The 72,089-nt window shown below is 40.5% G+C and overlaps 2 protein-coding genes and 1 long non-coding RNA gene across 3 annotated transcripts; 1 reads left to right on the top strand and 2 right to left on the bottom strand.

Annotated features, from left to right (window-relative positions):
- Positions 1-29,274: 29,274 nt before the first annotated feature.
- On the bottom strand, positions 29,275-31,418 carry LOC147302354 (uncharacterized). The gene is made up of 3 exons (XR_015127279.1): positions 29,815-31,418; positions 29,599-29,729; positions 29,275-29,516 (listed from the first exon to the last, which is right to left on the bottom strand). It is a non-coding gene; the product is annotated as an uncharacterized LOC147302354 (long non-coding RNA).
- Positions 31,419-52,098: 20,680 nt separating this feature from the next.
- On the bottom strand, positions 52,099-57,702 carry slitrk1 (SLIT and NTRK like family member 1). Its single transcript, XM_086281865.1, has 2 exons — positions 56,473-57,702; positions 52,099-56,332 (listed from the first exon to the last, which is right to left on the bottom strand). Exon 2 carries the CDS (start codon positions 56,270-56,272, stop codon positions 54,167-54,169), a length of 2,106 nt encoding a protein of 701 aa, XP_086137991.1. The 5' UTR covers positions 56,273-56,332; positions 56,473-57,702; the 3' UTR covers positions 52,099-54,166.
- LOC147302352 (uncharacterized) lies at positions 56,740-67,770 on the top strand. The gene is made up of 9 exons (XM_086281866.1): positions 56,740-57,415; positions 59,562-59,708; positions 60,047-60,181; positions 63,125-63,244; positions 65,422-65,493; positions 65,660-65,836; positions 66,026-66,133; positions 66,252-66,459; positions 66,649-67,770. The coding sequence occupies exons 6-9, from the start codon at positions 65,661-65,663 to the stop codon at positions 67,111-67,113; spliced, it is 957 nt and encodes a 318-aa protein (XP_086137992.1). The 5' UTR covers positions 56,740-57,415; positions 59,562-59,708; positions 60,047-60,181; positions 63,125-63,244; positions 65,422-65,493; position 65,660; the 3' UTR covers positions 67,114-67,770.
- Positions 67,771-72,089: the final 4,319 nt, after the last annotated feature.

Genomic DNA, 72,089 nt, shown 5'->3' with positions numbered 1-72,089 from the left:
AAAACCACCAAAGTCCTCTTCTCCAGTGTCGGAAACGAACAGGCTCAGGATGGCTTCGTCATCCACTCTCAGCTTCTTTCCTTCGTTGTCACTTTCAAAACCAAAGAAATCCTCGTTGTCAGTGTCAGAGTCGAACACCCTCTTAAGGGCCGTGGCGGTGTCCTCCTCTCCATCATGCAGCAGTCCAGCCCTTCGAAATCCGTTGGTGATCGTGGATGTTTTCACACTTTTCCACGCTGTCAGAATCCACCGGTGGAGTTGAGCATAACTTGCTTGTCGCAAGTTTATTGCCGCTTGTCATCCACGCCTCCGGCTGAACGTGTAGCGCTACTTTGAAGTTTGTTTTTCGCGCTACTTGTACGGCACTATGTTGCCTGGCGGACGGACATGTGACCAACATACCACTCTTGAACCCCAATACTGTGAGTCTGATCACATGCCCTTCCGCCAGGCAACGTAGTGCCGTACAACAGTGGAACAAACAAAACAAATCGTCTTACGATATGACAAAAATCATGGACAATCCATAGAAAAGCTGCACCTGACTAAAAGCCGCAGGGTTCAAAGCTTGTGCAAAAAGTAGCGGCTTATAGCCCGACAATTACGGTATATACTTATAACAAAAAAAAAATTACGAGGAAATGTAAATCCAGCTTCCTTGGGTCTCACATAAGGAAGATGTTTCTTCTGAAGTGACTGGGTGGAATAACCTAAGGCTGAAAAATGAGGCCCACATTGAAATCCTGAAACTGTAGTTCACTGAATGACCACTTGAGACTCCCAAAAGTGAGTAAATTCGCCCATGTCGAAGTGACCAGCTTTCAGCTGATATAAGCCTGAATACAGTCAGGTATTTAAAAAAAAATCACCTTTGATGTTTTTAGCTAATTCATTCCTTTGTAACAACTAAGCAACTGAAGTTTTTTTGTACCATAAAGTTTGAGGGCAGCTCACCTCTGCTAATTCATGTCACTGAATGGAACTTCTCTGCCATTTGTGTTTTGGTCACTCTCCTCTTTGACTTCTGCTCCCACAACCGAGACCCAGACAAATTCTAGAAAATGAAAGAATGGAATGAAAGACATTTGTCATCTGACTATTGCAAGAACCAACACCCAAGGACAACTTGCTTGTAGATTTGACACATAGGTCTTTGATGCCCCAAGAAGGAGAACAGCCTTACATATTTAACATCAGTATTGGGAACATCTGGCCTCTTATTTTGTGACCCATGTTACCAAGATTCTTTCTAGCCATAGGATGCTATCATTTAACCAAGAATCTGTTAAGATGAATGTACTCCACTAATCACTAATCTGGAGTTAGGAGTAGGATTAGGGTTGGGTTTTGCCATTGTCGTCAGCCACACATACCTAGACTGGTTCGTGACCATCAGGCAACATATATAACACTATATAAAGCTTAACTCTAACCCTAACCAAGAGAATATTGGCTAACTGTTACTAGGTATAAGTCAAAATAACCCCAAAAATATTCTGAACAATATAAATGGCTTGTATTTATATAGCGCTTTATTAGTCCCTAAGGACCCCAAAGCGCTTTACATATCCAGTCATCCACACACTGGTGATGGCAAGCTACATTGTAGCCACAGCCACCCTGGGGCGCACTGACAGAGGCGAGGCTGCCGGACACTGGCGCCACTGGGCCCTCTGACTACCACCAGTAGGCAACGGGTGAAGTGTCTTGCCCAAGGACACAACGACCGAGACTGTCCAAGCTGGGGCTCGAACCGGCAACCTTCCGATTACAAGGCGAACTCCGAACTCTTGAGCCACGATCACCCATATGAAAAAGAGTGGCAGTGAATGATGCTAGCGGAGTTTACAGACTTTCAGACTAAGCATGTCCCCCGCCCCATCCTGCCCTCAGTGTCCTTCGAAGTCATTCTCCCTCTATGAGAAAAGCCATCCCCTCTTGGGCACCTGTATATGTATGTCTCCCATCTGTTTTGTAAAGACAGCTCCCTGCTTCCATATTCCATATTTTGTCATAAAATAAATAGTACCTTTGAATCTGCTTTTCTTTTAAACATGTTTTTTTTTTTTTTTTGCGTGACTTTAGCTTACTGCAAAGACATAAAACAGAGTATATTGAGGTTATGGTGACTGACAGCTTGCATTTTATCTGCCATTGAGCTCCCCCAGCAGCACAAGTGGAAGCCCCGATATGCACAGTAGCTCCTCAACAGAGACAGTCTTTATAGATTGCTTGCCTCTCACTAGCTGCTGTCAAAATTCCTATATTTTTTATACCTATGCAAGTACAATTTTAGTTCATATTTATTGTGTGAAGACAGTGCATATGCTCCTTAACACACCCAAACATCAGCACTTACAAATATCTTATTTCAATTCTATCACCAATTGAAAGTTAAAACAGCTGAATGTGGAGCAGCAGTGATAAAAAAAAAAGTGAAACTTGAACAAAATAAAAACAAATGAAGTAAACAAACTGGGAGCAATGACACCCTCAGAGAAGCAGATAAGAGGTATGGAAAAAATCCAAATGAAAGATAGTGAGTGTCCTACATTGGCATCTTTGTGCTTTGGCTAGGAAAACAACATTTCTACTCTGAGCAATGTAACATTTGAAAGCTATTATCTTTGTTGTATAATGATGGTAGATAAAAGAGTGAACCTCTCATAGACTTATCTTTATCTCTTTTCAGTTTGTTTAGACACAGTTTCAGATAAAACTAATTTAGACACAATGTTGTTAGTGATTAGCTGTTTTAGTTGTCTTAATTAGGAACAGCAAAGTTGATGCATTAGTGAAATCCTTGCTGCAGCTTATATGTTTCCTCTTTCAACAATGTGACAGCTTCTGTACCTTTTACACAAGCAATGGCCATGAGAGAAAGTAGGGGGAAAAAGCACTTGATGCCTGTACTGCTATAGATCTGCTAACATTAATGTCTTTTTTAATTACACAAGAGGTAATAAGAAATCTTCCATCTCTATTTCCATGTATGTGGTAATATTCCTTAGAAAAACCAAAAGCACATTACTCCACCTCTATATAAGTAAGTCAAATGTCTTTCTTAAGGGAGGCAGTCTGAACCGATAGGGATATTTATATTCTCTCTGTTGGTGAAATAAAAGGCTAGAAGTAAATACAACTGGAGTTCCAAACACTTCACTCACCCAAATGCCCTCTATTCAAGAGGTTTTGGGGTGGGTTAGAGAGAGGGTGGAGCTCCTGGCTCCCACCTCTGTCCTTGGTGCGTCCATTGATAGCTAGTTATTTTGTTCCCCACTCATCACAAGAGATCCATGATCACTGTGATTTACTCTTGGCAGGAGACGGAAACTGGCAAACAAAGAAAAACAAAGACATATCAAAGATGTGCAATCATGGTACAGATGCAGCTGGGCATTAGTCAAAACAATAAATTAATAATGGGATTCATAATTAGGAAATTAGACACCACCAAAGCTTTGCTAAATTAGCTAGTTCTGCCATATAAGCTAAAGATAAACTAATGCAGCTATTAGTAAATAATATCTAATGTATGCAGAATTGAAGTATTGTGTTGTGTATGTCAGGGATGTAAACAGTAGAAACATAATCTAAAATGTGGCAGAAACTTAATACAAATGCCAAGCCTTTTATTTTCAGACATTACTCAAATACAGGGAAAATATTTACGGTGAAAGAAAGATATTTGATGTCCACATCAGTTTATTAAAACAAGGTTGATCTCTTTAACTTCAGTCCTTCAAGACCCCTTCACTGTCAATAATCCAAGTGTTGCCAGAAAGGTTATTAGGCAAGCCATATAGCACTTTATACTTGTTTTTTTAAGTAAATATTAAAAAAAGCAATATACTTAGAACATTTTGTGAAAGTACAATATAATTGTAATATGATTTGATTTTTTATGGCTTCAGCCTGACAGGGCTACAGACCAGGTGGCAACACCCTGGAAACTTCTGTTCATGAGGCAAAAATAAACATTCAATGTCCAGTTGTCAAGTGGTTGCTGGGTGCTGAAGCTGTCCTCCACTAAAAGCATTGTAATTCCTTTAGTTGCTAGCAGATTAGGGGGAGTTGTCAAGTTGTCTGCAAACACTTGCTAACTGGTTGTGAAACTTGAAAACATATATACAAATGGGAAATTGAGACTATTGAGTCTAAGTAAAAGTTGCATCTTACTTGCTTTCTTCAGTTTCACTATCAATCAGTTAGTGCTTTAAAATAAGTGATCATCTTCCATGTAAACTAATGGCAGCTGCGGCAACCTGTTAGTAACCAAAACAATTCGACTTGGATTATGACACTAAAAAAGTACGTATACAAACTTTCTATAGCAGTGACATTGAGTTTCACATAGAACATAATCACAAGAAGTGTCATAAATCTGCCATGCGTAGGACATAAATCTTTAACCAAAGAACACCTTTGTAAAATGTTTCTCTAAATGCCCTTTAAATGGATCTTACTCTGCAAATAGTCCTCTCGGGGCATTTTAGTGCTGTTGAAAAATTCTAATGAAATCAAGCTCCCTGTTTCGGACAAACATTAGTCCACAGCAACTAATATTGCTTCATTTATCATGCTGTACCTTTGCAAAGTGTATTTCCTCAAAGTGGTTTCTGCTCCAGTGTTTCATTCAGATGGAGAAAGTGACCAGCTGGGTTACTGGCAGTTTAATGTTGCATGAATTCAGGGGTTCAGTAATGAATGCTTGGCTGAAATGGTCCTGGACAGAAAAAAATTATTGTGACAAATAGACCTTTCCCCATCGTCTGCTGTGACACAGTGACCACTGCAGAGAACAGACTTTTGCCTTTTTTTAATATTATGTTTCCTCTTGGGCATTGGGGCGGGTGGTGTCACTGTCTCAGGGGGACACACTTCATAGAATCCCAGTGACACGCAAAAGAACTTTTATCTATTTTTGACATTTCTCTTTGTTTCAGTCCTTCAGCATGCCTTTTCTTCCTTTTTCTCTTTCTGTCACTTGCTGTTTATTTCCCGTGTTTTTTCTTTCCGTCTATCCTAGTGTCATCCTGAAATGACTCAGCCACTCAGAGGACCTATCCTTTGTCATTGTTTTCCAGTGTGCCATTTTACTATAGATGTCTGCTTTGAATACGCACTGGCACTGTCAGTAAAAGCTGACAAGCATTCAGTGGTAGCTACGTTACATCGGGGAGACAGCTGTCTGCTGTACAGAATGTATTTCTGTGGATTATTTGCACTTTAAAGTCTTTGGTAGACACGCTTACATATCCTCAGTGGCCTTCCAAGTCGATGGCCCATCCATCAAATATTCTCTTTCACCTTAACGCTACGGGACACTGATAAATGCTAAAAGAAAGGGAAAATGTTAACGTATGATAGCAATGCTTATTCTTTTTATAGATAACAATTCACTTGATGTGGCCAGACCCAGTTGAAATATAAGATTTACATAACATTTAATCATGTGTAAATACAAATACTAGGAATTTAAAGGCTTTTGGTGGTGTTAATAGGAAGGGAGGTGGGTAAGGTAGGTAGTTCAACTGAAATCCCTTAATTACTGGATGGAATGCCATATTCTTGGTTTCTAGAAGGCAAATTCATGTCACTGAGGGTGTCCTAAAATCACCTAACTATGTAACGTAGATAGGTTAGTATGCACATAAGAGATTTAAAAAAAAAAGAGAATTTTAAAAGCAATCCTAAAATGTACAGGTAGCCAGTGGAGTGAAATTAAAATGGGTGTAATGCGCTCAGACTTTTTTGTTCCAGTTAAAAGGGGTGCTCCAGCATTTTGCACAACCTGCAGATGCCTAATGGATGCATCACTAACCCCACAATAAAATGCGTTGTAATAATCCAGCCTAGATGTAACAAAGGCATGGATTACTGTCTTAAAAAGCTGTTTTGATAAGATGGGCTTTATTTTGGCTAATTGCCTCAAATGAAAAACGCTAGATCTTACAACAGCTCTCACCTGGCTTTCAAGTTTAAGATCTGCCTCCATTTTAACTCCCAGATAAGTGATGATTGGTTCAACATACTGTGCCAGTCAACCAAGATCCATAGTAGTGGTCTCAGAAGTGCCACCAAAAACCATCACTTCCGTTTTCTGCTCATTAAAATGTAAAAAGTTCAAAGCCACCCAGGCCCTTATTTCAACAAGGCATCTGAGCAGAGGATCTACTGAGAAGCCATTTATCTTTTTAAGTGGGAAATAAATCTGGGAGTCATCAGCATAACAGTGGAAAGAAATCCCATGTTTCCTGAAAATAGAGCCAAGGGGTAGGAGATATAGGGAGAGAAGAAGAGGGCCTAAAACTGAACCCTGTGGGACCCCACATTGAAGAGAAGCAGCAGAGGATATGTCTGTGAAGGTTCTCAGTCATCCAGGTCATCGTAGTCAAAGGAGCTTGCAAAGAAAAGCGTCTGGACTTCTTTAAGTTACTTGAAGACGTTTCACCTCTCATCCGAGAAGCTTCTTCAGTTCTAAGGTCAAATGGTGGAGAGTCCCAGATATAAACCTAGTGGGAGTAACTCCCCACAGAGGGACAAAAGGACCCCCTGATGATCCTCTAATCGCCTGAGCCAAGGTGTGAAACTGGGTGTGGGTCCCAATCAGCCAGAGTTTCGGGTGAGTTCATTGTGAAACCTGGCCCCACCTTATCATGCGAATTCCTGAGGTCAGATGGCCCAGGATGTGAGTGGGCGTTAAGGCGTCTGGGAAGGGATCTCAAAACTGGATTATAGATGGCAGAGAGTTGGTGTCGTAAACCCCCGCCTCTGTTCAAAGATGGTCACTCACAGTGGACATAGATGGCTTCTTTCACTCCTCTTTCAAACCATCTGTCCTCTCTGTCCAAAATGTGAACATTGGCATCCTCGAAAGAGTGTCCTTTATCCTTAAGATGCAGATGTACTGCTGAGTCTTGTCCTGTGGAGGTGGCTCTTCTGTGTTGTGCTATGCACTTGTGAAGTGGCTGTTTGGTCTCTCCAATGTAGAGGTCTGGGCATTCCTCGCTGCACTGTACAGCATACACCACATTGTTAAGTCTGTGTTTTGGCGTTTTGTCTTTCGGGTGAACCAGAAGGACAGACGCAACAACATTGTCATCCCCTATGTAACCGGTGTATCAGAAAAACTCAGGAGAGTTTTCTCCAAGCATGACATCCCGGTGCATTTCAGACCCAGCAACATGCTCAGACAAAAACTGGTTCACCCGAAAGACAAAACGCCAAAACACAGACTTAACAATGTGGTGTATGCTGTACAGTGCAGCGAGGAATGCCCAGACCTCTACATTGGAGAGACCAAACAGCCACTTCACAAGCGCATGGCACAACACAGAAGCGCCACCTCCACAGGACAAGACTCAGCAGTCCATCTGCATAAAGGACACTCTTTCGAGGATGCCAATGTTCACATTTTGGACAGAGAGGACAGATGGTTTGAAAGAGGAGTGAAAGAAGCCATCTATGTCCACTGTGAGTGACCATCTTTGAACAGAGGCGGGGGTTTACGACACCAACTCTCTGCCATCTATAATCCAGTTTTGAGATCCCTTCCCAGACGCCTTAACGCCCACTCACATCCTGGGCCATCTGACCTCAGGAATTCGCATGATAAGGTGGGGCCAGGTTTCACAATGAACTCACCCGAAACTCTGGCTGATTGGGACCCACACCCAGTTTCACACCTTGGCTCAGGCGATTAGAGGATCATCAGGGGGTCCTTTTGTCCCTCTGTGGGGGGATACTCCCACTAGGTTTATATCTGGGATTCTCCACCATTTGACCTTAGAACTGAAGAAGCTTCTCGGATGAGAGGTGAAACGTCTTCAAGTAACTTAAAGAAGTACAGACGCTTTTCTTTGCAAGCTCCTTTGACCAGCAGAGGATACAAACTCACCAAATCAAATCACTTTTTTTATTGTCACATCACATGTGCAGGTACATTGGTACAGCACATGTGAGTGAAATTCTTGTGTGCGAGCTTCACAAGCAACAGAGTTGTGCAAAATACAATAATGTAAACAAGCAAAATACAAGAATGGCTACATCTGAAACTAATAAATATATGTACAATATATAATAGTATATGCATTTCTGGATGTGTATACTAAATATTTTTCTACACGTACACATATTTTACAAATTAAATAGAGTAAACAATAAATAAAAAATATAAAAATATACAGAGTTGAGACATGTGCAAAACAGTGGCATTGCTGTACAGTATGGAGTGCATAATGTTAAAGTTCCAGTAGTGAAGGTGAGGTGTCTATGACGTGTTCAGCAGTCTGATGGCCTGGTGGAAGAAGCTGTCTCTCAGTCTGCTGGTACGGGACCGGATGCTGCAGAACCTCCTTCCTGCTGGAAGTAGTCTGAACAGTTTATGGCTGGGGTGACTGGAGTCCTTGATGATCCTCCCCGCTTTCCTCAGGCACCGCATCCTGTAGATGTCTTGGAGGGAGGGAAGCTCACCTCCAATTATCCGTTCAGAGCACCGCACTACTCGCTGGAGAGCTTTGCAGTTGTAGGCGGTGCTGTTGCCATACCAGGTGGTGATGCATCCAGTGAGGATGCTCTCAATGGCACAGTGATAGAAGGTCCTGAGGATGCGGGGGCTCATGCCGAATCTTTTCAGTCTCCTGAGAAAGAAGAGGCGCTGCTGGGCCTTCTTCACTGTTTTGTTTGTGTGTACTGACCACGTAAGATCCTCAGCCAGATGTACACCAAGGAACCGGAAGCTGCTCACTCTCTCCACAGCAGCGCCGCTGATGGTGATGGGGGTGTGTACTTCTCTGCACCTCCGGAAGTCCACTATCAACTCCTTTGTCTTTGCGACGTTGAGGGTGAGATGGTTGTCTTGACACCAGTGGGTCAGGGCGCTGACCTCCTCCCTGTAAGCTGTCTCATCACTGTTGGTGATAAGACCCACCACTGTAGTGTCGTCCGCAAACTTCACAATGATGTTGGAGTTGTTAGTGGCTGTGCAGTCGTAGGTGTAGAGTGAGTACAGGAGAGGGCTCAGTACACACCCCTGTGGAGCACCAGTGTTCAGTGTGATGGGGGATGAGGTGATGCTGCCCAGTCTGACCACTTGGCGTCTGTCAGACAGGAAGCTAAGGATCCAGCTGCAGAGGGAGCTGCTCAGTCCTAGATCCTGCAGTTTCCTATCCAGCTTCGAGGGAACGATGGTATTGAATGCTGAGCTGTAATCTACAAACAGCATTCTCACATACATGTCTCTCTTCTCCAGGTGTGACAGGGCAGTGTGTAGTGTCAGGGCTATGGCATCATCAGTGGACCTGTTGTGGCGGTATGCGAACTGTAGAGGGTCCAGTGAGTCGGGTAGTGCAGAGCAGATGAAGTCCCTGACCAGCTTCTCGAAGCATTTGCTTACGATGGGGGTCAGGGCTACAGGTCGCCAGTCGTTCAATGAGAAGATGGTGGAGGATTTGGGTACAGGGACGATGGTGGCCATTTTGAAGCAGGCTGGGACTACAGACAGAGAGAGGGAAAGGTTGAAGATGTGCGTGAACACTCCAGCCAGCTGAGCTGCGCATGACTTGAGGACGCGGCCGGGAATCCCGTCCGGACCAGTAGCTTTGCGTGCGTTCACCTTCCTGAAGCACCTCCCCACATCCTCCTCAGACACAGTGTGCGCACTGACGTCATCCGCGGTGCGCACACTGTCCGGTCTCATGGTGTTCGCTGTGTCGAATCTAGCGTAGAATACGTTTAGATCCTCACACAGAGAAGCCGTGGTCTGCGGTGTGCTGGTTTTCCCTCTAAAGTTTGCGATCGTGTTTAGTCCCTGCCACATACTCCGAGGGTTGTCAAACTGTTGCTCCACCCTGTCCCTGTACTCACGTTTGGCTGCTTTGATCGTCTTCCGGAGTTGGTAATGTGCGTGTTTGGAGTCCGATGTGTTCGCGGAGGCAAAGGCGGTGTTTCACAGAGAAAGTTCGCTCTGCCAAATAGGATCTAAACCACTGCAGTGTGGTACTCCTAACATCCACCAACTGCTCTAAATGGGAAATTAAAATGTTATGATCCACTGTATCATAACAGTGGATGATAACTGTTATGATATGGCAGCAGTTAAATCTAAAAGCACGATAATAACAGTCACCTGAGTCAGTTGCTAAAAACACATCATTGAAAACTCTTAAAAGGGCAGATTCGGTACTATATAAAGCTTTAAAACCAGATTGGAAAACTTCTAAAATACCATGTTCTTCTAAAAGGACATTAATTGTTTGTAAACTACCTTTTCAAGAATTTTTGAGATCCTGCCATCAGGCATCGATTCTAGGTGGCATCTTTGCTTTGATCTGTTTTTATGCTTTCTTTTTAAGTGCACATCAATAACACACATCCATCTTTGTAACATTAATTGCCTCCATCCATCTCTTTCACCTAACAGTATTGCCATCGTTGTTCACACCTTGGTTACGATACCTTGATTATTTTAACTCTCTTCTTTTTCGTCTTTCTTTCAAGTCCATGCACTTCAACTGGTCCAGAACTCTGGTGCTCGTATCATCACCAGAACGCTTTCCGTTAGTCACAAGTGTCATTCAGCAGCTCCATCGTCTTCTGGTTAAATATCATATTGATTTCAAGATTCTGTTCTTCACCGTTAAGGCAATCCATAACCTTGCTGCAGTACCGCTCTAAAATTTCTGCATGTCAGCACACCCATTGATACTGTCAGGTCTTCTTCTTCCGCCCTCCAGCTTACAGTATGTCCGTTCCCTAATTTCAAGACCACGGGGTCTAGAGCCATCAGTTGCTCTACTCCTCGCCTTTGGAATTCCCATGCACATCCGTAACACTAACTCTTGTCTTGCCAGGTATTTTTATTTATTCTTATTATTTTTAACTGTTCTGTACAAAGTGACCTTGAGTGTTTTGAAAGGTGCCTGAAAATACAGTCTGTTGACAATTAGCATTTGAGTTTCAGTGAACTGCTATCACGACTCCACTTTACTTACAGTGTTGCTTTACAGAAAATGGTTTTCTCAAGCATTAGCAAGACCTTTTGTAAAACCTTTAAAAAAATCATAAAATTAACTGACTTTGTAAGTGTCCGACATGCCTCCAAAATTACCCTAAACGCTGCTGTTAGTTGCTCTTACTGTGGTATTTAATCAGTCCATATAGTTCCCAGACAATTAAACTTACCCGTATAATTGTCTTTATAGCCCCGTTCTCTGAATGTCAGAAAATTGCCCCCCTCAAGCGTGCAGACTTCCATTAAATTAAACTAAACAATGTCCGGAAATGAATCAATCTGCATATAATATGAATCGTTACTGTGTCATCGTTGATGCTTGACTATTGATCTCACTGTAATTACATTCCCCTCCAACTCCCCTCAGGAGTGAAGACGCACAATTAGAGAGGACAGGTGACAGTGTGAAGCCGTGTAGCTCAATAAAAGACTCCTTCCACTGGGTAATTAAAAATCATAGCATGCCCAAAATGGGCAAAATCAAGGTCTTTTCTTCTCTTTTCACTTCTTCATCCATAACCCCTGGAGGAAGCAGATAAATGTTTGACTTTATTTGGAGCTAATTGAACAATTTCAGTCGGATAAAAGTGTTGTTTTCCCACCTGCTGTGAAATTGGAATTGTCCTCACAAGTGGTTCTCGTCAGGGTTGGACATTAGCTGCCAACTCACCAAAAGTAACAGAAAGGACCCTGGAGTTTGAGATAAGAGAGATGGGGGAAACAGGAGAGAAGACAACTTGCCTGTAGCACAATTCCACAATGCAAATCTGCAAAATTCAAACCAGTGCGCTGATTAAAGCTTATAAAAGTAACGAGCAAATGGACAGTGGGATAACCCATTTGTGATATGTGTGATTGTTTAATAGTTTGGAATGTTATTCATTGATTTTAGGGTTAACCATTACAGTTCATCAAGCTGTATGATTGACACCAAGCACCGATTTTGTTTAGATAGACCAAATTATGCTAATAGAATTTGCATCGCATCATCACTCCCAATGCACACACCAATTTGCATGATGATCTTTTCAATATTGACTTTTATAATTACTGTGTTACATCCAAGGCTGTGATTGCATGACAGCACGACAAAGGCTGCAAGGAGAAAATGTCAGCGCATTCTCGGTAAACAGAGCAAAGCTTCTGAATTAATGCAGCAACGGATGGAAGGAGAAATCCTTGTCCAAATCTCCCCACTTTTATTCAGTCGTTGTACAGAGTACATCTTCTCCCCACAGTTGGTCCCTTATCTCCCGCGCTCTCTCTCGTTCTTTTTCTTGTCCATCTCTGACATTCGAAGTGAACCAAATAAGCCCCCCTCCGATGTCATGAAAGCAGGAGCAGTAATTTGTGAGGCACCCTCCTTTCTCTTTGCCTTCCTCCCCCTCTTTCAGTCTCTCACTTTCTCTTCGTGTGGCTGGACGTGTGCACTGCATTGTTATTTCATGATGACACCAAGGGCAGTCAGATAAGGTGTGCAACAGCAGCAATATTCCTTGTTAAGGAGTAGCTAAACAGTAAAACTTTACTGTATTAGCTCTCTCTCTCTCTCTCTCTCTCTCTCTCTCTCTCACACACACACACACACACACGCACACACACACACACACACACACACACACAAAAACAGAAAACAAAAAAGACTCAGAATGCATGAAAAGGATGAATACAAAATTCCAACACCAATCTGATTTCCGGGCAGACAAGTTTGTCCCGCATAAAAGATTTAACCTTGGTGGGTCTAAAGATGTACACAGGAAAAGAAGTGGCATGGTATTCTAGAGAATTCTCTGTTCTGTGTTGTTGATTCAGCTCTTTCTATGGTGTTTGGCAACCACAGACATAAATTTGATTATATAGAAGTCAAAAGAAAAAAACAAGCCTCTGTCTTACTAAATCTATGACATTTACACGTATGGCCTCAGTCAACAGTTTTAAATGTTATTCACTGGAACATGACATGTCCATTTTGTGAATTATGGTCCTAGGGTAAGTGGCAAGGAAGGTCTTACCTTGTGATTGGCATGTTGAAGCAGTGTTCCTTTATTGGTCAGTCAGAGCCACTCTACTTGCATCCCTTTCCTGAAAACCTACATGTGAACAGAAAATCGCTCAGCTTACTGCTTCACAATCGGACTCCTCTGTCTTTGCTTTAGATACGGTGTTGTCAAAAACTGTTTTTGCCCCCGTTCTGTCACACTTAACCACACCTAATGACAATCAAGCATTTGCGATAACTGGCAATGAGTCTTCTACAGCGCTATGGAGGAATTTTGGCCCGCTCTTCTTTGTAGAATTGTTGTAATTTAGCCACATTGGAGGGTTTTCGGCCATGAACTGTGTTTTTAAGGTCATGCCGCAGCATCTCAATCGGATTCTGGTTAGGACTTTGACTAGTCTCAAAGGTAAACTTGCTGGTGTGCTTTGGATCATTGTCCTGCCCAACTTCACTACAGCTTGAGGTCACGAACAGGTAGCTGGACATTCTCCTTCGGGATGTTTTGGTTGACTGATGAATATATGGTTCCATTTACCAAAACAAGTCATCCAGGTCATGACACCGCAAACACCCCCAGACAGTCACACTACGACTACCATATTGTACTGTTGGTATGATGTTTCTTTTCCGAAATGCTGTGTTAGTTTTATGCCAGATTTAATGCGACACAAACCTTTCAAAAAGTTCTGCTTTTGTCTCATCAGTCCACAGACTATTTTTTCCAAAAGTCTTGGGGGATCATCAAGATGTTTTAGGGCAAATGTGAGATGAGCCTTTGTGCTCTTTTTGGTTAGCACTGTTTTTCTACTTGAATGCTCCCATAGATGTTATTTTTGCCCAGTCTCTTCCCAGTCTGAATCATGAACCCTGACCTTAACTGAGACATGTGAAGCCTGGTTTTGTGACCTCCTGGATGAGTCATCCATGTGCTCTTGGAGTAATTTTGGTCAGTTCGCCATGTGTGGGTAATGGCTCTAATGTGTTGCTTTTAGCCTGCTTCACTTTGTCAGACAGGTTCTATTTAAACGATTTCTTGATTCAATAGGTCTGTCAGTATTCAGACTGTTTTTAGTGAAACTGAGCTCAGCGTTCCAAATTTCCTAATGCTCCAGGTGGAAGACACAAATCAAAGAGAAATACAGAAAGTGCAGTTTGATGTAAATCTCCAGAGCAGTGTTTTTAGCTTTAGTTTCCTGGGTACAGGCATGTTGGAAAAGCTTTAACAGTGGGTACTGGCTGTGCATGCGCTGTATGAGCTGTCTATAAAACCCTTTATATTGACAGCTGAATACAGTGAAAGGACATCAGTTGCTACTCCAATGTTACATCAGGCAGCATGGAGGATCGTATGTGCCAGCCTGACAAACCCTTATTGACTGCACTTTCCACTTCAATGCTTTCAGATGTGCTCTAGTTGAAAGTCTGAAGCTATTGCCAGGAAATAAATTGTGTGAGTGCGTCACAGTGTTGACGACCTGAGGGTTTGTCTTTGCCATTGTCTATATGTGCATTGTGGTTCCTTTTTACTGTTCTCAATATTTACACTGCAGCGTATGCAAGTAAGGGTCATTTCACTTATCCCCCTTTTCTAAGTTTTTAGCTATAGTATTAACAGGGTTTTAGAAGGTAATCAGTTGGGCTACCACACTGAAATATTTGTAACTGATTGCTGAAGTGTTTTGTAGAGACTCTTGTTTTCCTGCAGAGTTTCTATGCTGAAAAGGAAACATTTAAAAGCTCTAGAATGTGTACTGCTAATTACTCACAGTCAGCATGCTAGCATGGCAAATGATGGTTGAAATGCTAATCATTATCAGAATCAGAATCGCATTTATTGGCCATGTATATGCACAGACACATACAAGGAATTTGGTTCCGGTAGATGGTGACTCTCAAGCACAGCAATGTATATCTCAACAATGTAAGCAACACAATCCCCCCCCCCCCCCCACACACACACACACAAACATATTATGTCTGCAATATATCAGGATAATGTCAATCATGTTTTTTAGACAGTGCTATTGTCATTGTATAAAAGGTAGGCTAATGTTAGCAGAAAGCAGTATCTAAACAAACTGCAGTCACACAGAGTAACCAGCATGGTTGTCATCTTGTTTGTTTTTAAAATGTCAACTTAAAAAGCTGTAGTGCTCTGTGATATTTGCTTTCCGAGCTAATATGTTTTGTTTACTAGTTGTCAGTTTTAACCTGTGAAAGAGTCTCAGTCAAGTGAATCACTGAGTGTTTCTTTTCTCCAAACCGATGGCATATCACGGACATGCAAATGACATTAACCATCTCTGATGTGACCAGCAATCAATCATCTTCTCTCTTATTTATGTATTTATTTGGCAATTTTTCACGGAGACGGGCCTAATTAACATCCACCACCACCACAGGAAGGGAAAACAGCTTGTGGCTCTCCTTAGAATTTACATGCAGGGATGCAAAATCTCTCTGCTAGCAAAAACTGAAGCATGCCTCAAGGGTGTCAAGGCCCTTAAGGCAGTGTGGCATAATATCAAGACAAGACAAAGAACCCAGAACCAAACATTCAAAAGACCCGAGCCTTTTAGGAGAAAAAAGTGGATCTCGCCAGCACTGAGGCATCGCGAAGAATGGGAAAACTGTGGAATCATAACACTTAGTTAGCCTACACATGCAGCAAGACTTGGTTCACTCATTTGGTTCAAATCAAATTAGCTTTAATGTCTCAAATTTCTGCAAAGTACCTAAATCATTTGGTAATATTACAAATTGTAATGTACTAGAATAATAAATAACAGTGTGTTTGTAATTGCCTTAGCAAACTAAACTATCTTCCTAATCTATTGCTAAGATTATCTTTTTAACAGTTAGCTACACAAAGTGTGCTTTATCAGAGGATTAGTATATATTTTTGCGTCAGGAACCAAACATATGGTGTAGAGACTGCTTGCAAATGCCAGTTGCTAGGGAAAATGTGTATTCTATTGCAGCCAGTTAGAGAATAGTCACTAGCTGAAATCAGTCACCAAGAGGTTGGTGCACCAAAACCGTCATTGTGAGTTCTTCGGTTTTGCTAGTATTGCGATCCAAGAGTGGTTAGAAAACGGACATTTCATGAATCTGTGGAAAATCTGTAAGGAGTATACTGATTTAATTGTGTTTTATTTTTGGATACATTTTCAGTGAATTGTTTTAGTTTTACTATTTCTGGAAGGTTAGAGCTCAGACTGGCTCATGATGTCATCAGTAAGCACAAAAAAGAAAAAACAAAAAACAACAACAAAACAGTGCGAGACAAGAGAGCATCGGTTGTTGATTATATGCGATGCTGCATGTAAACTTTGCCTTCAAAGTAAAGGTTGTGTCTGACTGATGAAACCGACACAATTCAAAAATTCCAAATTCTAATTTGAAGGCAAACCTTTTCCTTTTCTGATTTGCACTTCTCAAAGTGCTTTACAAGTAGTTAGCATATTTAGCAAAAGTTTGCAACTGTGGCAATCTGCTACCAATGCAGTCACAAGGTTTTTTGGTGCAGGACCGTATACCACTTTACAGCCACCTAGCGACTGCCAGCAATCTGCACCAGCCAGCTGTTAATACAGGTTTTTCCCTAGTGACTGATGGTTGTAAGGCAATCGCTTAATGGCCTCTAGGTCTCTTTGTTTGAACTGTTTAAAAGCTAACCAACTCTTACTAACTCCATCAATATGAGGATCTAAAATAGCTAGTCATTTTGTCAGTGTTTCAGCCCTCAGTTGTATATTGTGGGTATACTGCTTTTTAGAGTACAGGGAGTGCAGAATTATTAGGCAAATGAGTATTTTGTCCACATCATCCTCTTCATGCATGTTGTCTTACTCCAAGCTATATAGGCTCGAAAGCCTACTACCAATTAAGCATATTAAGTGATGTGCATCTCTGTAATGAGAAGGGGTGTGGTCTAATGACATCAACACCCTATATCAGGTGTGCATAATTATTAGGCAACGTCCTCTCCTTTGGCAAAATGGGTAAAAAGAAGGACTTGACAGGCTCAGAAAAGTCAAAAATAGTGAGATATCTTGCAGAGGGATGCAGCAGTCTGAAAATTGCAAAGCTTCTGAAGCGTGATCATCGAACAATCAAGCGTTTCATTCAAAATAGTCAACAGGGTCGCAAGAAGCGTGTGGAAAAACCAAGGCGCAAAATAACTGCCCATGAACTGAGAAAAGTCAAGTGTGCAGCTGCCAAGATGCCACTTGCCACCAGTTTGGCCATATTTCAGAGCTGCAACATCACTGGAGTGCCCAAAAGCACAAGGTGTGCAATACTCAGAGACATGGCCAAGGTAAGAAAGGCTGAAAGACGACCACCACTGAATAAGACACACAAGCTGAAACGTCAAGACTGGGTCAAGAAATATCTCAAGACTGATTTTTCTAAGGTTTTATGGAGTCTTGATTAGTGAGTCTTGATGGGCCAGATGGATGGGCCCGTGGCTGGATTGGTAAAGGGCAGAGAGCTCCAGTCCGATTCAGACGCCAGCAAGGTGGAGGTGGAGTACTGGTTTGGGCTGGTATCATCAAAGATGAGCTTGTGGGGCCTTTTCGGGTTGAGGATGGAGTCAAGCTCAACTCCCAGTCCTACTGCCAGTTTCTGGAAGACACCTTCTTCAAGCAGTGGTACAGGAAGAAGTCTGCATCCTTCAAGAAAAACATGATTTTCATGCAGGACAATGCTCCATCACACGCGTCCAAGTACTCCACAGCGTGGCTGGCAAGAAAGGGTATAAAAGAAGAAAAACTAATGACATGGCCACCTTGTTCACCTGATCTGAACCCCATTGAGAACCTGTGGTCCATCATCAAATGTGAGATTTACAAGGAGGGAAAACAGTACACCTCTCTGAACAGTGTCTGGGAGGCTGTGGTTGCTGCTGCACGCAATGTTGATGGTGAACAGAACCAAACGCTGACAGAATCCATGGATGGCAGGCTTTTGAGTGTCCTTGCAAAGAAAGGTGGCTATATTGGTCGCTGATTTGTTTTTGTTTTGTTTTTGAATGTCAGAAATGTATATTTGTGAATGTGGAGATGTTATATTGGTTTCACTGGTAAAAATAAATAATTGAAATGGGTATATATTTGTTTTTTGTTAAGTTGCCTAATAATTATGCACAGTAATAGTCACCTGCACACACAGATATCCCCCTAAAATAGCTAAAACTAAAAACAAACTAAAAACTACTTCCAAAAACATTCAGCTTTGATGTTAATGAGTTTTTTGGGTTCATTGAGAACATGGTTGTTGTTCAATAATAAAATTATTCCTCAAAAATACAACTTGCCTAATAATTCTGCACTCCCTGTATGTTACAATAAACATTTTCTAGTTTCTCGCAAATCATCACATATCTATCATATGAGCACCGATATAGAACCCAAGATAAAACATAATTCATAAGTCAACTTAATGAATCCATGCAATAAACGACTATGAGCTCCAATCTAGAGATTAAAAATATAATAGCTGGATTATTCAGTAATTGTTTCCATGGGGACTCTATCAGTCCCTGTGACAGCCTAATGGATTCACAAATATTACACTGTGGATGACCTCTGAAAGTTTCCATTTGTGTAGGTGATCCTGCATTTAAATACAAAGCTCAGATACGTGCACAAATATAGACGCATGCATCAGACTGTTATAAAACTGAATAAATGCGTCTCTCAGGTCATTAAAGATGCATTTGAGTGATCGTTAAGTGAATACAGAAAGGCACTAGTGGGCAGACAGTGTCCTGTTCTTGAAATTATCCTGTCAAAATACACATGCAATTAAAATACTAAGAAGCCTGCGCCCCAGGACTTGCCATTGTACGACTGCATATCTGTCTGTATGTGGAGTGCAAGTGTGTCTGTTTTTATCTCTATTACTGCACATGTGGTTAGGTCCATGGTGCTGAATCACTGTAAGTGATAACACTACCAACCATGTAATTTCATTTTCCTTTTCCATGTCTCTGCATGCGTCTTGGTGCATTTCTTTATCTGAGAGCCCATTATGTGCATGAATGCAGCTGTTCTTGTTTCTGCACTGATGTGTGTGTGTGTGTGTGTGAATGTGTGCTAAATGAGAGCATTTTAATGTGTATATATACACATGTGTGCTTGTGTGTGTGTGTGTTAAATGCATAAATAGGGCATAATGCCAGCAGTGCACCACAGTGGAAGTGGCCATGGCTGTAGCCGTTTCCCCTAGCTGCCTTCCTGTCGCTAGTAATTAGGCTGATGGTCTGTGTGTCTGAGTGTGTGTGTGTGTGTGTGTGTTTCTCCGTGTGCATGAGTGCATGTGCACAAATGTGCCCATATCATGTGCCTCTCTGTATAACCGCCTTACTCCTTATCTTATCATCCCTTTCGCCGGTCTTCTGTATTTTTTTTTTCTTTTCAACCAACATGGAGGGAAAAAAAGACCACCGTAAATAAACAAACAATAGCTCTGAGAGCTCCGTCTGCTCTGAAAGACACGGAGTGAAAATCGATGATGTGACATCACAGCAGCGCCTGCCTAGAATTATAAGTCTCATGCTAAATACAGATTTAGCTTATTCGTGACTCAAGGCTTTTGAAAGAGATTAGCTTTGGTGTTTTCTTCACAGTTTGACTTACTAAATTACTAGCTTGAAACCTTGTGGGTTATATTTTGCTGAAACCCAGTAGTGGTTTTGTTTTTGTTGTAGATATGTCTCAGCATATTACAAAAACAAGAAAATGATGATGTTGCATGTCCCCATGCCTATGAGGAGCTTCGTCTTGGATGTTTGAAGAAAGACAAAAGTGCATGTCTGTTGAAGTTCCAGTTGGACAAATATCATCAATAATCCTTTGTTGTTTTACACATGCAGGTTCAAATTTCTTGATGCTTCTGCAATAAATCCTGACAAGAGTCAGTCAGAAACAATTAGGATTTCTTTTAGGTGGTGTTATTTGTCTCTACTCTAGGAGACTGTGTTGGAAATGAAACTGACTAGAGGGTTAGAGTTGAGATCCTCTGAGGATAAGGCTGGCTGTTTTCTATGTTCTCCGTACTTATTCGCAGAGACCAAAACAACGAAGTGATGCTACTAACAAGTATTGTGTAAGAATCTAAACCCTGATATAGATTGGCTGTGGCTTAAAAGGTAGAAGTGGTTAGTTATTTGATCCTTGCTCCTCCAGTTTTCGTGTCAAAGGGTGCTTGGCAAAGAGATTGAGTCACAAAATTCTCCCAGTGCATCAATTATTTGATGCGTGATAAATGCACTGGGGGAAAAAGAATAAAGAAAATGTATGTCTTCAGTGTATTTGTAGTAGCATTAGCATTGATTTGAATGCTAATGCTAAAAAGGATACCTAGGAAAACAGAAATTGCAAGCTCAGATCAGCAACACTGCTGGCCCGTTGAAGAGGAGAATGATGCCAGGGCTAAATCTCCAAAACAGCAAACCTTTAGTTTAACTAAAGCTGGACTCCAAAAGAAGTTCATGAGCTTGCTTGCTATATGCCGAAGTCACTATGACATCAATACAGGTTGACCCAAATATCAATAGTATACCACCGCTGGTATTTGTATCATATGGATGCTAGTGCAATAGGAACAATACTTTGATTTTGTCCCCTAAGTTTAGTATGTAGCTGAATTGTGTTAAAGTTTTACTTTATTATTGTTTTTTCTAAAGAGAAACATACCTAAGACAAGTGTAACCCACTCCTGGGTAAGTACACCTCACTCTAGGTTCGGGGAGGAGCTGGACATGAGTGCGAATAATCATAACACACAGAAATTTCAGTTAACTGTGACTTTAGTTTCAACAGTAACAGTTTCACAACATTTTCATAGAAAAACAACTAGAAAATAAAATTAAAATAGAAATAGAAATAAAATGCATTGTCCTTAATTATTGAAATTGACCCTTTGAAAGTATTTGTTAGGTTGCAACCTTATAGTTCGGTTTGTTCCTCAGAGTTTGTAGAGTAGAGGGTCAGTCAAGTCAAAACACACATCGAATGAGGGAATGATCTGCAATGATCTGTCAGTCAGAAAAAAAAAGGGGTCCAGTGAAGTTTCACACTTAGTGTTTTTATAGTCTAGAGTGCACTCTTTCTATCTGTTCACTGTTGCCAGTTGGAGTGACTGGTGGAATCCTACCAGAAACCAGATAAACCATTGGCCGTCTGATTGGTTGTGCAGATCTGGGTCCTGGAAATCACACTGGGAGGCTCGCCATCAATTGGAATCACTGGTCTTTTCTCGTCGAGCTCAAAGCTCACTAAAAGACCTAACCTGTATTTTAAAAACAGGTTTATAGTCTCTGATCTATCACTTATTTCAACATTCAACTTAATCATAAACTCAACAACAATAACTGAAATTTGCAATTACTTACATCCTGAAAAATTGTGGTACTCTTCAGTTAACAGATTAAATTGTAACTCATGTTAGAACTTCTGTCTAACCAACATAGTTGCAATAGACACACACTTAACACAATTATTAGACAAATGAAATACAAATGTTAACGCTTAAATTTCTTCAGAACATATGTTACACTAAATTTGGCACAAAAGCTATCAAATTGTATTTGTTCCCTCATAACACAAACACTCATCATTGACATGACACAGTAGAGAAATATGCATTAACTACTATGATTAGCATCATTGTCATGATCATTGAACATAGAAGGTAAATCAGTTAGCTTACTGAGACACGTGGAACGCTATTAACGTAGCCACCACCTCTGCTGATTTCGACAGCTCTGTCTAACATTCAACTCACTATTGAAATGTTAGCCGAAAACCTCTGAACACTTTTTAACAACTTTTACGAAACTTTGCTTCCGTAACCAAGACAGTTTCTGCTGCTAATCAAGATAGCGTCTGATTTTTTCTTTTTCCTGGAGTGGCCGGTAACAATACGCCATGTAAAAACACAAAACTTCCTGTTAACCTTCAAAATAAAAGTTCCTGCTCGGCACAGCAGGAAGTGTGGAAATAAACACATTTTTTCACATTATCACCTCTTGCGACAATAAAATAAAAAACAAATAAAAGAACGATTCTGCAACTAAACAAATACATTATAAAGCTTATCTTATTTTTACCCGTTTCTCCAGCTGGGTTACACAAGCACTATGAAATATATCTGAACTTTTTTGTGTTTACTCATGTCTATCTTATTTCTAGCCTGTAGAACTCTCTAAGTTCAGAATTTGTCATTAATCACGATGCACTGCTGTGTAAATGAACTCTGACAATACACTTTTCCTAGTAGGTAAAACTCTAATATAAGAAATTACTTATAGTTCAAAAGGCCTATCTTTTTATGCATGAGGTTTCCTGTTGGTGGCAGTGCCTTGACGTACCACTTGTGTCAATATCGGCTGCCAAGAGAGAACTGTCCCATTTTCAGAGGCCTTCACAGTCTTCATTAGGATGTTGGAGTGGAATCATAGTGGAATAACTTTGCCAGCCAAGGGTCCTATTGGGACCTTTATATTTATGTTATGTTTCTTGCTGGTTTGTTTCATTTTCACTTGCTGTTCTGAGTTTAGGCACTACAAATTGCTTGGTTAGGTTTAGGGATAAGGAATCTGTTTTGGGATCAAATACGCCTCTTCACAATAGTAACCCTTATATTAAACATGAGTTGAGAGAAACAGACCTGTCTCGCTAATGTCATAACCCAGGATGTCAATCTCCACCACCTTCTGTGTAAAGAAAACCGTTTGAATGCCTTTGCAAAACTGCAATGAGTGACACCCCCAAATAAAATGGGCTTTACAGTGTTTCATTCCCTAGTTTCACAGAGCTGTCAGCATGAACATCAATGACAATAATACAATACTGACAATAATAAAGGAAAATGCGTTCATTTATTTCTTTTATTATTATTAATCATTATTATTATTAATGATGATCCTATGATTTCTTTTAGGACAGTAAATCTGGGCAATTATCAGGATAAAATAGTGGCCTAGAGGCATCAGAGGGCTGCCAAAGAGAGACAGACAACCATTTACACTCACTTGCACACCTATGTCCAACCTTGATAAACCAATTAACCTAACTGATTCATGCATTTAGACTGTGGGAGGAAGTCAGAGAACAGGGGAGAACAGACATATAGAAAGGCCCCAGGTGGCCAGTGACTATGAATCCATGACATTCTGGATGCTAACTACCAATCGGTTTTATTATAGTTGACTTGTGAACTACTTTCTCGTTAGTTTTGCTTGTGCTTAAAAATGCTAAAACCAAGCAGGTTTGGCAGACTCAGGCATATTCAGGGAAAACAAATAGCTCCAGACCATCCATCATCTAACTCCGCCATTGGCGGTCCCAAGCTCGGATGAAAAAGGAGAAGGGTCGAGTGTGGGGTTACCACTACAGAAAAGCTAAACAGAAAAACAGAGACTAACTTTCTGGAAGATGGAGGACCCCCAGCCGCTCAGGAACAAATGATGCTAGGTGGTGAAAGGCGAAAGGAAGCCACTGAACCAATTCTACTTTTGACCAGGAAAACCTATAGAAGCAAAAAAGTTGGGCTACACCTGGACCCATCTGGAAAGAATGGCCCAGGACAGAAATCTCTTGAGATCTACCTTGGGCGGCCCATACCCTGGGAGGGTTAATGGGCAGTAGTTGTATTAGCATCCATCAACTGTGACGAAACTGAAAGCTCAGGGAAAGTCCAGTTTTACAGGCGTTACCATTCCAAAATAGTTCTTCCAACATGGATGTAAACACCCTTAAATTGCAACTGACAGTCAGCACTTTAACCTTGCAGTCTTAGTTTTATTTTAAAGCCAGCAATGATGGAACACAGAGCTATTACATATCTCACCCATTTCAGCCTCACCCTCAATCTACTAATGGTGCCATTGTAGCTGCTGGCTTTCAGCATAAATACACTGATGGGGCTTTTAGTTCATAATGCCCATTTAATTCTGATAAATCCTTCTTTTTTGGGCATTATGAAATGTGCCTACCTTTATTTTTTAAGGGTGACTCATTCAGTTTTTTTTCTTCACCCCAATCAAGATCTATTGAGTATCTCTGAATGACTTCATTTTATTTCTCAATGCTAATTGACATGCAGCCTCATCCTTGCTGCCGTGAGACGGTTTTTGGATGGTAGACAGTCTGTCATCTGTGTTCAGCAGGTACTTGTCTGACTGTGGAGGGAGAGCTGAGCAACACAGAGAAGTTCAGTTCTAGAACTGTCAGATCAGTCTTTTTTTTTTTTTTTTGAACAGGGGTGGGGGTCGGGTGTGGGTTTTCAACAATGCGAGTAGTACATAACAAAGAATTCTGAAGGCTGCAACTTACGTCATTAAAAAGCTCTAACTAACTGCAGGGTTTGATTACTTGCTAGGATATTTCTCTATTATATGAACATATTAATATTAATATATTCATTTTAATATTAATATTCTAATATTAATATTAATATTTTTGGTTTAGTTCTATCCACCAGTTTCGTCTTTAAGATCACATTACCATACCAGTGAAAATGCACAGCAATTTATTCTTTTTAAAGCTATTTTTAAGCCTCGAATGTCACTTGAAAAACTTCCAAGCCTGACACCGCATGCAAGTTTGACACACAAATGTTTCTTAGTGTTAGTGCCAGAACTGCAAGAGAAATGAGCTGCACACAAATGTGACAGTACCCTGGTGTGTTGTGTAATATGCCCAGAGAGTTTTATCCCTTTCTTTCCCCCCACCAAACACAGCAATTTCTGCTGTGTTAGGGCCTCTTTCACGATTCAGACCTTTTCATTTGGCAATTCTGCCACTGCACAGTACACTAATTCAAAGTGCTTAAAGCTTGTTTATATTTCTCTTACTCTTTTTTTGCAGTACATGAGGAAGACAGCTTTTTGGAAGCAGTCATCATTACTCGTGGAAGACACCGAGTTAGTGTTACCCAATTAAACTACTCGGTTAGATTAAGAGCTTGGCTTGGATTGAAATGCAATGGTTGCGTCTTTGTCTTGGTTGCTCCTGAAAATGTACGCAATTGCAGTTATGAAAGATTCGTCCAATTTTAATCTTTAGCCTCAAAATCATACTGACTGGCTCATTTACACAAATAGACATTTTCTTGACTTTCATATTTTTCCCATGAGACTGCGCTGGTAGAGATGAGGCTGTCTGATGGCTTAACGACTCCATGTAAAAGAACTGGAAATCTGCAAATACTTACCACACTTTTAACAAGGACTTGAAATATATTGAAGTTTTACGACTGTGTTGCGTGTGTGTGTGTGTCTTAGCGCCCAGGTCCTCCTTGAACCACTTGAACTGTCCACTCGGCTTGAGAGTATAGGGTTGGGAAAGACATCAAGCTGGAGGACTTAATTGGTCCATAGAGGGCTTTGCTAAGAACGGAGGGAGAGCGAGAGACAGAGGAGAGAAGAATGCATCTGACAGAGTGGAGGCGAGTGCGTGTGTTGGGATGGAAGTAGAGAAAGGAGCAGACAAAATATGCCAATAAGAGAGGGGAAGTCTGGTGAGGGAGCAGTCGTGGAGAAAAAAACAAAGAACAGAAGGTTAAAAGAAAAGGGAAGAAAGATGACAGACAGGTGGAGGAAGTGAGACAGGGCTTGTTGGAGAGCTGGTGAAAATGGTGTCGAATAGCAGTTGGGGAAGATTGAGAGATTGGGATGAAATGAAAGCAGCTGTAAAGGGAACTGAGGGGGAAATGAAAATGGATTGAATGGGGACACGAGGGGAGAAACAAAAGAGAAAAGATGAGCGATGGTAATCGAGAGGATGCATACAAGCCTCCAACTGATGAGAACAGAGAAGAGGGAAGTAAAGGGCTTTCATGTCTCTCGCCGTGCAGCGATTCAAGAATGAATTATAGTCTAGGCACAGAGCAGGAGAATATTAACCCGACACTCATCCTGAATTCAGATTTCGCTCCTCGCCATCATTCACTCGCAAACTGCCATTCGCATGCTAGCTTTCAAACAAACCACAGTATTTTTGAAACTCGTCTTGTCTAGTTCATCTTAATCTTTAAGAACAAGGCCTTTCAGAAATGTGTGGGCTTTCAGAACCCTGGCTGTGCAGCTGAGAGACCACAGTGGGAAATTTCTTTCAGGCATTCGCTCGATGAGGAAGCGGTACATCCATCCGAGTCGAACACTTAGATAAAGGAAACCTCAAGATTCTGAGCATTTGACCAGATTTGAAAAAAACAAACATATTTTTTTGGATACAAACTCAACACTTTACCTAGAAATCTGATTATGTTTGCCTTTTTAAATGACCTGTAAGGCATGTTGCTTTTTTTAGTATTTACTACTGTTCTATCGCGCCTTATTTTCAGCGATTTCCGCTCTGTGTTTGACAGCTTACTCCATTTCTCCCAGGTCATGTATAATAACTGCTCATTCATGAATAAGGCTCTTACAGTATACAGACACCCACCACTTTGTTTTCATATAATACATCTGGCAGTGAAATGTATGACTGTATAATACACATCACAGTCTTTCCACCTTCGTGTGAGTCACTTTGTAAGACCCCTTGATCATTTCGGGCCCTCGGCTAGAGGCTTTGTTTAGACACACAGTTTCAATTAAATTTTCATCTGGGCTTTCTTACATTGTTTTGATGAACCAGAAAACACAGAAAGTAAGGGCAGAAGAGACAGTTACCCATTACCATTGACAGCACTTTCACCTACCCCTAAGAGATGCAGGACTAAGTGGTTCACCCAGGAAAAGTTTTAGTCAATGAATGATACAACTCTTTATTTCTGCTCCGTGTTCCTGTAGTTCGTATTTGCCCTCATTGCAATGTATTCTGTTGCTCTGAGTTTACCGAGGCTTCTGTTCTTCTAGAAGCATATTTTCCCAGATAGTTTTCCTGTGGATTATTTTAAATATGTTTTGAACAATCGCACAAAAAAGACTTGACTTTTGTTTTTATCCCAAGTCCTGAGTTTTGAATTTGGATTAGTAAACCTGCTTGCTACATGGCATAACATAATACCGCTAATATCTAGTTAAATGTCTCTTAGCAAGTTACACCTTGACCAGACAACTTTGGTAGCTATTGACAAGCTTCTGGCATAATTCTGGCTGGATATTTGACCACTTTTCTTGGACAGAGTGTTGGGTTTCCTGGCACAGACCTAGTTTTTAAGCATAGTCTACAAATTTTCGATTGGGTTAAGAAACTTCCAGAAGCCCTAAAGGAGGACCTAAACAGTTCAGCTTCCTTATTTACAAGCTTTCTCTCTGGCTCTCAATGCTCTGGTGACAGGGGATCCACAGACCCACATATGTGGCTTTCTTTGTCTCCACAGTGTCCACACCAGCGCTGTCTCTCTCTGCATCAACCTGCTAACCATATACCCAAGCATAAGGTGGCAACAGATCGCAATGGCATCAAACTGCCAGCAGAGGAGTTTCCACCTGCTCTCTAGCCTGAAACAGATTATGACCAACAGACAACATGTCTATCATTTATCATTTTACAACCCTGTGACCCCTAAAGCCCCGTATTCTTTTCCCAGAGTTAGCCACAAACGTCAATTAAGCAGCAACGGCCCTCCTGGTCCTCACCACTGACTCAGAGATGGCCTTGCCCACAATCATGTCACGGCAGGGAAAGAATAACATCTGGCTCTATAAGTGTCCAGTTCCCCCACAAATCATTTGGGAGCTCCTGGATGGTATCCCTTGATGAGCTGTTTCAACTGTGTTTCCATAGCAGCACAGCACATCTTTTGAAGCACTTTGGAAAGTTGGGAAGATAAGCAGGATCGATCTTGTAAAGTCACGTCTCAGACTCCAAAACAATAAAATGCTAATCTTAAGAGGAAGCCACTTATAACAACTGTTGCTGTTGTATTTCCACATACACCTGTTCCTACTTCCTCCACATCATCCCTCACTGCTTGAACTTTCTCTCGAGGCTGGAGCCTAATAAGCTCCACGACTTGTGACAAGAGCCAGAGGCCAGCATTCTCTTGGCCCAACCAGCCCCTGGCGTCAGCTTACAGGTTGCTACTGTTAGGGTGGTGAACAATATCACAGCTCTTCCTGCTCTGGTCTCAGAAGCACATATTCTTTGTCAGAGCTGTATAAGTTAAACATATAGCCTTACAGTGTACATTTTGTACATTTTATGGTTTCAAATTTACACACAGCATAACACTGTATAGGAAGTGGAAGCCACCTTTTAATGGCCATGGCCTAGAGGGTTCTTTTTCATGTGCTTCACCCAATTTCAGTTTTCTTGTCTTTTTTCCTGCATACAGGTTTTCAGTTACTGTGTTCAGTTACACACTTTACAATTATTGTGTTGGACATGGATTCTTTGTATACCAAAATTATTCTAGAGTCAAATGTGAGGCAATGTGTCTGTCAACTAAAGCTTGACTAAAACTGAGTCATGCGATAGGACAATGATCCCAAGCACGGCAGGAAATCAACAAAAGAATAACTGAAAAAGAAAAAAATCTAATTGTTGCAATGGTCAAATGGTCAAAAACTGGACCTCAGGCTAACTACAATGCTGTGGAAGCTGTGCATGAAACCTCATTTGAACTGAGGCAATGCTGTACAGAAAAAGTGTAACAATGTGATAGACTGATAAAGTCATACAAAAAATAATTAGTTTGAGTTATTATAAGTCCTGAAACATAAAACCTTAAAACTGAGTGAGGGTGTACTTCATTTTTTACAGGACTATTTTTTAATACAGTCTGTACAAAACTTACCCTAGCCTGTCCTTACATGTAGTTATTGACATTAACTTTGTATATCTATATCCATATCTGCCTAGTGTCTAGGTGTTTCTGGTAGTGTTGTGTGATACTGCAAATTTTAGTATTGATCCACTAACAAGTAAATAATGGGCCAGTATTGCTGATACTAATACCGATACTTTTAACTTATAAAGGCATCTTATGTAGGGGAGAGCATTGAGTCATGACATGAATTTAATTTTTGAAACTCGGCATTTGGTAGATCTGGAGTGTACATGTTATTTAAGTATACTATGGACTATAAATAAAATAGACATGACAGTCAAATGTATATGTTTTAATTTCCAAAGAAATAATTAATTTAAGACAATTCACAACTTTGGTACTGGTATTGGATCAATACTTTGTTTCTATTCTCAAAGTTTGTATCTATATTATCAATATTTGGACCAATTCACCACCACTAGTTTGTCAGCTCACATGTGGATAGTCTAGCCTAGATTACAATGTCCACTTTATATGTTGGTGTGAAGGAAATATTAGCTGCCGTTGTTATATAGTACATGTAATGAACCGATATTCCGTGCGCAAGCTGGACCCAGAAGCAGAACACACACACCAGGGTAGGAGGGAATAAAGAAAGCAAATTTATTATAACTAAAGGGTAGCCGAAAAAACAACTTATGGAACCAGAAGAAACCGAGGGACTGGGGAGGTGAACTGCGCAGGGAACGCCGAGAGCGGGGCTGTGAGAAGCTGCAAAACAAAAAAAGAGAAACAGATTACTGGGGTGCGGAAAAAAGGCAGCATACGAGGGAAGGTGGAGTATACGTCTTACGGAGGTAGCCGGGCTGAGTGAACCAGAGGGGGGGGCTCCAAAAGGGTCGAGACGGCGAGGCTGATAGTGCTTCCGAATCTCAGGCGGACAGGTGGACAGGCAGGTGGCTCGCAAAAACGCCGAGTTGTGATCTGAGTACACAGGGTTAAACAGAGTCAGTTCCAATGGATAATTTGTCATAAGGGTTTTTTTTTTTCTCCCGCAGGTGTACGTTACCGCTGAGAGGCGACTACGGACTGGCGTGGAGCAGCAGGTAGGGCAGGATTAAATAGTCCACCTGGTGATCGCTTGGGATGGGATGCAGGTGTGGGGTTAGCAGCCACGCCCGTGGGCGTGGGCATCCCAACAGCACCCCGGACGCCGGGCCGCGGACCATGACAGTACAGGCTATATAGAATTCTAAATTCTGTCTTTTACACAAACTGCCTTGCACATCTGCATCCTCTAGACTTTATAACTATATGATGTAATCCTTTTTCATCTTAAACTCTTCATACAGTGCAGTTATGTCTCATAGAAGACTGTGCTACATAGCCATCGGAATGATCCTGCCTTTTTTGTAGTACAAATAACATTTATCTTTAAAAAAGCCTCTCTATGGAAAATTTCAATGTGCACATGCTACATGAATCGGCTGACATTGATTGTAACATCATAAAACCAGCTGCACATATCTGAAAAGGAAAAAAAGAGAATGAGAGACTGGAATGTTAGAGAAGGAAAAACATTTTACATAGAACACACACACTCTGTACTCCCAGCCAGTCAGCGAGCCAACCAACAAGCTAGCTAGCTAACAAAGCAAAGGAGAGCGTGGGTTGTCATCCCTGTGTTTCTGTAGCTCCACAACCATAAATTAAGCCCCTGGGAGCAACCAACAACCAGATAGGGAGGGATAAAGAGTGGGTGAGAGAGAACAAGGAAAAAGGCTGAGAGAGGAAAAGCAACAGAGCGAGTAAGGGAGTCAGAAATGAAGACAGGAAGATGGGAGCAAAGACATGAAGCCTAGAGACCCAGTGGAGGCCCCAAAGACTGAACAAGAGAAGGAGTGGGAGGCAGAAACCCGCTCTCCCTTCCCCTCCATCCCCCTTCTGCCAACTGTGCAAGCGCTTAAGGCTTTCATCATCTCTGATTTTTGTGGGGTGATTTTCTGATTTGAGATGCATCGCATCAGTGACTGTGGATATTGTAGAGATCACAAAGCCTGAGACACATAATTTGTAAGGTTTGTGGCGTGTAGAGCAAAAAGAGGGAGCACAGTCAAAAAAAAACTAGTTCTTTAACCTTCAGTACATCTTTACTCAGAACAGTCCAAAATGGTTGACCTTCAATCTCAGTGTCATATCAAACATGTGAGGGCTGAATGTCAGCTGTCAGGTAATGTGCAAAAAAAGGTGCTAATTGTCTCCCCCTACACACAGAGAGACATATAGTTCCTACCTTGCCCCTGTGTAAAAGGCCTCCCACACAGGGAGTGCTTTAGCATTGTTAGAGAGGATGCAGTCATCCATCATCCAGCCATCAAGGGAGAGACAGTGACAGGTTATAGATTGGCTTGCTCTCTCTCTTCTCCCTCTCTCTTTTTTTTTCCTTCAGAGAAGGGACATGGGACAAAAGATGTGCTCCACATAATCAATACCCAGCCTTCTGTCCATCTTGGGGAATACAGTGGTACAGTGAACACTGAGTCACACCTGCAGGCTTTTTCCAAGGCTTTTTTTTCTTCCCTGTGACCAGTGTTAGTTGTAGCACATTATAAAGTACTGCACAAGAGTAGTCAGATCACTTTTTTATTATAACCAGTAAAGAGAAGATTTCATTGCACACTGTGTCCCTCTGACTCATTACTGTACAGTTAAATGTAACCAGTCCCTTGGTGCATTGTTGCACATGTAAAGATTAGCTATCAAGACGCAGAGAGGATGTGTAAGCATTTGTAGTATTTTACACTAGGCTAACCCTAACTGTCTATCAACTGCGAAGAGCTTTGTTTCACCTTTTAAAGAAGCATTTGTAACCTAAAGTATGGTACCATAGCACTCATGTTGAAAGCCTACTAAGAATTGCACCAGTGCTACAGCTCCCAAATCACAAGAGCTAGCTTTTAGCTAAAGCTGTCACTCTGATGCAAATTAACAAGCTTGTGAGGAAATGCTATGCAATGAGGTAAAGTCAACAGAGTCGGGGATACACATTTTTCCCAAGTGACTGATGGCTACCAGATGGTGGCCAACTGGTCTCAGCTCCTGTGTGACTGGAGCATAAAGTGGACTATATACATCAAGTCATATATACGCAAGCTAATAGCTGAAGGGAATTTATTTTTTGTGAAGCTAAAGCACTCTAATGAGTTACTTTTTAGTATCCTAATGAATAACCTTTCAGTGACAGCAATCATGTATTGTGGCATGGTCGTTTTATGTGAAATTACAGGGCCATAATCTATTTATTATTGTTATTATTGTCTACTATGTTTTACTTTTTTGTGATGGGCACAGGAAACATGCCAGTTTAAAATTAATTGTACTTGTATAACAACTATTCTATTCTAGTCTCTCCTTTCTGGACAGAGGCCTGGCACACGGTCTGACTGAAGCAATCAATATGAAAAAAACAATTATACTAAAACTCTGAGAAGCTGTGTAAAGTGTAAATAAAGTCAGAATGTAATGATTTGCAAAGTTCATTGACCAACAGTTTACTCACAATAGAAAAAAGAACACTTATCAAATGTTTAAACTGAGGCATTTTACTATTTCATGAAAAATATCAGCTAATTTAGAATTTGATGCCAACAACATGCCTCAAAACAGTTGGGTCTTGGGTAACAAAAGGCTGGAAAAATAAGTAGTACTGTAAAGAAACAGCTGGACAAACATTTAGCAAATAAGTAAGTTAACTAGCAGCAGGTAAGTAGCATGACAAGATAAAAAAAAGTTCTTAAAAGTAAAAACGGACAGAGGTTTTACCAATCTGAAAAAACAAACTGCTTCTAAAAATTGTGGAACAATTCCAGAATAATGTTCATCAACATAAGATTGTGAAAACTTCGACTAGCTCAGTATGTATATGTATCTACAGTACATAAAGTCATCAAAAGATTCTGAAAATGTGGAGAAATCTCTGCACGAGGAACAAAGCTGAAAATCAGAAGTGGATGCCCGTGATCTTTGTGACGTGACACAGCACTTCAATGAAACAGGCATGATTCTATCATGGTCATTGCATGGCCACAGGAACACTTTCAGAAATCATTACCTGTGAACACATCTGTGCCGCTCACAAATGCAGGTTAACACTCTATTGTGTAGATAAGGAGCTATATGTGAACATGATCCAACAATGCTGCTGTCTCCTCTGTGTCAAAGCCCATTTAAAATGCACTCAAAGTGGAAAACTGCTCTGTGGTAAGACAAATTGAAATTCTTTTTAAAAGCATGGACAACGCTTCATCTGGACTAAAGAGGAGCGGTACAATCAAGCTTGTTATCAGCGCTCAGTTCACAAGCCTGCATCTTTAATGTTATGGGGGTAAATTAGTGCCCACCAGACCAAAATCACTGTCTTTATTAGGCAATACTAAACTATGTTCTGCAGCTATTGCTACAGCATTGCTCCACAGTAGAGGAGCCCAGGTGCTGACCTGGCCTGCCTGCAGTCCACACCTTTCAACACTTATAAAACAATTTGGCACATCATGAAATGAAAACTACAACAAAAAAGAGCCAGGACTGTTGAGCAAGTAAAATCCTATATCAGACAAAAATGGGACAAGAGTCCTCTCTCAGGAGATCAGGAACTTGTCTCCAGATGTTTTCAGACTGCTGTTAAAAGAAGAGGGGATGCAACATGGTGGCAAATATGGCCTTTTCCCAACTTTTTTTAGATATTTTGTTGCCATCAAATTGAAAATGAGGTATTTTTTTTCTTAAAATGATGCATTTTTTAAGTTTAAACATTTGATATGTTTTCTATGATGTATTGCGAATACAATATGGATTTAAGAGAATGCTTTTCCTATTTTTGTTACCCTATCACTTTGGTTTTCTTTCTTTTTTCTATCTTTCCCTTGCAAATGCTTCATCACACTCACAAAGTTCATCCTCATATCAACTATACATTTCAGTGACTTGTATTTACACCCCTTCTTCTGTTTGTACCATCTGTTTCATTGTCCATGCCTTGCTCTCTTGTGCCTTGTACTACTTTTGAAAACAAAGCTATTTCAGGGTAGGTGTAACGGTACTCCTGCCAGCACTGGGGGAATTGAATTATAGACATATGTCTGTTAATGTGTTTCAGCATTATTGCTGCTGTTATTGTCCTTTAGGGGAGCAGAACTGGACACTAGAGCAAGGGCTGTTGGAAAAAAAACATTATTACTATGTGACTGTAAAGCCCCGTGAGGAAAATTTGGGAGTTGTGATATTGGCTACATAATTACAGTACAGTGACCTGACTGAACTTACAAACACCAAACTTTAAATTGCTGTTGATTCACGGCTAGAGTTTGTATCCAGTCCAAAGTAACCTGAGAGTATATACAATATTCCACTCTTGTACAGTCTAACAACACAAATCTATAGCAGTTTAAATCATAGACTGGCCTATTTGGTTTGCTTCCATATAAAGATCACTTCCTGTGAAAATAATGTGACTCCTGCAGAGATTTTCCTCTATAGCAAAGGTAATTTTCCAGTGTCAACAGATTCATTAAAAAAGGAAAAAGGAAAAAAAAAACCTGGCCTATTTCCTTGAGATAAGAAGATAATTATACAGAGCCTGGCATCCATGACAACAATCTTGTCGTCTAATGGTTATCATTTATGAATAAAATGTGACATGTAAGACTTTATTCTAAGAGAGACGTTATCTAAGATAGATACAGCCACTGTGATGTTTACTAAACAATATCAGTGATATCAATGTGAGTATTTTCACTACCACCGTCTTGGTGCTTCAAAGTAAATGCACACATAAAGTGCCAAGTGGTCAGTCACAAGGTATATTGACCAAGATGGGGACCATAACTTACAAAATAAAAATCATGCTGTATTCAGTAAAACTTAAAACCATCAAATGAGACAATAAACTTGTGAAAAAAGTCTTAAGGTCAGAGAAATAACAAATGTATTTATTTTTTCCTCTCTGACTCTTTTACAGTCTGTACAGTCTGCCTTTTTTTCATTCAGATGAATTGCCCCCTGCTGGTCATTTCAATAATTTCTACATTTGCTTCATAGTTCAGAATCCTAAGCTCCATCCATCTTTTGTATGCAATCTGTGGGCGACTAGCTGCTACAGCGGGACTTGTTTTTAAATGAGTGGGGCTGATCTGAATGTTATCTCAAACAGAAAGATAGTGCAATGTCAGCCTGTGTCAAACTGGGACTGAGGCACAATCTATTGTGCTGATCTGACATTTTAAGCTTAAATCAGTCACTACACTGCTGATAAGATGTTGGGTGCTCACCTTCATTTTTTTACTTTAATGTGGTCATAATTCTGAGATACTACATGCTTGATTTGGCTGTCAATGTTCCTACTAATATGAAGAAAACAGATGAAATAGCTGTTGCTGCTTGTTGTGAGTCTTTCTCTATGGAGACATGGAGAGTGACGAGGGGCGAGAGGCTTTTTATTTCAGTAGCAACAGTAATGTGCTTTATTACTGGGAAAGAGAGAGTGGCCGTTTTACTAATCCACCCTTCCATGTTATAATGAGTGTTGTGCTTCATACATTACTCGACTATTTTATTTTCAATTCTGCAAAGGCTTGGAAAGAATGAAAGCATGCCTGTACCCTTATGAATGCATCATACATCAATAAAACTGTCATTTATGAAGGATCTATGATGATGAAGACTCTGAAAAAAGAAATGAATGGCAAAAGTAGCATACAAATATTTTTTGACACCCCCCCAACCCTGAAGTTTTTTTAAATTGCATTAAAGTGTGTTTCTTAGGAGTGTTCAAGGTTTTATAAGAAGCGCCAGTCTTCCCTCGTACTTCAGTCCCATCTAGCATAATACTCTGGTCAGATCAGAGTATGTGCAACTATCTTTTAGGTCAGTCCTGGTCCTTTGGTTTGGTTCTCTAAAATGATGTGTCATCACTTTCACTTAATGTTCTAGCATCCACCAAGTCTTTGGCAACTAATCTAAGGCTGGGGTATGGTTTGGAACCGCTTAATATAAAATACCAAAATGTGTTCAGAGTTTGTTTGAAATGTATCTTCTGATTTCTAGACATTAGCCTACTTAGCATGTAGCTAAACCACAACCCAACTCAAACCCTAACTCTGGGGAGGTTGCCAGTGTAAATTCACTCTCCAAAGCTCCTAGGATGTGGCATTTGCTAATCATACCGTTAAAATGTGAGTCCAATGAATTTAAAGTTTTGAATTTACAGTTATACAAAAACCTCATTTCATCCTTGTTAGTAGCTTCTCTGTAGCAATTAGTCCAAATAACCTGGGGGAATGACAACAAGCAGAGGTAGGTTTGCACATGACACAGGTACTTACTGTTTTACTGTTTTTTCTGTAGCATAAACCTTACATGTATATACTTGGAGCAAATCCTAAGCTAGCGCTAAGTCATAAGTCAATGCATATTCTTGCTAATTAACAGCTGAGTAATGAGGTAAAACAATCCCATCCCCCCACTGTGAAGCAACCACACTACAGTGCGAACTCATGATTTACAATAACAAATTTGTGTGTTAATTAAGCCACCTTATCAGTAACTTTTTTGAAGATGTATGGTAACAGCAGCTTGCCATCACATGTGGATTTATTAAAGTATTTGTTTTGTTTCATAGAGTGAATTGGGTATGAAATTAAATACAATATAGGCTTGCAAAATCTAAAGATCTGTTTGTTTCATGAATGAATCATAACTAAAATTTCCATTTCAAAACAATTGCACTGTAAGTTCACGTAACAGATCTTCCACCGTTCTATACATACCTCACGCAGAGATAAACGTAATTCAGTCTCACATTCATTCTGACTCACAGTGCGGAAGAGAAGCGTCTTTTGCCTCTTATACATACGATATGGTTTCCATTTCCTGCCACTGCAGTTTTCAAATAAGAAATATAGGTGGGGGAGCTGGCGAGGTGAGGCACTAGAGTAATATACATTATGAAGTGTTTTCAAACTGAAGTCTAGATTGCTCTGTTTCAACCTAACCTCGCTTTTTCTCTCTATCATTTGCTATCTGTGCATTCCTCCTTATCCCCCATCAGTGAATCCAATCAATGCTTCTTCCAACAACACTCCCCTACCCCCACTCCTACCTCTCCAGGTTTTCCTTGTGTCTCAGAACTGGCGACAGCTATTCCCACAGGTCTTCTCCTATTGCTTGTATTTGTTAAACACTGATGCGGGCTGGCTCGACTCACCAGACCAGCTAACCACACTGGCTGTCAGACAAACATCGCTTTCTGTCAGAACTTTGGAAACAATTTACAAGTTGGACAGCCAAAGCATTGTAATTACTGCAAATATTTTAAATCTCCTAAACCCACAATTTATACATACAGATTATCATATGTAAATGCTGTTAAAACGTTCTGTGTAGATTTCTTGATGTAGATGACTAATTTATAATAAGTTACATAATTTCATGAATATATATAGTTTGTGTTGAAATGTCTTTATTTGAAATGTACATGTGTAAAGTGTAAGAGCTAGTGTCTCATGAGAATATACCAGACATGTGCGCTAAATGTGGAATCATTATTTTTGAGCTCAAAGTGTCATCCCAGTAAACATTTCAACAGCTGTAGTCTTTTCACAGTCATGGTTGAGAAACACTTCGAAACTGAAACTTGAAACAGAGTTGTGGATGTTGCCACAACATTGGTTCGAGCTGTCTTCACAGTCACCTAGATGTTGCTGGATTTATTAGAAAAAAAACTGTGCTCAAGAATTTTGTTTTAGTATATCCTTATTAATTGGCATAAAGTGAAATGAAGAAAATTTGAACGATCCTCAACCTCTTTCTTTTAAATCCCTGACTTAACTTACTGAGCCAATCTGCTTGTTGACTAATCCAGTAAAATAAAATTTAAATGTTAAAAACTTTAAATACCTTAAAAGTGTTGTTTTTTTAAGCAGGCACTGGCAATTCTAGTATGTGCATATTAACAAGACATTATGTAGATGTCTACTTACAAATGTGTTAACCATATTAGTTGTCATTCTTTTAAAGAATCGAAGACAAATTGGTTTAATTCCTTTGTTTTCTCATTTTGTAAGAGAATGGCCCTTACAGAATGGATAACACAAATTGTGTCAAAAAGTATCAGTCAGCATTTTCTTTTTTCTTTACATGAATTTGTTAATTTTCCTTTCTGCCAAGTATGTAAAATAACAAAAAGAAACACATTTTTGAAGTTTTTGCTAACAGCATCCGTGATCCAGTTCTGATGCTCACGTGTCCATTGTCGGTGTTTTCGGCAGTGGACAGGAGTCCGCACTGGCACCCTGTCTGGTCTGCAGCCCCATATAGAACTAATTGATGTGCACTGTCTGTTCTGACACCTTTCTATCCGAACCAGCTTGAACTTTTTTGGCAATTTGAGCTACAATAACTGGACCTTATTCACCCATGACCCTTCACCAGTGTGCCTTCCTTGGACACTTTGATAGATACTGAACACTGCAATGTAGGAACACCCCACAAGATCTGCAATTTTGGAAATGCTCACCTAGCCATGTAGCCATCACAATTTGGCCCTTGGATGTGGATGGTGCATGTGGGGTGCTTACCTGGGGAACACAATTTACAGGACTTAAAGGACCTGTCGCTAAGCTAACATGTTGGCGCGGATACCACAGCAAACCTTCAGGTTGCTGTGCATTGATGGGTCAGGGATGCTTTGGCAACAAAAGTGGAACCAACATAATATTAAGCTGGTGGTCAAATGTTAGGCCTTTGAAAACAGCCACACACACACATATATCTTCTCCATTCTCTAATTTCATAAATTTCATCTCCATTGCAAGAGTGTCACAAGCTATGTCTCTCAGCAACATGATTCTACTGTAGACCTGTTACATTTTGCAATTACAGAATTGGTTTTGTACGATGTAATGCACCTCCCCCACCTCAGCCCACCAACTCTGACCTGCTACCCTTTTGCTTGCTGCAATTCGAGCGCTGCAAACACAAAGCAAGATAAAACCTCATAATCTGCTTGTAGACTGCTGTCACTACAGCTCAAAATGTGCGGGCATGTGGTTACGCATGTGTGCACATGTTTGTGTGTGTGGGTGTGTGTGTGTTTGTTTCCATAGATGAAGGGACAGCTCCAGCGTTCTTTGTATGAGAGCAGGCTAGAAGGCCCAGGGCATCTGTTGACCCAGCTGGCATTTGCTGAGCGGTTGTAGTACGCCAGGTTAAGGACAACATTTATCCAGCATGCATTTGTATCTGTGTGTGTGTGTGTGTGTGTGTGTGTGTGTGTGTGTGTGTGTGTGTGAGAGAAAGAGTGTGAAATTGTGTGTTCGTGCACTGCCGGGTTATGTCAAGGGTAGGATTTCTACTGTTTCTCAATTCTGGTGAGGAACAATTTAAAAAAAAGAAAAATCTGTAAACGTTATTTAACTGCTAGGGCCAAAAGAAAAAAAAAGCGGTTGGCAGCAATAACCAGAATTCCTGTGCGCCAAACGATGGATTAATCGCCAGTAACATTTTCCGAAACAGTTGCCCAGTTTCTAGTCACATGGTTTTTGTGCAGCAAACCTTTATTCCCTCATCCCTTGTGCATGAGTACTATAACAGCGCGCCGTCGCCCGAGGTGCTAAGCAACAACTCAACATTCTGTCTAAACCTAAATATGAGAGAGACTGCAAGAGAGAAAGAATATGCTCTTGAGTTGGAAAAAAAGTCCTTTAGGCAGTGAGAAGATTGGAAAGCAGAACTTTTCTTGGAAAGCAGTCGCAAAGCAAAGATGCAAGTCTTTGCCACACATTGTTCTCTTTTTCAAGCACACGCACAAAGATGCAAAAATGCAGCTTTAACCTATGACAGCAAAGAGGAATGGCGGCGCATCTGGACAACTGGTCTCATATATTGTTTTATAGAGAGGAATGCTTGATAGCTGATGTCCGCAGCCTGTTGTTTGTCTTTTTTTCATGTCTGTTGTTGTTAATGGGGATGATGATGTGTTTGTTGCGAGCTGCCATGGACTGTCAGGCTAAATAGAGTGGGTGTAAAGAAAGTCAATTTCTTCCCTAACCCTGTCTTTAAGAGCATATCGATTTGCCAGTCATCAAAGAATGACAAATCAAAACACTGCCACCTGAGCTCACTCAGAAAGAGGAGCAAACTGTGGAGCAAAGGTGAAAAAAAAAGAAATGCAGATGATTTTTACTGTAACCCTTCTGCACCATTCAGCTTGTGTTTCCAAAAACCCAAACAGATTTGATTCATCAACCTGTTTCTCAAGGAGGCTCTGTCATGTAACATTGGTCAAGGTAGTTTATTCTTTCATGACTCACATGCAGTGTAGTTGCCATTTATGTCATCTATGCCTGCACCGTGCTGTATCATTTTTTTGGCAGGGAATATGAATTGCAGCCATCTGTTTGGCTGCAGACCGTGTATGACTTAATCTGCGACACTGATCAACATATTTTACAGGATCTGGAAAAAAATTAAATAGTACTATATTTGACTGAAGGGGTAAATTGAAGGATGGCCTCAGCACTAGGTTGATAACACAACCGGGGAGGAGTCACTGCCCCAAGTGGAGGGGTTTTAGCGAATTTATTGACAGCTTTGAGAGTGTCTCATGAACGAGACACTTGAAAAGCTTTTGACATATTTCCGTACTCTCACCTGTGGCCACAAACTTTGCTTAGTGACAAAAAGAACAAGATCGCAGATTCAAGTGTTGGAAATGGGATTTCTCTTACTGGCTGACTGGGTTCCCCTTAGAGATAGGGTGATGAGCTTAGTCATGCTGGAGGGGTTCAAAGCAGAGCTGCCACTCCTCCACACTGAAAGAGGCCAGCTGAGGTGGTTCAGGCATCTAACTAGGAGGTGGTCATAGGCAAATCCAACACATGCTGGAGAGATTATGGACCTCCAGGATGTACAGTGTGGTTGGATGGATGGATGGAAAATAACAGCAAAATCTAATGCCTAGGTAATGAAGATGTTTGCTTATCATTAATTAAAGCTGTATTATATAAAGACAGCGACATTAGGGTTTCATTAACAAACACATAACATGGTATATAAAATGTTAATGTTTGCTATCAGAATGGATCTTATCACCTTTTTTTTTACAATACATAAGGGAAATAAAATAATATCACAAATTACAAAAACAAATTATTAAACATTATTAATAAGGCGTAAGCATTAATAATCATTTCAGTATCAACATTAGAATAAGTAACTACAAAAGTTTAATTATCCATTTAGATTTTATTAGACATAATAAAGTGTTATGGGCAGTTCTTTCTGAAGTACGAATTATGAGTTTACACAACCACAAAACCTTTTATGGTATTAGTCAGTGTCCTGACAACACAGTAACACACAAATTCACACGCACACTTGTAGTATTGTCATCTCAGTCAGCAACAGCTTGTGCACAAAGGTAGGCTGGAATAACCAGTCCAGTTTAGAAATGTCGTGTGCTAGATTTCAGTCTGCACTTCAGATGGCTCTTCTGATTTTCAAGCTGCTTCATTAAGAAAGTCAAGTTAAGCATAATTCATCCCGCTGCACAGATATTTCTGATTTGGTCCACCTGAATGTACACTGAGTTTTACAACACACCTGAGCTATTACAGTCACTGTGGTTTATGCAAATAAAAAGAAATAGTGATGTTAAAAGGTTACATAAGCATATTTAAGCAGGTTACTTTCCCAAACGAAAAAGACACAAAAAGCATTGGACGAATAATATTAGACCAAAAGTGGAGACTGATTATTTGGAGGCAAAAGAAAGGGCTGGATCGCTTCTGTTTCATTATATGTTGAGCTGTTACCTGGTGAACGAGTGTTCTGTTTTCCTTTGTTTATATTGATATACTAAAAGCACAAATTAGAGCATAAAAATTCACCGTAATGCAGGCGTCCCCCTAGCTCACCTCCCACACTCCACACTTCCTCACATCCCTTTCAGTGCAAACCTAAAACAAACCTACATCCATGGTGGTCAGTAGCCCACTGCTGACACCGACATATCAAATTCTGCCATGTGCCTATCTAATGGTAGCAAAGCCCCATCTGTGCTTCTCTCTGCAGTGATGCAGCTTTGTTTCATCTTTTATCTTTTCACTCTGCTTTGGGCTAATGTCTCACTAAAGTGGAGTTCAAAGTTACCTACTAGTAGCTGGAGCCACTGAGCATGCTAATGTGGCTGAATGCAGTTTGAGAGGAAAAAAAAGTGAACTGTACAGTATGTTGTTTTGCAAATGGTGCATTTAAAAGCGTGTTGAGATTAATTAGGCTTTCTGTAATTAACATGTCTGAAAGGTTATTCAAAAAACACTTCATTATATTCCCTTTGGAAAACAAATGAGTCGTTTAACAAAGGCAAAGCAACCTTGAAATGACGCCGCTTTGGTAACAAAGGATCCTATGTGTCTGTCAAGTGTAATTGCGCTACTTTGCAATTCATGAAACTTTGAATATGTTCACACAAAAAATTGTGCACTTGTGTGACGCTAACCTGAAGCAGCATTTGGAAATTACAGATAACGCAGCCGAGCTTCATTTCCATTTTTTAAATGTGTTCCTGTTGTTTGGAAAATGCTGAAGGAAAGAAAACCTCTAGAACCGAACTCACCAAAATCCCCATTTTATAAGGACAGACATCATAAGAACACCCTCTATATTGTTTTTGAAAAATGTTGAGAAAAGTTAAAAAATAAATAAATAAATAAATGCAGGGCCACAATTTACAAATAACAATTAAAGAAATACAATTAAAAATGATGTGTTCATCTAACGACATTATATTAAGTTTACTACTTATATTTTCTTTGAATTTAATCAATGACAAAGTACAATCATCATAAGTAAGTTAAGTTAATACTGTTGTATTAACTTCGATGCCTCATGGTTTGAAGTGTTATACAAGGAAGAATTTCTGCAGCATTTTAACTCTAATGTTGTGCATGCTGCAGATTTTATGCTAATAAGCTAACATTTCAGTAAAGAAACAGTTTAGTAAAGAATCAATTAAACATTTATCAGAATTTTTTCTCATTTGCAAGTCTGAGTCCATATTTCTAAGTTCCTAAAATCAAAATTTTCTAATACAGCTTGTATTGGCTTTCTAATGCAGCTTACAGCTAATATGAATGCTAGAAGTTGCTTACTTTAAAAACTATATGTTGCTTGTAAAACCACAAATGGAAAAAAGCTGATATACTGTGTAAAAATGTAAGTAAGAACAGAATGCAGTAATTGCAAATTTCAACATAGAAAACTGATCTGTGGTCAGATTAATCAAAATTTGAATTGGTTTTGGAAAGTTTGGATTCCATGCCCGCTGAACTAAAGAGGAGAGGTTTGTTATTAACAGCCCAAAACTCTGATGGTATGATGGTGCATCAATGCTAGTGGAGCTAGTAACGTTAAGTATGCCAGCAGTCCAGACATTATACCAATTCAAGCTATTTGGCACAACATGAAATGAAAGATATGATTTAAAAAAAACGATGACTGTTGAGTCAGACAAAAATTGGAAAATAAGCTGTTGGGTCTGCGTTTCAGCAGCCCCGCTGGTTCAGAGTCTTATTCCCGTTAACAAAGCAAGACGAACAGCTCAAACGTTTTTTCACATGATCACCCCGGGACTTCAGTCGAGATCTGGGTTGGGTCAGAAGTAGTTGAGTGGCAGATCTGAGTGTTCTAGCAGGAGTATGTGGTTTGAGTTGTTCACTAAGATAACTTGGCACTAATTTATTAATAGTTTTGAAAGTAAGGAGTAATATTTTAAATTGAATGGGCAGCCAATGCAAGCTAGCTAGAACAGGAGTAATATGGCAAAATTTCCTGGTACCAGTCACTGTGTGTGTATGTGTATGTGTATGTGTATGCATGTGCATGTGAGTGTGTGTGCAAGTGGGTGTTAGTGTTTGGGGGTGTGTTTATGTGACCTCCTGCTCACCAAAAGGGTCATAAAGGCAGAAAGTTTACTAAACAAGAAAACAGAACCTTCACATAGGATGTGCCTATAATAAAACACTACAGCCTCCCCCACCATTCAACAGGATGGGGAGGGCACTAGAAACAGGAGAATGTCTTTGATCATATAGTTTGAACCAAGACTTACAAATTTAAGCAACACAATGACAACATTTAACAATTTCAAGCTAACATAAGCCTCTTTCTAATGTCAAGAAATTTTTCACTTCAGGTCCCAGACATTTACAGACAGTTGTTAAGAGAAGAGGTGATGTGTTGCTGCCATCAAATTCAAAATTAGCTAATAGCATTTTTCTCCTAAAATGGTACATTGTCTCAGTTTAGATTTTTTTCTGTGTTCTATTGAGAACAAAATATGCGTTTGTTGGATTTGAAAATCATTGCATTCAGTTTTTAGCTACATTTTACACAATATTGCAACTTTTTCCAAGTTGTAGTGGTAAAAATTGCTTATACACAAATGACTTATCAGGTTGTTCTTTGCAGGATGACATTCTCTTCACTTAATACTCCAAGAATGAGATTTGGAGTGATCTCTCATCATTTTGAAGTAATGTACACCAAGTCTCATTCTTTCACTTTAAATGCTTACATTTTAATGCTTACAAAGTTGCAGTTAGTTATGTCAAAACTGTATGCAGTGTCTGCATTTCTACAGCATACTTGCAGTGTACTTTACTAGGAATGAAAATGTTATGTAACTGAATTAATGTTGTGTTTAGTCTTGGAGACCTTTACTGGACATTGTTTTATCACCTTGATATTTCATAGAATATTCTTATATTATGAAAATTGCTTGTTAATGTATTTTTTCTTCCCCTGTGATATGTTATCTCAACGGAAAATTGCCTCTCAAATTACTTCTGCTCAGGGTGTCTAGGAATTGGGATTGATGAATACAGTGCATTTTACACACTTATATCAGCAATTGGTGTTGTAGTACTTTTCACACGGAACTACCCACTCAAATGCCAAATAAATCTATTTGGATTTGTGATATTGAATTCAACACTTACCCCTATGGAGACTAATTGACCATTTTCTTCTTGTCAGTTTGTGATTATCAGAGATGCAGACCAGCAATGTGGAAAGAATAATCCTTACTGGCAGTTCTCTGAAGGACTTCCACATCACTGCATGTCAGCTGCCAGTCACATCAGTAGGACCTCCATGTGTAACGTTTAGTGGTGATTTCAAATCCTTTAGGTCTTTCTCAACACACATGAATGTCAAATCAATACATTACCTCCCTATAATTTCTCAGATGAAGGTGATATATTATATATATTTGTTCTTCTATATGTTACAGCAGATGGCTGGCCCTCCCTGGTTATGCCAGAGGTTTCTTCTTGATATAAAGAAGAGCTTTTCCTTACCGCTGTCACCAAGCGCTTGCTCACAGGGAGTCATTTGATTTTGGGGGTTTTCTCTGTATTATTTAGGGTCTTTACCTTACAATATAAAGTGCCTGGGGCAACTGTTGTTGTGATTTAGTACAAATGTGATATGATATGATGTGACATATAAATTGAATTTAAATTAAATTAATCAATTAATCACCTATGTGCTGTTCTAAAAATGTCATAGTGTTACTTCAGGGGACTACAACGTCATGCCTTGCTACAATCCCAACAATCTCAGTACCCATCCACATCACTTGATGTTTCAGCTTCCATGCATCCAGCTTGCAAATGTCATATAGGAGAAGGTATTTCTTTATCCTGCCCACAGTTGTTGTGCATCTGCAAGCCGCTTTGCAGCCAACCTTCACTCTAGTGCCTCCTTCCATGCTGTTTTGACTTAAACGATATTATGACTGTTATCACTGATGCCTGTGGCTGTCCATTCAAGCATGAAAGAGCTCCAAAACACAACCAAAAAAATTTATTATTTCAGTCAGTCCCACAACAGCACAGATGAGGTTAGATATAGAGAAAAGTATATGTTATTAAATTTACGGCAGTGGCGTTACAGAGAGCAGTGGCCGCAAAACATTAAGGGTAAGTCGGTTTTTCAACCTTTATCATGTTGTGTCCTTGGTTATTTTGTTCTCCCAATGTCTCAGAGCTCACAAAGCTTTTGTAGACAAAGATGTCCTGGTCTTTGTGTGTACTGTATCATACTTTTGCTTTTGTTATTCTTGAAAGCTCCAGTAATTACTGCAGAATCAAACTGCCATAACTTGAAACAGCCTCTGAGTTTTTCTCAAAATGAGCTGGATTTTCTTTTACTCTGTGTTCGTATGTTTAGAAGTGGGAAGGAAAGCCTTGTCCATGGTTTTTGTCTTTTCGTTAAAAGGTTGCATTTTCTGGTTGTAGAAAGAGAATCCCTGGAAGAAGGCGCATAGAGCATTGCATTGCATATCATCAACAGCACCTTAACGGACAGCTATGCAGAAATAGCAACATAAAACAAATAGCTTTGCTGCATTTCTGGACTTCAAGAGGCACTTAAAGTGTGCTCAATAGGCCAAACTCCCTTTGGCCCAGCTACAAGCTGTTCTCTGACCGGCTGGATGATTTTAAAAAGTGACGAGGGCAGATTTCCTTGAGTTCAGACCAAAATAGCTTCAGGAAATTAAAATTCCTTTGAGCCTTCGAGGTGGAGTGCGTGCATGTGTGTGTGAACCTACATCCTTTTGCTTATATGTGCAGCACGAGGTGTGCTAAAATAATGCAGAGATAGCAGAGACATTTTGGCCTAATCTGTCCTTCTTTTCGCACTTTAGGGCATTGGCAAGAGACAGACAAGGCCCAAAACTCATGAGCCAGACTTTACATGTATTACAGCATGTGTTGTGAGGGCTGTAACATTTGGTCTCCCAAATATTCACAAAAAAGCACCTCACATTAGCTGGATCTGCATCTGACTTGAAACAACCAGGCTCAACATTGTCAGGACCAAGATGTGCCAAAGCAAAAGTTAACTGCAATGCAATAAGGTTAGAAAGTCTAATCCAGGGGTCTCCAACTCCAGGCCTCGAGGGCCGGTGTCCTGCAGGTTTTAGATGTGTCCTTGATCCAGCACAGCTGATTCAAATGGCTAATTTACCTCCTCAGCTTGTGTTGAAGTTCTCCAGAGGCTGGTAATGAACTAATCATTTGATTCAGGTGTGTTGACCCAGGGTTATATCTAAAACCTGCAGGACACCGGCCCTAGAGGCCTGGAGTAGAAGACCCCTGGTCTAATCCATCCTTAAAGGCCTCCTTTGAGACTGGACATCCTAACTTTATGATTGCAAACAAACCCTTATTCCATATTATGCTTGTAGCTCCCAAATGAGCAGCGTAATCAGATCAGGTACAGCCACATAATGCTTGAAATGCCAGTGAGGGATGGGTGCGCGTGTGGCTCCTAAATCAAATCAATGAGATAATCAATAAGTGGAGGCTGCAAGAAGAGGATTACTTAGAGCTGGAGGACACACTCGGTAGGCCATTCACTCATCTTGATTATAGGTCCCACTTGGTGGTTTGACGCGGGCCAGTTTGCAGTGGGTTGACACCAGATCTGGGTCAATTATGAGTAGACATCCTTTTAATTACTTAGGATGTTTGCACCATAATCTGTCTGTCAGATGTGGGAATGTGAGTAAGGCTTGAAATATTTGAACCGCTTATGGTTTGATTGACTTATCTGCCCACATTTGAACGTATAGCGCATATCACTCCTTCAAAAGCATGCCGAGTTATTACTTGCTTTGCTGCTATTTGGTATAGCCAAACTTTGATGCACCACTCCACACTGCTTCAGCTCCAGTTTAGGTGTCACAACAGCAAATACACGATGGTAAAAGACTGATTAGCCATTTTGAAAATAAGTACATTGACCCAGGCAACAGGCAAAACAAATTTTTACCCTCTAAAGATTTTGCTTTGCTAGTGTAATTAAACTTGAGATGTGTTTTTAGGATGTGTTTGCATGCTGAAAAGTATATTAACAAGCTCAATGATTATAGGGGCTAATTCCTACATGTCCCACAGCTGTGTTTCCATTCATGTAAAACACTTGCACTCTAGTGTATTCAAGCTAATACTAAACTCAATCACTGGTGCAAGCACAACATTAAAGAATGGCCATTATTCTATAACTACTGTGGCTCACAAAGAACGGCTAATAAAAACCAGCCACTGAGACTTATAAGCTAAGTGCTCTGCAGCGGATGGGCTAATAATAATATCTGGGAGTAACACCAAGAAATCCCTGCGGATAATGCCAGATAATCACTGCTACACACCCCTATGGGATAGCAGGAAGGGTTGCAATGGCTGCAGAGTTTGGAAGTGCAAAGCTCCTGGCACCTCTTCAGAGCAACACATGGGAGTTCCATCAAAGCCAGCTTCAAAAGCTAATACCCGAGCTTAAAATCTTTTTTTTTTTGGGGGGGGGGGGGGGCTAAAAACCTAAGCGAGTGCTGACACATTGGATTTGACCATTGGGAGTCACATAAAAACTAAGGCAAAAACACTATAACTCAAATTGAAAGGGTAGGCTGGCACTTAGTTTTTTTGATTGGAATTTTGTTTTTTTAAATCCACAACCTGTCATTTGTGATTTTGCTTAAATCTGAGGCGAACAAAGTGACAAATATGCCAAATGACAGACAGTTTTGTTTCCAGCTGGGATCTTGTGGTCACAAATTAAAGTTGCTACCAATGAGGTAATCACTTATTTTGTAACACAATCACCATACAAAAACAGAACAAAAAAACCCAGCAGATGTGCTTGAATTGGCACCAAAAACAGATAATGTTAGAAGTGGGTGTTGAAGCCTTAATGGGATTTTCAGCTGATGAGTAACCAGCCAAACCAGCCACATTTTAGTTACCTAGGAAATGTAACAGTAAATTTAAAACAGCACATCTTCCAAATACCAACCACATGCAGTATGTTCTCAATACCGAGAGGATTAAATAGCCCCAACTTAAACCAAAGCGAGACCATTGAGACTTCCACCAAAGGCTGAGTGTTATGAGGTGCACAGATGATGTTATCCCTGCTGAAAGTGTTGCATCAACTGCCAGCTCCTCGGGGGGAATATCACACGAACTACGGCAGGCCTGCTGGGCCACAACAGTGTTGGAGTGCTGTGTGCCCAGCGTGTAAAAGAGGCTACAACACTCCGCTGTGTTTCCAACAGCTATCATCCATTGCATTAATGAATGGGTCCCAGTGTTGTTCACTGAGTCACACGGGACTGCGGCACAGGATCACCTAACAGTCTCTAAAGTATTCACACAGATGGAGTGTAATGTTTTGAAGACGTTAGCTAGGATTACACACAGTATAGCGCTCTGCATGAGGTACTGCATTCACACCATCCATTAAATGTAAAATTTGTATTTATACCATAGATAACATTAGCTGAAACAAATTTAAAGGAGTCAAAAGACAATTGTAACTGAGAATACTCATATTTATAAACTGTGTCATTATCTATATGTTATTATACATTTTTTTCATATAAATTGCATCATAATTATGCAAATTAAAACAATTGCTGTAAATGTCCACTTTATATTTTTCAGTACAAAAACTAAAATTTTCAAAATTTCCAATTTAGTGCAAGATGTCAGATTCCATGGTGATTTTTTTATATCAGCAATTGCCAAATTAACAAGTATGCTAATGTTAAATTGATGTAAGGTTAAAGGTGATAGGGGCGATCGTGGCTCAAGAGTTGTGAGTTTGCCTTGTAATTGGAAGGTTGCTGGTTCGAGCCCTGGCTCCGACAGTCTCGGTTGTTGTGTCTTTGGGCAAGACACTTCACCCGTTGCCTACTGGTGGTGGTCAGAGGGCCCGGTGGCGCCAGTGTCCGGCAGCCTCGCCTCTGTCAGTGCGCCCCAGGGTGGCTGTGGCTACAATGTAGCTTGCCATCACGAGTGTGTGTTTTACCAAAGGTTAAAACATCTACACAGCAGAAAAGACAAAATAATACATCATAAAAATAACTTCCACAAAACGTTTTCCTTTTTGTTTGTTGGTTTGTTCAGTACTTCTACCAAGCTTTCCTCTGAGATGCCTATACTGAGCATGTGCATACCATGTTTATAGTAGTAGTTTGTACAGTAGGAATGAGTCCTAAAATCAGGAGATTAATTGGCCCTTTGTACTTCTGGTTACTTCTCTGGAAGTCCAAGATTGTTTGTTTTTGAAAGCCTGAAATAAGGTCAACACAAGCTTTAAGTGTTTTTATGGAGATTTTTTTCGTTTGCTACAACATAAAGCACATAAATAATACCCCACTTATAGATTTTGAAGCTAGTACATTTTCCAGAGAAGGTGTTTGCTAACACGTTGTTAAATGGGACTACAGACGTTGTTGAGGACATTCATTGTCAGCACACCAAACACAGGAGCATAGTGGTTAAAGTCATGCAACTGTGACGTCATTTCTTTATAGGTCAGCTTTAGCTACTTCTTGCTATTAGATTTACTCTTCCAAAATCATAAGGCTTAGAAAGAAATGTGTTACTTACAAATAGAAGTATCATAAGCTTCCCCATAGAGCATGTTTTCTCACCAAAACAAAAAAAACATTTGAAAAAGAAAAAAAAAACATATAATCAAAATCTCAACCTTGCAACTACAACTGCTCTGGTCTACCTTATTCAGGTATCAGTCATCTTCAAATTTTCCTTTTACTACCCAAATAAATCATGAACCTAAATTGTTGCTTTGTTTGATATTGTGTGATATTAGAGCTGTAAGTTCAAAAGCACATGAAAATGTGTGATTGTCTTTCTAGGGATTCTAAAATGTAAAAAATATAGGGTGAATTAAGGGCAGTTTTGGAAAATATTTGAATTTATGGCTTTAAAATAATTAATTTTTACATAACACTGATGATGAATCTGAGGTGGAATGGCTGTTATGTCGTTTTTCAAGGAGAAGTACACCATTTCATCTAAAATAATCCCCAAACCATTTTTGTAACATTCAAGTGATTATTTTGTATCAAACATTTGAGCACTGCCCCACTGTTCAGCACATTAAAAGCCTAATTCCAAAAAACAAAATATAAAATTGATTTTTTTGTTTGTTTTTTGTGTGTCGTGTTTTTTTTCCCCATCATATCGATGTTCCCATCAACGGTGTCTGTTACTTAAACTTGTGTGGTGTATGACATTTAGTGTTAACTTCCTGTACAGTGCTTGACTGCATAACTGGCCTATACCATGACACTGATGCAGGCACACTGTTTTAATTATGTGGGTTGAAAGGTAGAGCTTAGCAAAGAAAAAAAAAGTAGCTTTCATTCTTACTCATGAGTGGAAGGACCCTTAACTCACCCTGATAAGAACAATGATTATTATAACAATTTTTACAGTAATTAAGAAGAAACCCAGAAGCTGGTGCGCCTCAACATGCTAAGTATGTGGAAATCCTGCAGCATGTAAATTATGCAAAACTACAACAGATGATAAATCAACCTTGTCAATAAACCAGCTCCAATAAATAAAAACCTAAAACCAAATACTTTGTTTTTTTTACTCAACCTCAACCACACTTTATTTAACAAAATAGAAGCAGGTCAAATATCGCAAAGCATATAAATGTAACTTTGAAACACAGCGTTTGAAAGTTATGACAAATCATCAGTGGACTGTGGCACAGTAAATACTCCACAGAATAGACACATAGTTACCCCCAATATATCCCCTCCCTGTGATTGGACAGGAAAACCGAGGAAAGGGAAGCTGGTGGAGGTGGTGGCGTGTTTCGGGGGGGGGGGGGCAAGGACGAAAATGGTGATGAGGGTGGTGACTGGTTTGTCACAGATCTGCTGAGATGTTAGTCTCCAAGGTCAAGCTGCGTATGATTATGTGGTTTGGGGTAAAGAGGGGAGGGAAAGTAAGGGCGGCTACACGTACATGCAAATGGTCACGCAGCTGCTCTCTCGCGCGCGCTCTCTCTGATTTGTCTTCACACATGCGGGCTGCATGACCGTGCACGCGCGGTCCTGCACGCACGCACAAAGGGGGCCGACAGACAAAAGAAAAAAAAGCAGGAAAAATGATTCAGCACCATGAACAGCGCTAGCTTGAATTGTAGGCCTACTTGTGGGGGGAAGAAGAGGCAAGGTGAGGGGCAGTATGGGGGATGTAAGCCCGTCTAAACATCGTCTCTGTACACTCTCATCGTGGCCATGGTAAGTTTTGACCGAATTAGCCTGAACTCGTGTCGAAATTAAGCATATTGGAGTGGGTTTTGTAAAAGAAAATCAGTTGGCAAAGTGAAAACCAGTGCTAGGGTTTTACATAACAAACATTAAGTCAAAAGACAAAAATGCTAATTGCACATTCCTCGCTTCTGTTTGAGCTACTGCAGAGTTAAAGAATTGACTTTCTTTTTTTCAAACAAGCCCCAGCTATTTTAATGCTTGTTTGTTGTTGCTTTTGTGTTGTTGTCATTGGGTTTTGTTTCGTTTTTGTTTTTTTGTTTGTTTGTTTGTTTGGGGGGGGGGGGGGGTTTGGGGGGGGGGGGGTCATCCTTCTTCTTTGTTTTAAATTCAGGTAAAGCAATATAGGCTATAAGCAGCATATCCCATGACAATAGCTGAGCTCTGGGAAGAGAAAATAGCAATAAAACAGGTATTCAGTCATGGCATTGTTGTCATGAGCTCACAAAAACCATGCGGCCCCTTCAAGAAGAGTAGCTCAAGTTCAAAAGTGAATAATTTGAAAGCAAAAAAAAGACATCTTGCTTTATGTAGTTACCTCTGCGTTATGTTTGTATGTAGGTACCTTTGTTTGATTTCTTTCTTGCTGTAAAATGCTCCAGCTTGCCTCACTTCTCTCCCAGCCACAAAAAACAAAAACAAAAAACCCCGCCTCTTTCAAGCACGTTTTGTCCTAAATACAGTGACTTCTCCTATTTGGACAAGATTAGATGGCTTTACAAAAGCTCACAATATAATGAAAGTGAATCATAGCCATAAGCTTTTATGTGGAGGAATACATTTTTTTTCCTGACATTAAAAAACAGCGTTCTATCTATGTCAGTCTACCTTCGCTGTTTACATCGAATTGCATTAGCTCAATTGAAAACACTTCTTTGCTTTTGAAAAAATATGACAGTATAAACCCCCCACCCCCATACCCCCAACTTTTTAACTTGTTGCAATGTTTTTTTGTTTATTTATTTGTTTTGTTTTCTTCCTCTCACCCAAAGCAGGCTATATTCATTGACACATAAATAAAAAGAAGAAGAAGAAGAAAAAAATAAGGTTAAAAAAAACACACTGTTATTTTTAGCTACATTAACTTTGCAGCATAAGCATCTGAGTGACGTTAATTGGTCATGCTCATCTGCATGTCGGAATATCTGAACAATTGGCACACCATAAAATAACACAGTTTTACATTCATAAAGGAGATGATGAGTGCGCAGACGTGGGTTTCTTTTTCTTTTTTTTCTCTCTTTTTGTTCAAAATCTGCGCCACTTAAGTATAAATAACCCCAAATATTCATCGACAATCAAAAAAAAATGATAACAAACAGAAAAAAAGAACATGCACTGACAGCTTCACTTCCATCACACTCCTCTTCCTCCTCTTCATCCCTCCTTTTATGTTTTTGTTTCTCCAAACAAGTTCAAAACAACAAATACAAATCCTAACTGCAGGTTCACAAAAAAATAGAGAAATGGCACTTTGTAATAGTCATATATAACTCTTAATATCTATATATAGTCGTCATATTGATATAACATGAGAAGGGGTCGAGTTGGCTCCTTTTTACGCTTGTTTGTGGTGGTTATGGTTTCCCCTCTCCGTCGCGCGCCCGTCTCTCTGGCTGTGTGTGTGTGTAGGTGTGTGTGTGTGTGTGTGTGTGTGTGTAGGTGTGTGTGTGTGTGTGTGTGTTGAAACCATGCGAAATATCTTCATGCAGATTATGATACATCGGGTCCGAGTATTTACATTTACATTCATGCGCTCGTGCACCATTCCCTCGGGGACGGGTCCTCGGTCCTTGAATCCACACACACGCGCTCGCTCTTTGAATTATTATTATTATTATTATTATTATTATTATTATTATTATTAATAATAATAATAATAATATTACTGTTGTTATTCTCTCTCTCTCCCCTCTTTTCTGTCTTGCAGAGATCTGTGGTCCGATTGCGGCAAAAACAAAATAAAAAAATCCGACTACTGGGAGGGAGAGAGAAAAGGGGAGGGATGGGTTGTAGCCTTTTCTTTGGGGGGGCTTGGCATATACATATATTACAGAGTGGGGTGAGGAGGGGCAGGGGGGCTGTGCAAGCAGCAGCAGCAGACTTGGTTCAAATGGATAAAATATAAAGTTCGTATGTGTATCTGTCTCTTTGTGTGTGTGTTTGTAATCCAGGGAAGGGAGGGGGGCATCTTTCCTTTTTACGCATCGTTTGTCGTGGAGAGATGCGTGCTGCAGTCGAAGCCCCGGTGCGCGCCCCCGTCCGCGTGATAAGACCCGCTGTGCCAGTACGAAGAGTCGCACACAGTCTGCAGGGAATTGATCTCGGACGCGGAGGAGTTTCCGTCCCTCCGCTTCGACCTCTTTCGGTTCCGCAAAATAAACACGAGCATCCCCACCACGGTGAACGCGGACGTGACGAACACCAGCAGCAGACCGGGCACGAGCACCGAGATGGAGACCCTGTTGGGCTCCAGGTAGGAGTTCGAGCGCGTCCCCGAGTCCTGCGCGAAAGTGCTGTTTTTGGACAGCGACGTCGGGGAGACGTAGAGCTTGGGGCACAGCAGGTCGTTCCGCACGTAGCGGAAGTCTCGCTTCCAGAACTCCTCCGGCGACTCGCACTTGAGGTCGCTCACGATCACGTCGGCCCCCAGCTTCTCCGTCCACTGCTTGAAGGGCACGATTTTGCACGAGCAATCCCACGGGTTCCCGTGCAAATCGATCTGGATGATCGAGTTGAGCTGGTCCAGCACGCCTGCCACGGGGAGATAGGGGAAGTAGTTGTTGTGCAGGCTGATCTTAGATAAAGAAATCCCAAGGAAAGCATCCGCGGGTAACGATTTGAGCAAGTTGTTGTTGAGGAAGAGAACCCTCAGGTTCGGCATGGGGCTAAACGCGCCCGCAACTACGAGCTGGATGTCGTTGTATTCCAAACTGAGATATTCCAAATTCACGAGGCCCACGAACATCTCCGTCACCAGCGCGTCCAGGTAGTTCTTATCCAAGTACAGCCACCTGAGCTCGCTCTGGTTTTGAAACGTGCCGTTGTCGATCACCTTGATGTTGTTCGCGCCCAGGTCGAGCAAGTTGAGGCTCGCGTAGCCGAGCAGCTGGTTTTTCTTCACCGCGTGGATGTTGTTTTCTCTCATGTTGAGCTCGTGAGCGGCCAGGGGTTTGGGTTTGAGGTTGGACAGGTTCTCGATCTTCTTGCCCTCGCAGTTGACCCCCAGCCCCTGCCTGGAGCCCACCAGCTTGCACTTGCACGGCTCGGGGCACGTCACGTTGCGCAGCTGCTGTTGCTCCCTGTCCACACCTGCCGCCATTGGAGTGGGTTTCGTTTTCAGCTGCCAGTTCTCACGAGATTTAGAGTGGTTCTTGTTGGACCCGTGGCCTCCTGGCGTCGGGGGCCTGCTGGCATTTCCGCTGGGCTTGTAAGGCGTCGGGTGCGTGTCGCGGGCCATGGAGGTCTCCTCTTGGGTGGGAGGGGCCACCAGGCTGCTGTCCACGCCGGCGCTCTGCGAGGGGCACAGATCCACCTCTGACGTCTCGTTCAGGTCGCTGCCCTGCAGCCTGGTGGGAGCCTCGCATATCACCCTCCCAATGAGCGCGTTCCGCGGTATGTTCTCCAGCCACTCCTTGAGCGAAACCAGGTCGCAGTTACAGTCCCACGGGTTGTCCTCCAACAAAACCTCCGCAATGCCCGGGATCTGCTCCAGGATCCCTTCATAAGGCAACGTTTTGATTCGGTTTCCGCGCAGGTCGAGATGCGTAATGGGCACATGTTGAAACACGTTCACGGGCAACGCGCTGATGAGGTTGTCGTTAAGTATCAACACTTCAAGTTTATTTAGGTCCCTGAAAACGGCGGGGTCAATATCCCTCAGTAGATTAAAATCAGCTTGGAGATATTCCAAGTCGTCCAAGCCCAGAAACGTGCTCTTCCTGAACGATCTGATCTTATTGTTATTGATGTGCAGCCGCTTAACCAGCTGAAGTCCCAGGAAGGCGCCGGGCACGATGTCGTGCAAGCCGTTGTTTTCCAAATGCAGACTCACGGCGTTGTAAAAGTTAGCGAACTCGTTGGGAAAGAGCCTAGAGAGAGAATTCCCGTGTAGCAGCAAGTGATAAAACTGCGAGCTGGGGCCGGTGAGCTGCTGCAGAGTGGTGAAGCTCCTCTTTTCGCAGTCTATGTGTAGGTCTCCCTCCACCTCGTTGCAGGAGCATATCTGCTCCTTGCAAACGTCCCTTGTAACGTTTCCACTGGCGAGACAAAGAGCGGCTTTCAGCAGGACGATCCAAAGCAGCATTTTTTCAACGTGGACGACTCATTCCCGGATTCAAGACGCGGCGCGAGCTGGGGGTCTGGTCTGCATCAGCGGGAAGGAGGGAAGCAAAAAAAAAAGGGGGGGGGGGGGAGAAAAGAGGGAGAGAGAGAAATACAGATATTTACGGAAGGGGGGAGAGAGATAAGGCAGTCTTTTTATCACACATCCACGCTGCGTCTAACCTGCTCTCGTGTCCACTCTTCCAGTTTTGTTTCCTCTCTGTTCCCCCCACGAATCCAAAAACACAAACATAAACGTCTCTTTCAAGTCGACCGAGTCCTCACAGCCTCGCAGGGTTCGGGGATATAATCGGAAGAAAAGCGGAAAGAAAAGAGCGTCAGCGGAGTCCGGCTCATCTTTTCGTTTTTTTCTTTGCTTTTTCAGGTCGTTTAACACTGACCTTGGCAGTGATGGAGAGAGGGGGGAAGGTGGTGGTGGTGGGGGGGTAAAAACGAACAAATCCGTGGCTTTTTCCTCCCACCGGTTGTGTTACTGAGCGCTGCGGCGGCGGTGGCGGCTTCGTCGGGAGCTGTCCGCTCTCCCCCCGGTGCTGAATTCACTCCCAGCGCTGGGGCTTCACAGGCGGTCCCACCACTGCAAAACACCGGCATCCCCCCCTCACATCCCTCGGCGTCTCGCCTGGCTCGTTTGCGCCGATTTTTTTTCCTTCTTCTTCTTCTCCTCAACACCAGTACCAACTACAACCTCTCTCTCTCTCACTCCCTCTCCTTTTCTCCCCCCTCTTCTTCTTCTTCTTTTTTGTGGCAAATTCAGGAATCACAAAAAGAGGAACGCGGAGACTGCGTTCATCCTAGCGCGGTGCTCTAAGAAAGATCTGACACCCTCTACTGAGCTGTAATGGAAAAAAAAATCCGTCGACTGACTGAGGGAATGCTGAGGAGAGAGAGAAAGGAGGGGGGTCGCTTTTCGAACCCCCTTGGAAGAAGAAGAAAACTCACTTTTGTTTCTTTCTTTTGCTTTTAGGGCTTTCGGTGTTTTCGAATTTTCCATCCAGCGGCACAAAAATCAAACACGCACAATAAGATGCTTCTTCCACGAGAATTCTCACAGCTCGCAGCTACACGGTGAAAGTGTCCAACCCGGCATCGTCAGAAAAATACACGGGTGAGATCTTCACAGTAAGGATCGTGATAGCTCAGCCTTCTTTCTCAGAAAGAAGAAGGAGGCATTAGTTTGTCCCTGCAGAGCCTCCACTGTCACAGTCCGGACTTTCGACCCGTTGCTTCTGAGAAACACTGTTGAATGCAGTAAAAACAATTATCCGGTACAGGCATGGCTCAGCCCGCGCAGGGAGGGAAAAGAAAGCAAAAAAAAAAAAAAAACATCAGCAGAGAAACAGTTGACTATACAACAAACGATGCGTCAGTGTGGAACCCTATATGCGCATGTGTGCGTGACGTTCTGTATCACCCCCCCCCCCCCCACACACACACACACACACACACACACACAGAAATTCCTTTACAAAAAAAGTAGAAAGGAATAGCAACAAAAACACAAAGCCAGGAGTGTTTTCAGCATTTTCTCATCTACCATCGAGTTATATTACACTCCACTGTTTAAGATTATTACATCAGCTGTAGGAGGGCTTGGGGGGAGGGGGCGATGTTGGGGAGGGGTGTGGGGAGCACAGGACAGTTGAGGTAGTTATCCCTCCACTCCACCACCACACACACACACACCCTCCACCCCATCCCCCTCCCCCTCCTCCATCTGCAGTGCTCAGTTGGAATTGAGAGCGTGACAGAAAATGGGCATGCTAAGTTACACCTCCTCTGTGTGTGTGTCTTTCTCTCTCTGTCTCGCATTCTGACACCATTTTTTTTTGTGCAGAGAGGAAACAATGCAGACGCACACACACGTGCAATGAGACACCAGCCCAGGAGTCAGGAGACTCCAGCAAGCCTCACAAATAATCAGCACATCATTAGGGCCACCTACATGTGGCTGGAAAGTGTTCCCATTATGGCCAGTTGACTGCTTATGGTTCCTCCCTGCCCACCTGTCTATCTGTCTGCCTGTGTTTTGCGTTGTTTCTTTTTTTTGTTTTTCCTGGCGTTACTTGGTCTGCATACGTGTTGGTTTGCCCATCTCCTTCATTTCCTGTCTTTTTGTTTCTTCCTGTCTGTCTGAACTTGCTGGTATGTCTCTCTCTCTCAGATCTCTTTATCGGTGGCTTGAGGAGAGAATTTGCTTTACTCAATACCCACTGTTACAAAGTGCTGCCACATATGTGACTTCCTTCAGTATTTGGACTCGTGATATTTGAAGTGATTCAAACTGCTGACCCAGAAGTTCATTTTTGTCCTCTGTGGGGAACATGACTCTGAGACTTGTAGGTCAAGCACCTTTTATGCAGTTTGGTTGATTTCTTCAATCCTGTCAAGAGGACAGTGTGGCATTACCAGAGCTTTCTGGTAATGCCACACTTGTGGCGGTGTAGCTAACACAGCATATTAGCTTTCTTTTCAAAATGGCAGACATTGCAGTTTCCACATTTTTTAACAGATGCTACGTTTCTGATGCTAAACCCAAATTCTTTCTTCCGCATCAGAGTCTTAAAATAATTGCAAGTTTCCAAAATCTTACTAAAACAAATTTAACCCTCTCAAAGCGAGACTTTTATTTAGTGTCCCTTGCAGTGGACAACAGGATTCACTACCTCTCATTCTCAACCTGTGCCCATGATTCAGGAAAGGAAGGGTTGAATGAGGCACAAATTACTTTATTCAGAATTGTGGAAGGGTAATCAGACTTTGAGCTTTCAGAGATGAGGTGGAGGAGGACCAGACATAAGAGCAGGTAGGTGGCAGCTTGGAGGAGGTGCCCACTGTATAAGCTGTGCCTCTGAAGTTGTGGCATTGGGTTTCCCTGACACAAACTGCTATGAAATCTCATACCTTCAGAGTTGCAGCTTATACCTTACTTCTAATCCATAATGGACTTCAGAGATCATCATTTTGCTCCTTCCTACAAGCTCTTCAAGTGTTGGTATGTCCTATTCTGAGGTTTGATACCAGAAATCCAGATGAAAACATTACATCACATCCTATCATTCAGTGATCAAGCAAGACCCCATGTCCACTGCAAAAACAGAGGATAAAAAGTGAAAAAAAAAAACAATTTTGAAAAAAAAAATACTGTAGCATGTTTCTTTCAACCATATTAATAAAGAAAATTCAAAATATGAAACTTTTTTTTCTTCTGGATCTCAGGAGGATAATTCTCCTGTATCTCTTCCTCTCCCCAGCTACATTAACCCCTCTAGCAGCAACCACAACCTCAAATATGATCAGGCAATATTTACTGAAGGAGAACGACACACGGAACGAACAAGATCCAGGCAGCTTGGGGAAGTCTTTGGTGAGGATGGGTGTCCTAGTACTGACAAGAGGAGGTGAGACACCAAGAAGGGGAAAGGGAAATGACAGCTCAAGAAATTCAGATAAATTATCTCCAGTTTTTTGAAAAAAAAAGTGCACTTTTTGCTCCAACATATCATTGCTGCAGTGCAGAATCAGATATTTGAGACAGCTCATGTCCATCAGTGAAGTTCCTCACTAAAGCAGCACACCCTTTTACGTAAGTTTGCTAAAGATTTGAGTCTTTCCTGTGCTGTGGAGTAAGCAGAGCTTTGCGTTTCTATCCGTCCTCGCCTTCATCCCAGACTCTCCTTCACTCTTAGGGCACGTCTGTTGTGTTTAATGAATGTTTTGTTTGCCATCTTTCGAATAGGCGCAGAGTCCTGCTGTGGGGCCGATCAAACCATGCGAGCGATGTGTTCAATCCAAACTAAGTAACTGATTGTCAGCTCGGGTCCCTGGCATGCAAAAAGCAAACAGGCTGAGGGCGGACGGTCAGGCGGCCAAGGCAAGGACACATCACTCATTCACACTAATTAATTGGATATATGTGTGTGTGTGTGTGTGTGTGTGTGTGTGTGGAGGGGGTGTGCATGTGGGTGGTGTGGGGGTGTTAATGTGTAGGAGGGTGTTGGAGAGAAAATTCCTACTGATTTGTTTTGGTGCACATGAAGTGCGCTTCCTGAAAGCGTAAAAAAAAAGAAAAGAAAAAAGATCACCTCCTGCGTGCATGCATCATATGTAGTGAATGCCTCCTCTTATTTACAGCAGGTGGGTGGACTAGTACAAACATAGCTTAGTTACGCTCGAGCGTCTCGTTTCCACTAAAGAAAACAAAGAGATAAACAATTCTGACTTTACTTTAGCTTGACTCAGTCCTTGTAGGGCAGACATTTAGACTCTGATATAATCCCCCAAACAGGATAAATCATATTTGTATCAGGAAAAAAAAAGCCCTCATCTTGAAGTCAAAACTAATTGGATTATGAATATGAATGTATCCCAAGGAATAATTGCATGGGGGTTTCAGCATTATGATGTGATGCAGATACTGTCGGGTTGCATTAGTGTGATGCGGGAACAGATGAGCTCATACGTCACTTGCATACACAGTCGCCGGGGCTGCAGTGCAAGTCGGGCTCAGCATCGCATGCAAGAAAGGTGAGGACGTGCTTGTGTTTATTTACTATGACTAGGGTCAACCGTGGGGATAGGCCACATTAAAACCTAATGGGCTAATCCCAGTTGTTTTGCCATAAACAGCCATGAACCACCATGGCTCCCTTGGCTCCTGTGCATTTGCTCTGGTCCATCCCATGGCTGCTCGATTTTAAATTGTTATGTCTCTTGCACCATTCCACAGCTGTTTAGGGATTGTTGCTGTGCACTGATCTGTTTGGAGAGGCCACTGTCATCAGGGAGCACCAGTGCAATGTTCCATTCAAAACACTTTTTTATTAATTTGTATCATACTTTTAAAATTGCAGAGTTGCAGAGTTAAAGATACCTAGAGTTTCACTGGTAGTGACGAGGAGGGATTGGATTTGTACTTTTAGCTGTGCCTTTAGGTGAATATTCCCTTTGTCTGCTCCTGGTGCTGGGTGTTTTGGTACTGCTGACTCTACTACGGTGGCCCTGAAGAATCAAACACACTGCAACTTAAGAAAACACGAGAAAAGAGAAAAATGCTGCAAAAACAAAAACAAAAAAAATTAAGTGTTTTTGAGGAGACAGGAATGTGATAGAAGTGACAAGAGAACGATAAACAATTAATAGCAAACTTGTATCTACAGTATTATATGACTCATGCAATTAAAACACACATTACCTGGCATATTTTTCTCCCGATGAACAACAATGAATCCTGCACTTTTTACGAATGTCCCAGTCCCATGTTTTGTTTTTTGGGAACAGCTTTTCCCAAAAACAATTGCTCCCAATTTCTTTTTATCTACTTCCTTTATGTTTTATACAAGTTTCTTTGTATTTATTTCTATTTCCACTTTGCTTTATTCAATTCCCTTTATGTTTGAGTTTTGTGCGCTTATTTTTTCTGTTTCCTGGTGTTTTCTTAAGGTGCTATGAATTGGAACTGTCAGGACCACCATACTTTACAGACAACACACACTATGTGAGATTAGAACTTCAGAATTGGATGACCTGTTCCCCTGTCATATTTGATACCATTTACCTGCAAATCATTATTCCTGCTTAAGGGCAAGTTTTGTCTCATCCTCGAAAGTCAAACTTCCACCATATCATGCTTTGAAACAGTCCTGAAACCTGTCAGTATGCTGGCCTATTCTCAAAAGGCACCAAGGCAGACATCACTGGAACCGCAGTGATGAAATGGAGGTAAATGTCATTTAACAGCTGTTAGTAAATATGAGTAAAATGTGCAAAGAACTCTGCCAAGTGGCCTTTAGTGGCTCCAGAGGGATTTGCATGAAGTCTGATATACGGCTGTAAGTGAGGTCACCCTCTCCCGACATCCTTGCATGCTTGAGGTTAGCATCTTGGGCATCACATTAGCAGCTGCTAGCAAAACACATCCAAACTTGAGTGTGTGCATGTGTGTCAAGAGGAATTTTATAGTTTAATAGGTCAGATTTACTTTAACTACTCTCCATTCTTTTGACAAGGTCTGGTTTTCCTGATGAGTGTTCTGAGATACCTTTCATACTATTATTGACATACAGGGATAACTGTTATAGAATTTGCCTTCTAGATAATTATAGAGCTTCATGAAATCCCATAGTTCAGAAAGCGTATTAGCTATTGCTTTTCAAATGCTTCATGTAATTGTTGTATACATGGCGCAATTCCCACAGAGAAAAACCAACAGTGAAGCCAATCAATAGCTTTCAGTCAGGCAGTGATGCTGTGCTACAAGATTGCTTGCAATTTCCCACTCCCATTCTGAAACTCATATCTGATGAGTATTTCTAACTGGCCATAATTGGCAATCACCTACGATTTGTCGTGCAACGTGCAGTGTCATACTTTGAAGTGTTTTATGGTTCCCTGAGTAAATGTATTTATCAAAAAGACGTCTTTTTAAATAAACTTTGATGCATTTTTCATACCTGCTTAACAGAGACCTTTCTGAGTTTAATCCTTCCCCAAGAGATACTGCGTATTTAAAGAATCCAGGGATTTTATCAGGCTGAGACAGTATTTTATTTATTTTTTTGGAAAGTCCACCTGACCTTCCCTCGGGCTTGTATTTCAAAACTTTTTTTTTTTTAAATCTCAGCTGATGAAGACATTTGTGGGGTGTATGAGCTGGCCTGGTGCAAAATCAACAAAACCTTGCTGTTTTATCTAAACTTCTCCCTTTAGCGGTTTCCAGCAAATCATCTTGTCAAACAGCAATTACGATCTTTGCTTTTAGCGTCCAAATCGGAAGCTGAGAATTTTCTTTTTAATTTTTTATCACTTTATTCTCTAGACTAAACATGTGCCGCATCAGCACTGCCCCCAATGTCCTCCAGATGTGCATCACCAGGACATGCACTTTCTCCCGAGGCTTCAGAGGCAGGAGGCTTTGAGAGACTGAAATACTCTTCAGGTAATTACAGAAAGGTCAGCAACCATGTTAAGCTTGTTTTCACATCAGCATGTCGAGCTCAGTGTGTGTGGACAGCATTCAAAATAAGCCATGGCTGTTTAGGGTTTGTGGTGATTCATGCGTAGGGAGTAAATATCTTTTCTAATACAAAATTAAGTGCCATCTAATATTATACCAAACCTTAGATTAAAATTTTTTTTCTTAATGCAGTGCCCTTCTCATAGAGTGTAACCCATATTTTTGTTTTTACACTTTATAGACATGCTCTAAACATATCTATCTTACTAACTATATAACAAGTGAAGGTACCACTTTACAATAAGGCTCCCCTTATAGATGCTAATAAATAGTTTATAGCTATATTATTAATTAATTTGTAAATGCTTTATAAACCATTATTAATGGTTTATTATGCATTAGTTAAGGGTGAGAAAGAGGAAAAAAACTGACCGGTTTCTTGCCAAATAGTGAGCCAAATGTGTTCACCTATATATTTCATCTAGAGTTGCTATATTAAACATTTCAGACTAAGTTACTATCCTGTAAGCACAATCAGCATTTGTAAACATATTTTTTATCATATAAAATTGTACTTCAGAAATGCATTATAAATATCCACAACTATCAATCGGAGCTTTGTTGTAAAGTGTAAAGCATAAAACCATTTATTAATGAATAATAAATATTTATAAATGCCAAATGGGAGCCTTATTGTAAAGTGTAAAGCATAAAACCATTTATTAATGAATAATAAATATTTATAAATGCCAAATGGGAGCCTTATTGTAAAGTGTAAAGCATGACACCATTTATTTATGAGTAATAAACATTTATAAATGCCAAATGGGAGCCTTATTGTAAAGTGCAAAGCATAACACCATTTATTAATGACTACTAAACATTTATAAATGACAAAAGATAGCTTTGTCGTAAAGTTTAAAACATGTCAACATTTATTAAGGACTAATAAACATTTATAAATGCCAAATGGGAGCCTTATTGTAAAGTGTAAAGCATAACACCATTTATTAATCACTAATAAACATTTATAAATGACAAAAGATAGCTTTGTCGTAAAGTTTAAAACATGTCAACATTTATTAATCACTAATAAACATTTATAATTGCCAAAAGTGAGTCTTAAATGTATAATGTCACCATTTATAACACTTAGACCTAAATTACAATCAGTGCTTGAAATAACATTTAACTACTGTCAAAAATGGCAATGTATTGTAAGAGTAACACATGTAACATTAAATGTGTTTTTTAAAACACCAAACAGTCACCCACTCCAAAAAAAGTTCATGCCAGACTGGTTCAAACTGGAAATATTTTTTGAAATGTCCTTAAATAAGCGTCCCAGTGGTCCATCAGGGTGTCGCGCTCCAGTTCCTCCTTAAGAAAAGTCAGTTTCTCTCGCTCCTTGTTAAGAAGGGCAGTTGCAGTAGGGGCAGGATTAGAAGAAGAATCTAAAGAACAAACAATTATTAAATTACAATACTAAAATAATTTATAATCTAAACTTGGGAAACTCAAATAAAATATTGATTAAAAACGGTTACAACTTGAATTTATAAAAAGCCACTTTGTAAAAATTATGTTATATACACATGTGGTGGTTCAGACATTTCTAAAACAAGGCAAATAATTCTTATGTGTACTGCCTTACCAGGGTGTTTAATATAAATTTAATGATGCACATAAACAAAACTAAAAATATACAACTAAGTGATATCAATCGTTTGGAATAACCAATAGTAATAGAGCTATTCACATGTTATGTGATGTTAGTTAGCCACTGTAGCTAGCAGCCAAATGGCTCGGTAGCTAGCTAGCTAGCATTATACTCACCTTCATGTCTAACTGCTGACGTCGTTGGCTTAGTGCAATCTAGATCATCCAGTCTCTGCTTTTTGTATCTCTTCGAACGTGTGCTAACTGTGTAAGTCGCAGACGCACACAAATTTTTATCTTCTGCTCCATCCATGGCGCAGCAACTTGAACGAGCGCCTTCAGTGTGTCTGTTCGTGCCCCTTTGGCTTGACCTTCCAGAGCGCTCCACTGCCTGTCGCGCTCTGAGAGGAGGGGCTTTCCTTAATAAAGTTAACTGTGATTGGATGGTTGTATAAGCTCCTCTGCGTTTAAATTAAATTTGTTTTCCCTCCCTTTGGCAGCAGAACATATTTTTTTAGCATGAATCCAGCGGGTTAGATCTACATAACAAAGTCGGAGATACATTATAACAGGTGAGACAATCCTCTTTTTTGCGTGGGACTATTTTTGATTATAGGGCTTGTTTTATATAGCATGTGAAGTTCTTTAACTCTGAACCGATTTGCACTAGACTCCCATAGAGTATTTTACGGTGTTTCGAGGTGATAATAAAATAAATTACTCATTTTTTTCCACCAGAATGTCTTTGGGAATGAGATTGCGCGCCAGAATAGAAGGAAAACAAACTAAATATAAGGCACTAAGGCTCATTAAATGGCTGCAGAAGAAACACCTGCTAAAAAAGAAGCTTAGATGTCCTGTTTGTCACCATAAGATGAAAATGATTTCCGTGGTGAAGAAAGACCAATATATGTGGTATGTATAATGCATGATAATGTAGTGCATGTAGTAAATATAACAAAATATTTCGGTTATCAATGCAAGAGGGAGCATTAACCTCTTTTCATTATTATTTTCTTCATACTTAATTTTGTGATTATCTTTTCAATTAATGCTCTTGTTTAAGGGTCCATTTCTTTACTTAACTCATTGATATGTTCTCAGGTGCTGCAAAAGAGCAAGTCATAGGAAAGTTTCCAGAACAATTAGAACTGGCTCCCTCTTTGAGAAATCAAAAACATCTCTTTTCAGTTGGATGAAGTTCATTTACAGGTATATGTAGATGTAGACATTAATAGCAATGCACCTTTCATAATTGAACACCAATACGAGACTTGTGAAATAAAATTAGGGCCTCAGTAAGTAATAATTGCCTCAATTTCTATCACAGATTTTCACAAGGGCTCAGGCTCAGACAAATAGATTTGATCGATGATGAAGTGGCTGGCAGCTCCAGAACACTAAGTAGCATGGCAAGACACATTCGACATGTTTGTATACGTGCAATTAAAAGACACAGAATAAACAATGGACACCGTCTTGGTGGTGACAGAGAATTTGTGGTTATAGATGAAAGCTGTCTCCATCATCAGCGAAAGGTTGGTAAACTCTCAGACAGGTTTGTTAGAATCAATGCAGATCTGACTGTGTCCTCTAAACATGGAAACCTTTACCATAAGTAAAAAAAAATAGTAGAAGCAACCATCTTTTTGAATGTTTCTTTGTAGATATTTAATTTCATTCTTTTTCATTTTAATTCTGTTTAATTTTATTCTTTTTGTTTTCAGTATGCACGTGGACGCTTTGGAAATGCATGGAAAAGGAAGAAATGGGTATTTGGAATGATGGGAATTAAAGACAAAAGGCGAAGGCTCGTGTTAAAACTTGTTGAAAAACGATCAAGGCGCCACCTTGTTCCTCTGATCAGACAGCATGTTAAGTTGGGTAGTGCCATTATCAGTGATGAGTGGAGAGCCTACAAGAATGTTTTGACAAACATAGGGTACAGACATTACACTGTAAATCACAGCAGGTGGTTTGTAGATCCTCAATCTGGCAGTCATACACAGCATATCGAAAGGGCTTGGATGACCATCGAAGGACATGTCCGTAGACTAAGAGGAAATCGCACTGAGAAGTTGCTGGAGGAACACCTGATGGTTCTTGAGTGGTCATCTTGGCTTGGTTCGCGACACCCTGATGGACCACTGGGACGCTTATTTAAGGACACACAAAAAATATTTCCAGTTTGAACCAGTCTGGCATGAACTTTTTTTGGAGTGGGTGACTGTTTGGTGTTTTAAAAAACACATTTAATGTTACATGTGTTACTCTTACAATACATTGCCATTTTTGACAGTAGTTAAATGTTATTTCAAGCACTGATTGTAATTTAGGTCTAAGTGTTATAAATGGTGACATTATACATTTAAGACTCACTTTTGGCAATTATAAATGTTTATTAGTGATTAATAAATGTTGACATGTTTTAAACTTTACGACAAAGCTATCTTTTGTCATTTATAAATGTTTATTAGTGATTAATAAATGGTGTTATGCTTTACACTTTACAATAAGGCTCCCATTTGGCATTTATAAATGTTTATTAGTCCTTAATAAATGTTGACATGTTTTAAACTTTACGACAAAGCTATCTTTTGTCATTTATAAATGTTTAGTAGTCATTAATAAATGGTGTTATGCTTTACACTTTACAATAAGGCTCCCATTTGGCATTTATAAATGTTTATTAGTCCTTAATAAATGTTGACATGTTTTAAACTTTACAACAAAACTCTCTTTTGTCATTTATGTTTAGTAGTCATTAATAAATGGTGTTATGCTTTACACTTTACAATAAGGCTCCCATTTGGCATTTATAAATGTTTATTAGTCATAAATAAATGGTGTCATGCTTTACACTTTACAATAAGGCTCCCATTTGGCATTTATAAATATTTATTATTCATTAATAAATGGTTTTATGCTTTACACTTTACAACAAAGCTCTGATTGATAGTTGTGGATATTTATAATGCATTTCTGAAGTACAATTTTATATGATAAAAAATATGTTTACAAATGCTGATTGTGCTTACAGGATAGTAACTTAGTCTGAAATGTTTAATATAGCAACTCTAGATGAAATATATAGGTGAACACATTTGGCTCACTATTTGGCAAGAAACCGGTCAGTTTTTTTCCTCTTTCTCACCCTTAACTAATGCATAATAAACCATTAATAATGGTTTATAAAGCATTTACAGATTAATTAATAATATAGCTATAAACTATTTATTAGCATCTATAAGGGGAGCCTTATTGTAAAGTGGTACCCAAGTGAAACATATATACTTGTTAGGTTTAGGTTAATTTAAGGGTTTAGCACTTAGTTGTATTGTTTTAAATGTAGGGGTAAGAATCCTGGGAGTACATTCATCTGATTGCAGTTAGAAAGTTTAACAAAGCGATTGTGTTTATATGTTGCCCCTCCCCCCTTCACAGGGGGTGGAGCAGGCTAACTGCTAACAGAAAAACTTTTTGCTAAAACCTGAGAATGATTCATTAAAATGAAGTCAAACATAATACTGCACCTTACTGTCACTGGCACAAGTCAAAAGCAAAGATCACGTTGAGATGGGTAATGAACAGGTAGACAGGCATGGAGAACAAAAAAGACCAATGACATCTGTTCCACAGCATTTAATGAACAACTTCAAAGATAATTTACATCGATGAAGGCTGCATACACTCAAATCAAGTAAGTTTTCCTTTCTTTTTTCTGAGGCTCCAGGGCAGATAGGTTTCCAAAAAAGAGGCCGTGAGAGAGTGGATCCAGCAGGTTCACAAGTAAGGACTTCAGCAAGCACATCAGCAGGACTTTCTACTGAAGAAGAGTAGAAGACAAGCAGGTAAGTATAGGTAAAGTTTGCAAAATGGTTTGGAGCTTAGCTACCATGCAGAGTAGGATAACAACCCGGTGACAAGTGGAGAGGAGAGTTGGATTTAAGTGCTGCCAATGACTGGCGATAGAAAATGGGTGCACCTGCCAAGTCCTACAGAATCTAAATCAAGTAATTTGTCACTGTCCTCACAAAGATAGCCAAAACATACATGCATGTTTGCATATTTGTGCCCCTCCCCCTACACACAGAGTGGAGCAGCCAGCAGTCAAAACATTTTGCCAAAATAAGCTGGCACTGTACTTACTCAAGTCCCCATAATATACTTCCCAAATTTAAAGTAGTTCAGCTAAACAGTTATCATAATAGAAATTGAACAGATGGACACACAGAGATTTCTCACAAGTAAGATTTTAAAAAAGGACAATTGGAGGCCAAATTACTACACAAGGCAAGCGAGGTCTAAGTTAAGCCATAAACAACATAGCTATGATAATCAGGTCTAAAATATTAGTTTTACTGAATATAAGCTAGTATTATTCTTTACTAAAGACCGAAGGTGTTTCTATTCCTGAAGATTCACATTGTAGTGACTTCTTCTGAATCTCTTTGTACACCTCCTCTTTGTAATTATGCAGCAAAGGTCTTGCAGATGTGTCATGTAGAGAAAAAGATTGGTCAAGTGCAGACTGGAAGTCGATACAGCTATTGGCAGGGGCGGCAGCAGGAGCAGCTCTCCCGATGCATTGATCAGTGATGCCATATGTAGGAATCAGCAGAATGTTTGACTTGAAATCCATACACATCTATCCACAAATTCCAACCACCAACACAACACAAGTCACAGCTGACCTGCTGAAAGTCTAGCAATCTAAGACTAAGAAAGCATGTATGTTTGTGAATCAGGAGAAGAAAAAAGCTTTCAGTTATCATCTGCTTCATTGAAAAGCTTTATTAAGGATTTTTTACCATATGACAAAATTGGTCTATATATATATATATATATATATATATATATATATATATATGTGTGTGTGTGTGTGTGTGTGTGTGTGTGTGTGTGTGTGTGTGTGTGTGTATATATATATATTAGGGATGCACCGATACCACTTTTTCGGAAACAAGTATGAGTACTTGCATTTCAGTACTCGCCGATACCGATACCGAGTACTTAATAAAAACATGATTTAAATTTGCAGGTAACAGCTTTAGTCCTATAATTTAACAAAAAACAAACAAACAAGGGACTAGTTTGGAATTAAGAACATTTATTTAAAATGAAAAGCATGCTGTATGCAACATATTACAGAATAAATAATTATAAAAAAACAAAATTTAATTTTAAATTTGTTCGTCTGTTTCTCTGTTTAGAAGTCTCACTAGCACAGTCACAGCTGGGATGACATCAGAGGCTAGTGCGTCGTAGCTGCTCACTTTTTTAGTTAGTTCCTCAAAGGGGGCGAGGATGGCAACAGTCGTCTCCATAAGAGCCCATTGGTGAGCGGTGAGATAGTCAGGGAGTTCATGCTCCGACACATACACGCCCAGCACTCGTTTTTGCTCAATGAGGGACTGGAGCATGTAATACGTGCTGTTCCAGCGCGTCTGTACGTCCTGCTGCAGTCTCTTTATTGGCTGGTTGAGCTGTCCCTGAATGTCCTCGAGGCGGGAGTAGGCTAAGGCGGAATGTTTAAAATGCCCAACTATTTTCCGTCCCACTGCTATAGCATCAGCTATGCTCCTCTGTGCTAATAAGCATGGGTAAATAAGCGTGGGCAAACTCTTTGTACTCGTTGCTGTGTTGGGATTTTAGGTGCTTGATTAAATTGCTTGTGTTAAATGCACTACCTTTCGAGCCTCCTCTGGACAATTTCGCTGAGCACAATTTGCAGTCCACCTTTGTTTTCACGCCTTCGTTCACTTTGAAATAGCTCCACACAGCTGATATGTCTCGCCTCGCTTTCTCCCCGCTCTGAGCTGCAGCCGGGGCCTGGGGGTGGGCACTCGGGGCCTGGGGGCAGGCACTCGGCACCTGTGATTAACCCTTACATAGACAGGTCTCAGACCGTGGTATCGGTCCTCGGTATCGGGGGACTTTTAACGAGTACGAGTACTTTAGAAAATGTGGTATCGAGGCCGATACCCGATACCGGTATCGGTGCATCCCTAATATATATATATATATGTGTGTGTGTGTGTGTGTGTGTGTGTGTGTGTGTTTATTTATTTATTTATATTTGTAAAATGAGACAAACATAGCATATACTCCGTACTGTTAATGTATTCTTCAGAAATATGAGTATTACAATATACACATCCTTTTGGAGGAAGATGCATGTAAACACTGTTTTTTGACACAAGCACTAAAACAGGCCCAAACCATGATAGTACCACCACCATGTCATGGAATAAGGTTCTTTCACTAGAACGCTTTTGAATGTTTTCTCATTTAAAACCAAGGTTTCTATTTTTGTCACATCCGCCCACAAGCAAACTGCCTTCTGGCTCATCTTTAGCAGCATGGAGCATTGGCTTTCTCCTTGCAGTCAGGCCATGCATTGTTGTTCATCAGATGTTCACCCGTGCCAGATTTTCATCCCAGTGACTGAAAACACAGAGTTCTAATTTCACCATCAAATTACCTACTAAGGAACACAAATAATCAACTTTGTATAATGCTTGAATCCTTGAATTTCTTTAATATCCTTCAATGAGTTTTTAAAGTTACATCAATATCATAATTTCATTCATAATTATACTAGAAATATTTAATCAAGAAGATCTTGTGCATTTCTTGTTGTTACAAATTGAAGGGCAACAATTAGTGATGCATAACTCTCAGTACTTACAGAAAAAGTTGCATTGTCATCTGCAAGTCTTCCATTGAATGCAATGTTGCATTATAAGTGGCAGAAAGTTGATTCATTTTAATAATCTTATAATGAAAGCATCAGCACTTAATAGGAACTTAATAGGAAAACTGATTACCTACATAAGGGATCCATTGCTTACACAAGGATTAGAAATCTAGGAACATGATCCGCTGCAAAGATTTTTTGGGATTCACAAAAAAGAAAGAAAGAAAATCTATTGGTTAGATAAACCAATAAAAAGACGACACAAGCTAATTATTATTAATTAATGAAATCTATGGCCAAACATCTTAAAAACAAAAATATTACCCCTACATACATCTCCTATTTTGTTGTTGCATTGCATATTGTCTGTGAGATACCAGTGTGATCTAATATTTGTATGTTATATTCTATGTTAGATTGTTTGTTGTTTTGTTTTATTCACCTCAGTCTCCTCCTCCCAGTGTAAAA

Source organism: Aulonocara sp. 'chitande type north' Nkhata Bay, linkage group LG23 (genome assembly GCF_057382095.1).
Source record: "Aulonocara sp. 'chitande type north' Nkhata Bay isolate Kocher_YH1m ecotype deep benthic linkage group LG23, A_spYH_male_GT1.1, whole genome shotgun sequence".
Lineage (NCBI taxonomy): Eukaryota > Metazoa > Chordata > Actinopteri > Cichliformes > Cichlidae > Aulonocara > Aulonocara sp. 'chitande type north' Nkhata Bay.
Note: the sequence above shows the minus strand (reverse complement) of the source record. Positions and strands in the feature narration are given on the sequence as shown.

Bases quoted from the DNA above. Each gene is read 5' to 3' on its own strand.
- slitrk1 (XM_086281865.1), bottom strand. From the start codon at position 56,272: ATGCTGCTTTGGATCGTCCTGCTGAAAGCCGCTCTTTGTCTCGCCAGT.
- LOC147302352 (XM_086281866.1), top strand. From the start codon at position 65,661: ATGTCTTTGGGAATGAGATTGCGCGCCAGAATAGAAGGAAAACAAACT. The intron at 66,134-66,251 runs GTATATGTAGAT...TTTCTATCACAG, and splicing joins TGGATGAAGTTCATTTACAG to ATTTTCACAAGGGCTCAGGC. The intron at 66,460-66,648 runs GTTGGTAAACTC...TTTTGTTTTCAG, and splicing joins GTCTCCATCATCAGCGAAAG to TATGCACGTGGACGCTTTGG.